The 72,089-nt window shown below is 47.4% G+C and overlaps 2 pseudogenes; both read left to right on the forward strand.

Annotated features, from left to right (window-relative positions):
• Window positions 1–12,825: 12,825 nt before the first annotated feature.
• LOC125519302 (DIMBOA UDP-glucosyltransferase BX8-like) lies at window positions 12,826–50,025 on the forward strand (annotated as a pseudogene).
• LOC147961304 (uncharacterized) lies at window positions 37,965–39,463 on the forward strand (annotated as a pseudogene).
• Window positions 50,026–72,089: the final 22,064 nt, after the last annotated feature.

Genomic DNA, 72,089 nt, shown 5'->3' on the forward strand with positions numbered 1-72,089 from the left:
TCATTATTAACTTTGCATCTTTTGGTTTCAATATTATGATTATGTGTATCACTACGATCGAGATCCAACGAACTATTTTCATTGGGTGTGTAACCATATAAGGTTTTATTCATATAAACAGAACAACAATTTATTCTCTTTAAATGAATAACTGTATTACAATAAACATGGTCAAATCATATTCATGCTCAACGCAAACACCAAATAACATTTATTTAGGTTCAACACTAATCTCGAAATTATAGGGAGTGTGTGATGATGATCATATCAATCTTGGAACCACTTCCAACACACATCGTCACTTCACCCTTAACTAGTCTCTGTTTATTCTGCAACTCCCGTTTCGAGTTACTAATCTTAGCAACTGAACTAGTATCAAATACTGAGGGGTTGCTATAAACACTAGTAAAGTACACATCAATAACATGTATATCAAATATATTTATGTTCACTTTGCCATCCTTCTTATCTGCCAATCACTTGGGGTAGTTCCGCTTCCAGTGACCAGTCCCTTTGCAGTAGAAACACTTAGTCTCAGGCTTAGGACCAGACTTGGGCTTCTTCACTTGAGCAGCAACTTGCTTGATGTTCTTCTTGAAGTTCCCCTTCTTCCCTCTGCCCTTTTCTTGAAACTAGTGGTCTTGTCTACCATCAATACTTGATGTTTTTCTTGATTTCTACCTTCGTCAATTTCAGCATTACGAAGAGCTTGGGAATCGTTTTCGTTATCCCTTGCATATCATAGTTCATCACAAAGTTCTACTAACTTGGTGATGGTGACTAGAGAATTCTGTCAGTCACTATCTTATCTGGAAGATTAACTCCCACTTGATTCAAGCGATTGTTGTACTCAGACAATCTGGGCACATGCTCACTAGTTGAGCGATTCTCCTCCATCTTTTAGCTATAGAACTTGTTGGAGACTTTCATATCTCTCAACTCGGGTATTTGCTTGAAATATTAACTTCAACTCCTGGAACATCTCATATGCTCCATGACGTTCAAAACGTCTTTGAAGTCCCGATTCTAAGCTGTTAAGCATGGTGCACTAAACTATCAAGTAGTCATCATATTGAGCTAGCCAAACGTTCATAACGTCTGCATCTCCTCCTGCAATAGGCCCGTCACCTAGCGGTGCATCAAGGACATAATTCTTCTGTGCAGCAATGAGGATAAACCTCAGATCACGGATCCAATCCGCATCTTTGCTACTAACATTTTTCAACACAATTTTCTCTAGGAACATATCAAAATAAACATAGGGAAGCAACAACGCGAGCTATTGATCTACAACATGATTTGCAAAATACTACCAGGACTAAGTTCATGATAAATTTAAGTTCAATTTAATCATATTACTTAAGAACTCCCACTTAGATAGACATCCCTCTAATCCTCTAAGTGATCACGTGATCCAAATCAACTAAACCATGTCCGATCATCACATGATATGGAGTAGTTTTCAATGGTGAACATCGTTATGTTGATCATATCTACTATATGATTCACGCTCGACCTTTCAGTCTCCGTGTTCCGAGGCCATATCTGTATATGCTAGGCTCGTCAAGTATAACCCGAGTATTCTGCGTGTGCAAAACTGGCTTGCACCCGCTGTAGATGGACGTAGAGCTTATCACACCCGATCATCACATGGTGTCTGGGCACAACGAACTTTGGCAACGGTGCATACTCAGGGAGAACACTTCTTGATAATTTAGTGAGAGATCATCTTATAATGCTACCGTCAATCAAAGCAAGATAAGATGCATAAAAAGATAAACATCACATGCAATCAATATAAGTGATATGATATGACCATCATCATCTTGTGCTTGTGATCTCCATCTCCGAAGCATCGTCATGATCACCATCGTCACCGGCGCGACACCTTGATTTCCATCGTAGCATCGTTGTCGTCTCGCCAATCTTATGCTTCCACGACTATCGCTACCGCTTAGTGATAAAGTAAAGCATTACATCGCGATTGCATTGCATACAATAAAGCGACAACCATATGGCTCCTGCCAGTTGCCGATAACTCGGTTACAAAACATGATCATCTCATACAATAAAATTTAGCATCATTCCTTGACCATATCACATCACAACATGCCCTGCAAAAACAAGTTAGACGTCCTCTACTTTGTTGTTGCAAGTTTTACGTGGCTGCTACGGGCTTAAGCAAGAACCAATCTCACCTACGCATCAAAACCACAACGATAGTTTGTCAAATAGACTCCGTTTTAACCTTCGCAAGGACCGGGCGTAGCCACACTTGGTTCAACTAAAGTTGGAGAGACAGTCTCCCGCAGGCCACCTATGTGCAAAGCACGTCGGGGGAACCGGTCTCGCGTAAGCGTACGCGTAATGTTGGTCCGGGTCGTCTCGTCCAACAATGTCGCCGAACCAAAGTATGACATGCTGGTAGGCAGTATGACTTATATCGCCCACAACTCACTTGTGTTCTACTCGTGCATATAACATCAAACCATAAAAACCTAGGCTCTGATGCCACTGTTGGGTTTCATAGTAATTTCAAAAAATTTCCTACGCACACGCAAGATCATGGTGATGCATAGCAACGAGAGGGGAGAGTGCTGTCTACGTACCCACGCAGACCGACTGCGGAAGCGTTGACACAACGTAGAGGAAGTAGTCGTACGTCTTCACGATCCAACCGATCAAGCACCGAAACTATGGCACCTCCGAGTTCGAGCACACGTTCAGCTCGATGACGATCCCCGGACTCCGATCCAGCAAAGTGTCGGGGAAGAGTTCCGTCAGCACGACGGCGTGGTGACGATCTTGATGCACTACAGCAGCAGGGCTTCGCCTAAACTCCGCTACAGTATTATCGAGGATTATGGTGGCAGGGGGCACCGCACACGGCTAAGGAATAGATCACGTGGATCAACTTGTGTGTTCTTTGGGGTGCCCTGCCTCTGTATATAAAGGACTAGAGGGGGGAGGCTGGCCCGCCAAGGGTGGCGCGCCAGGAGAGTCCTACTCCCTCTGGGAGTAGGATCCCCCCCCCCAATCCTAGTTGGAATAGGATTCCTTGAGGGGGGAAAGAGAGAGAGGGGGCCGGCCACCTCTCCTAGTCCAAATAGGACTAGGGGAAGGGGGGAGGCACACAGCCACCTTGGGCTGCCCCTTTCTCCTTTCCACTAAAGCCCACTAAGGCCCATATAGCTCCCGGGGGGTTCCGGTAACCTCCCGGTACTCCGGTAAAATCCCGATTTCACCCGGAACACTTCCGATATCCAAACATAGGCTTCCAATATATCAATCTTTACGTCTCGACCATTTCGAGACTCCTCGTCATGTCTGTGATCACATCCGGGACTCCGAACAACCTTCGGTACATCAAAATGCATAAACTCATAATATAACTGTCATCGTAACCTTAAGCATGCGGACCCTACGGGTTCGAGAACAATGTAGACATGACCGAGACACGTCTCCGGTCAATAACCAATAGCGGGACCTAGATGCCCATATTGGCTCCTACATATTCTACGTAGATCTTTATCGGTCAGACCGCATAACAACATACGTTGTTCCCTTTGTCATCGGTATGTTACTTGCCCGAGATTCGATCGTCGGTATCTCAATACCTAGTTCAATCTCGTTACCGGCAAGTCTCTTTACTCGTTCCGTAATACATCATCTCGCAACTAACTCATTAGTTGCAATGCTTGCAAGGCTTAAGTGATGTGCATTACCGAGAGGGCCCAGAGATACCTCTCCGACAATCGGAGTGACAAATCCTAATCTCGAAATACGCCAACCCAACATGTACCTTTGGAGACACCTGTAGTACTCCTTTATAATCACCCAGTTACGTTGTGACGTTTGGTAGTACCCAAAGTGTTCCTCCGATAAATGGGAGTTGCATAATCTCATAGTTACAGGAACATGTATAAGTCATGAAGAAAGCAATAGCAACATACTAAACGATCGGGTGCTAAGCTAATGGAATGGGTCATGTCAATCAGATCATTCTCTTAATGATGTGATCCCGTTAATCAAATAACAACTCATTGTTCATGGTTAGGAAACATAACCATCTTTGATTAACAAGCTAGTCAAGTAGAGGCATACTAGTGACACTAAGTTTGTCTATGTATTCACACATGTATTATGATTCCGGTTAATACAATTCTAGCATGAATAATAAACATTTATCATGATATAAGGAAATAAATAATAACTTTATTATTGCCTCTAGGGCATATTTCCTTCAAGATAACCATACCTGCATTTATCTTTGTTTTCTATCAGGTTATTCTATGCATAAGACTGCGCTTTTATGTGTCATTTCCTTCAAGCCGACCATAGAATCCCGTATTTTGTTTCAAAGATGCAAGGTATCAAACATCTAGAGAGGTTAAATCAAATAGTATAATGTCTTGAGTCTTGACCAGTAGGCTAATGGAAGTATATAATCATGGCTGGTATGTATAGAAACATCAAAGGTGATTTAATCCGCCACCTATCATATAACCTAACGGAAGTTTACCCCTTTGCTTCATAATCATAAATACTTATAATGGGCTCCAATCTCAACGGAAGCATTAACAGTGTTGTACATTATAAGCAAGGTAGATTCATATTGCCCACACAAAATGATTCATGTTGCACATCCCTGTTTTTCTATAAAGATTCGTATTTCCACCAGGTATTTAATACCTCTCAATGGGTTTCAATATTGAGTGATTCCATTTACTAGGGATTGCTATATTGAGTGGTTAAGATGCTGATGGTAGTCGTCGTGACATTTTACCATTTCTAGAGCAATATGAACCATTTTAGAAACCCATTCAATACAACAATTCCTGCATTACATGTGCTTACTATGCTTCCTGTGCAGGAAAGAGAGTAATCATTTGGGTTACAGTATTACATGTGCTTCCTGTGATGGCAAATGTAAATTTGGCACCTATCCAGATCAAAGGTACATGTCCTAAATGATTTACTCTGTTTCCTGCACAAACCCTTATCATATATTTATGAGCATGCTCATATTTACATCCACATGGTCTCTTCAAAGCAAAAAAGGGCTTTCTTAGAATAAAATTTCCTTTGTAGATTCAATTCTATTGTATGTTCAGTTCTGTTCATATGCGAGTGTTGCTTCCTTCATTTACATGAGTAGAAAATAAGGCATGGCAAGTTTCTTCCTTCCATTTAGATGAAAAATATTGTTGTATCTGCAGTTTAAATCCTTTGATTTTTCTATTTGCTTGATTCCTTGATACGATTGGTGCATGCAGTTTGTTCATAGCCTATACATGTCATGTGTTGTGTCTTTGTTGGTATCGTATCCTACTCTTGCTTTCTTCATGCTGAGGGCTGCAGAACTAACTTAAGTATGGGTCATTGTCTCTGCAAAGGGAGTTTTTACTAGCTACCTCACTTTCTATTCAGAGATGGAACGTCGTGTTTGCGTGGGTAGTTTTTTTACCTTTCTTTATGGTCATGTCGCTTCATGCTTTGCTCAAAGAGGGTTTTATCTGTAGCCTGCAACCTTTGATTTTGATGGCAATAACCAAGTGACGATGTAACATTAGCAGTAGTAAATTAACTTTCTTTGTCGAGAAGCTGGAGATCTGATTTAAGTCCTTTCAGATCATCGTGTTCTGATTTTAAGTCCTTTCTTATGTTTTGCAAATAAATGAGGAGGAACCAACGCTCTTTGTTTTGCTGACGAGTATGTGTTGATCTGAAAATGTGTCTATGGTAGTTTATGTTCTAATATACACACAACCAGTAAAATGTGTCATTTGTTTTCAGACTCAGTTGTGTGTTTCCTATGCCTCTCTTGTGCTATGTATTGACTCTATCTAAGTATTTTGATGTGATCCTCACTCTACATAATACTAGCACCTCCATTTCCTGGTCTTTCCAGTTCGCGGCTATACAATGCATCTTTGCTACTATAGGTTGCTTTATAAAACTAGCATATGTTATTATCAACTGATCTCATTACTTTTTTTAGTCTATTATGGTACCATGCAATCTATTAAGTCGGTTCTAAATCAATCGCGTATGCATGGTTTGAATACTTGGCTCGCTCTCGCTTTTTTTGCCATGGGCGCAACGAGTCCTTCCTTTCACTTCATTGAAAAAAAGAATTATATTTACTTATGCCTCACAACTAAACTACTTACCTGACTAATCAACAGAAGTACAACCTGCAATATGCTTTTGATTCACCAAATTGACTATCGCGAAATATTGAAAAAAAAAACTGTATACACTGCTGTTAGCACAAGCACAACAATTCTCATCAACTTGCTACATGTAAACTAATAGTCATATAGTGTGATATACATGTTTTCTTCCTTCTTCTCCTTCATTAAAGTACCATGCATACAGAAAGAACCCATTTACATCTTATACTCCATGTTGAGTATATTGTGTACGTGTATATTTGTGTGTAGGGCCCATCTCCTGTTTCTTTTGTATAGTTGAGGTTGTGGCTCACCTCTGTACTTATATATACGTGCCTGGTGCACGGATCAATACATCGAGATTGCACAGCCCATATCTTGTTCTTCTACATGGTATCTATCGCAGCACGATCCTAAACCGTACGCGCCGCCGCCGCGCCCCTACGCGTCGCCGCCGCTGCCACCAGCCGCCACCGCCACCTCCCCGGTCACCGTCGCCGCCGCTGGTCGCCGCCGCCTCTCCCCACCTCCTCGCACGCCGCCGCTGCCGCCGCCTCTTCCCGAGGCCGCCGCCGCCGCGACTCCCGCTTCCGCCCGCACCCCATCTCTCCCTCCTACCCGCGCCGCACCCTCCCCTTCCACCCGCGCTGCACCCGCACCTTCCCTTGCGTCGCCGCACCTCCTAGTCCGCGCCGCCGCACCTCCCAAACCCTAACCCTCGCCATGAGTTCCTCCTCGTCCACCGTCTCCAACCCGTTCGCCGGTCCTGATGTCACCCTCGTCCGCGACCTCAACATCCATGAGCGTGTCCCGGTCAAGCTTGATCACACCACCGCGTCCTACTCTGCTTGGAAGCGGTATTTTTCGCTTGTGTTCCGTGAGTACCTCTTGCACGGCCATGTGGACAGCACCGTCGACTCGGCGCTCATGATCAACGACGAGGAGTGGATGATCCTCGACGCCACCATCATCCGTTGGTTCTACCTCACCATCTCCAGCGACCTCTTCCACACCGTGGTGAACGACGAGGACGACGCCTATGCGGTCTGGACCAAGCTCAACGGCCTTTTCACCGACAATCGGCTGCAGCGCAAGGTCCTGCTCTATGGTGAGTTTTACGGGTGCCAGCAACTTGACTCATCCATCGATGATTTTTGCATGTGCCTCAAGAAGCTCGCCGATGAGCTCCGTGATCTCGGGGAAAAGATCGGCGACGAGCTCCTCATCAGCACCCTCTCCGGCGGCCTCAACGAGGACTTCGGAAACGCCGCCTCCAACCTCACCCACATCCCAGAGCCCACCTTCGCCAAGGTGGTCGCGTACCTCAAGTTGGAGGAGCGCCGGATGCGGGTTGCCCGGACTCGGGCGACCCACACCGCCCTCGTCGCAGGCACCCGCGGGGGTTCGGCCCCGCCACCGCCACACCCGACGCCGCCCCAGCCAGCGGCGCCCGCCTTCCCGCCCGGGTTCCCGCCCGCACCGGCCGCCCCCTTCCCGCCGCCCCAGCAGGCGGCCAATGGGGAGGCCGCAACCAGGGCGGCGGCGGTGCTCAGGGAGGAGCGCCCCGCCCGCCGCAGCAGGCTTCCCAGCCAGCCCCGTGGTACGCCGGCCAGAACCCATGGACCGGCGTTGTACACGCCTACTCCATGCCGGTTCCTCGGGCCCCTGCCCCGGGCATTCTCGGCACCCGGCCACAGCCGCACCAGGCGTACTACGCCGCGCCGCAGCCTTACGCGGCGCCCTATGGTCAGCAGCCGCCGCCAGGTGGGCCGCCGCCGCTGCCCTTGACGGCCGCGCCACCTCTCCCGCCGGCACCGTGGGACCCGGCCCTGTTGGCGGCTCTCCACAATGCTCCCTCCCCGTCCAGCTACACTGGCGGCGGCGACTGGTACATGGATGGCGGCGCCACCGCTCACATGGCGGCGTACCCCGGTAACCTCCATACCGCCCATCCTGCCCACACCTCCAACCGCATCACCGTCGGTGACGGCTCTTCCCTTCCTATCACTCATATTGGTCATACATATTTTCCGTCTAACTCCACTCCTATATCCATGTCCAATATTCTCGTTTCTCCTGAACTTATTAAAAATCTTGTTTCCGTTCGTTCTCTTAAACGTGAAAATCCGGTTACCGTTGAATTTGACGAATGTGGTTTTTCTGTTAAGGACGCTCGCACGCGGATGGTGCTCCACTGATGTGACAGCCCCGACGAGCTCTACCCGGTTCACTCCGCCACCTCCACCACTTCCGCCGCCCCCGTCACCCTCGCCACCGGAGTGGATCTTTGGCATGCTCGCTTGGGTCATCCTAATCCTGCCACCCTTTGCCACATACTTCGGAGTTTTTCTTTCACGTGTAATAAGAACGAGGATCACCCGTGTCATGCATGTCGCCTCGGCAAACATGCTCGTCTTCCGTTTAGGGCTTCTTCTTTTGTTGCATCGTACCCGTTTGAGTTAATTCATAGTGATGTTTGGACCTCTCCTGTTGCCAGTAATACGGGCTTTCTTTATTATCTTGTCATACTTGATGATTTTTCGCATTATGTGTGGACCTTCCCGTTGCGCCGCAAGTCGGATGTTATATCCACTCTCGCCGCGTTCTACTCCTATGTTCTCACGCAGTTTGGTCGTCCCATTCTCGCGTTGTAGACAGACAACGGGAAGGAGTTTGACAACCTCGCCGTTCGTAATCTTCTTACCACACATGGCACGATCTTTCGTCTCACTTGCCCGTACACCTCGCAACAGAACGGTCGTGCTGAGCGCATCCTTCGCACTCTCAATGACTGTGTTAGGACTCTTATCTTTCATGCCAATGTGCCTCCGTGCTTTTGGCCTGACGCTCTCGCCACCGCTTCTCTCCTCATCAACATCCGCCATGTCGTACTCGCGGGAACTTTACATCTCATCATCTTCTCTTCGGTGCACCCCCCTCTTATGATGGGCTTCGCATCTTCGGCTGCCTTTGCTACCCTAGCATCGCCGCTACTGCGCCTCATAAGTTTGCACCTCGCTCCGTCGCCTGCATCTTTCTCGGCTACCCACCCAACACTAAGGGCTATCGCAGTTATGATCCCGTCTCCCATCGTGTTTTCACCTCCCGACACGTTTACTTTGATGAGATGGTGTTTCCGTTTCAGCAGCAGGTACTCCTGGTCGTCTCGTCACCGCCGGCCACCGGCGGCCCCTCGACGACTCCGTCAGGCGGACGGCCCCGTTCGGCCCGCGGACCGCCTCCAGGCTTTGGCGATCCTCGCTCCCTCACGCCGGCGCCCGCCCCCTCAGCCTCCCCGGCCGGCTCTGACGGCGCCCCTGGCGCCCCTCCCTCACCCGCCGCGGGATCGGGCGCGGCCGGCTCGGCTGCTTCCTCAGCCGCCTCGACGCCCGCCGCCTCGCTGGCCCTTACGCCGGCCGCCTCGCCGTCTCACTCGCCGGCCCCGACGCCGGTCGCCTCGCTAGCCGCCTCGCCGGCTCACTCGCCGGCCCCGACGCCGGTCGCCTCGCCGGCCCGGACGCCGGCCGCCTCGCCGGTGGCTCCGCTGGTGCCCTCTGGCCCCGTAACCTGCGCTCGTACCGGCGTTCATCTTCCGAGCCTCCGGTACACGAGTGACGAGTACGTCCTCGCCGCCTCCACTGCGGAGCCGTCGCCTCTTCCCGTGTCCGCCCGCGCCGCCCTACGTGTTCCTCACTGGCTTGCCGCGATGCAGGAAGAGTTCGACGTGCTCCAACGGAACCGTACTTGGACACTGGTTCCCCGGCCTCCTCGTGCCAACGTCATCACCGGCAAGTGGGTCTTTCGCCATAAGACCCGCTCGGATGGCACTCTCGAGCGCTACAAGGCTCGCTGGGTGGTCCATGGTTTCCGCCAGCGCGCTGGAGTGGACTTCACCGAGACGTTCGCCCCGGTTGTAAAACCGGGCACGATCCGCACCGTCCTCCAGCTCACCGTGTCCCGCGGCTGGCCCGTTCATCAGATGGATGTCTCCAACGCCTTTCTCCATGGCCATCTTGAGGAGCAGGTGTATTGTGAGCAACCCACCGGTTTTGCCGACGCCTCACTTCCCGGCCATGTGTGTCTGCTGTCCCGCTCTCTTTACGGGCTCAAGCAGGCACCCCGCGCCTGGTACCAGCGGATCGCCGGGTTTCTTCAAACACTGGGCTTCAGCTTTACTCGCTCGGACGCCTCACTGTTTGTCTATCGCCACGGTGACACGACTGCATATTTGCTGCTTTACGTCAACGACATCATCCTGACGGCCTCCACCGCAGCTGTTCTTCAGCAGATTACTCTCCGGCTGCGTGACGAGTTTGCTATTAAGGACCTGGGTGCTCTACATTATTTCCTTGGCATTGAGGTCGTTCGGCACCCGGACGGTTTCTTTCTTCATCAGCAGAAGTATGCACATGAGCTTCTTGAGCGTGCCGGTATGCTCATCTGTCATCCTGTTGCTACTCCTGTTGACACGAAGGCCAAGGTCTCTGCTCTTGAGGGCTCGCCTGCGTCGGATGCCCCTTTCTACCGGTCTATTGTCGGCGCTCTTCAATACTTGACTCTCACTCGACCGGATCTTCAGTATGCTGTTCAGCAGGTGTGTCTCCACATGCACGCCCCTCGTGACTCTCATTGGACTCTCGTGAAGCGGATCCTTCGCTACATCCGCGGCACGATGACCCTCGGGCTGACACTCACGGCGTCTACTTCTCTGGAGATGGTGGCCTACTCCGATGCTGACTGGGCTGGCTGCCCTGACACTCGTCGTTCCACCTCTGGCTACTGCGTCTACCTCGGTCCTTCACTCGTCTCGTGGTCGTCTAAGCGACAACCCACAGTTTCGCGCTCCAGCGCGGAGGCTGAGTACCGAGCTGTGGCCAACGCCGTTGCCGAGTGCACCTGGCTACGACAGTTACTGCAGGAGCTGCATCACGACGTGTCCCAGGCTACGGTTGTCTACTGTGACAACGTCTCTGCGGTGTACCTCTCCGCTAACCCTGTTCATCATCGCCGGACTAAACACATCGAGCTGGACATTCACTTTGTGCGCGAGCAGGTGGCTCTTGGACGCATGCGGGTTCTCCATGTGCCGATCGCTCAGCAGTTCGCCGATGTGATGACGAAGGGACTGCCGACTTCTACTTTCGAGGAGTTTCGTTCCAGTCTTTGCGTCACTGGCGCCGCTTCGACTGTGGGGGGGTGTTGAGTATATTGTGTACGTGTATATTTGTGTGTAGGGCCCACCTCCTGTTTCCTTTGTATAGTTGAGGTTGTGGCCCACCTCTGTACTTATATATACGTGCCTGGTGCACCGATCAATACATCAAGATTGCACAGCCCATATCTTGTCCTTCTACACTCCACATAGGAAGGAATGTAGCATGCTCTGCTTCCTTCCATTGTTTACTGATAACTGTTCTCACTATCTATATTTAAACCTTCTTAGTGTAAGACTAAGAGTGACAAGACACTCTCCAATCCATTCAATTAATTCTTTTTTTCTCATCAGTATTTTCGGGTCAACTACACCGAGAGCAAACTAAAAGATTACATTAACCCAGATTATGATATGCTCAAGGTCAGGCTTGCAAACAGTGATCTACACACCAGTTGTTGCATCATGCTAGGAACCGACAAGAGAGCCACCATAACAACCAACTGGTCTAAGTTCCGCCGCCTTGCAAAGATCCATGAAGAAGTCATCTGTGCCTTTCGTTTCAAGGTCACCACAAAGCCCTTTCAACACCCGCAGAAAAAAAACAAAGCCCTTTCAAGGTCACCACAAAGCAGCGCCTGGTTCTCATCGTGCATTGCCTTTAGATGAACCATCGACAACAACGGAAGTCGTATCTAAATATCATCTACCATTCTAAGGACTACTAATCAAGCTCTGTAATAGGATGTAACCTTCCTCTGTTTTTCGACAATGCTATCTGTTGCTTTTGAACAGCTACCAACTATGCTTTTACCTATATAACCTCTGATGTTGTTCCTCGTCGATCTATTAATATGCATAATGCAACCGTTATCTATAATTATCTGTTTTACTAATTTCTCTGTTTCAAACATCGAGTACTCACCAACAACAACAAAATATGCTAAGCAAGGAAGAGGCATGCCCTACCCGGCAGCGTCCACCTTCCACTCAAAGGATATAGCGCTATCATTTGGCACAGAATGTTTCAGGAGAGACAATTAGCATGAACAGAAACAGTAACCAGCAGTAAGTACTCATTACAATTATCATGAACATAAACAGTAACCAGCAGTAAGTACTCACTATTTTCAATCTGTGACTGAATTTTCCTACCACCACTCTTATAATACTTGGCTTGTTGTCGGCCTTTGCGCCATTGGCGCAACGGGTCATCTAGTTTGATCAAAACACGTGATGCTCCGGGAAGGAAGAAGATGATGCCATGAGCATTTCAGAATGTGGGCCATTTAAGAAAATTGAACGCGTATATGTTCGGTCTGGAATGGAATAGAGTATGGATTTTCTACTCTCGAGTGTCTACACCTGAGTTTATAAAAACCGAAAAAACACACGTCAAATTTGAGCCGAAAATCCACGAGCTGAGATTGACCAAGAGCAATGGACACAACTACCACTGCCCAAGAAGCATCCAACGGTGGCGGTGACGGCCGGCGGCCGCATGCGCGTGCACGCCGGATATTGATGTTCCCGCTGCTATTCCAGGGCCAAATCAACCTGATGCTGTAGCTCGCCGACGTGCTCCATGGCCGCGGCCTGGCCGTCACCATCCTCCACTACACCGGGTTCGACAACACGCTGGACCCCGCGCTCCCCCTGGAGTTTGGTTTCGTCGCCGTACCCGACGGCAGCCCCGCTGATGTCGTGGCCTCAGGGAACGTAGTGTCTATGATCGTCGCCATTAACACAGCCATGGAGGCGTCTGTGGCCTTCCGCGACGTCCTTGCGGTGGAATCGGTGCTTGCCGGCGAGGGGAAGCCCCGCGCCGCGTGCCTGTTCATCAACTCCAACCTCTTCGGCGTGCAGAAGGCGGTCAAGGAGCTCGGGCTGCCGACGATAGCGCTTCGGACCGGCAGTGCAGCCTACTTCAACTGCTTCCTTGCCTATCCCATGCTCCACCTAAACGGCTATCTGCCCGCCGAAGGTCAGTTACCCCTTTTTTTTAGGAAAACAACTTATATTACTTAGAAGTAGTCAAGGATCTCATCCGCAAGCACACTTATAATACAATCAGGCGGAGCATGCCGCCATTCCACACACACTCCATCACCTACAGCTAACCTAGCTAAGGTATGAGCAGCTTTATTTCCAGTCCTTCTTCTCAAGGAGATCTTGCAACCATGCCAACCTTGCATAAGCCTCTTAATATCCTCGACTAACACTGGTAGAAAAAGGGCCTGTTGTCCCGGTTCGTAAGGGCCTTTAGCCCCGGTTCCTGAACCGGGACTAAAGTGTCGTTATTAATGCCTTGTCCCTTTAGTCCCGGTTCAATCCAGAACCGGGACTGATGGGCCTCCACGTGGCCTGTGCGCGGAGCCCAGGCAGGAGACCCTTTGGTCCCGGTTGGTGGCATCAACCGGGACCAATAGGCATCCACATGTCAGCATTTCTGTGGCTGAGGTTTTTGTTTTTTGTTTTGAAGGGGGGGGGGGGGTTGGGGGTTTTGGGGGGTTAATTTAGGTGTTTCATATATTGTGTTAGCTAGCTATAATTAATAGAGAGAAGTGTCCTCTCTTATGTCCGTGCTTGGTCGACACTACGTACTATACATACGTATAGAGAGGACTAGACACGCTAGCTAGCTAGTAAGCAAACGAAGGAAACAGAAGATCGTCATGAATATATATGCATACAGAGAGAAGTGATATCGACCACCTCTCCTTCTCCGAGAGATTGGTCGAACAACAAGTTCTCGTATATCTATCCGACACTACCGGCTACATATATACAATAATTATCTCTTACAAATATAATCATACGGACTCATGGTCCACATAGTATTCTCCGTCTTCAGCGATCACGTGGTCAAGAAAGAATGCCGCCAATTCCTCTTGAATTGCTCGCATGCGAGCTGGTGCTAGGAGTTCATCCCGCTTCCGAAACATCTAATTTGAAGAAGGGGGTCAATACATATATATATGAATGAATGAAACTCAACACAAATGATGGTAATAAAATAAAATTGTGAATGCTGTTATTTACGTACTTCATATTGTTCGTCAAAGTACCCGCCCCGCTCACAGGTCGTGTGGCGGATGGACTCGCAGACGTAGTATCCATAGAAATCATTCCCTTGTTCCTGCCACAACCACTTTACAAGAAATAGAGGTCAATCAAACTGATAAGCAAGAATGCTAAATGGTATTGATGAAACTAGCGCTTGAATCACTAGAAGATGCGAGGAACATGCTACTATAGTACTTACTTTCGGGTGTCTAAATTCCAGCTCCTTCGGCAGTCCCGGAACTTTTCTGGTGAATTTTCTCCAAACCCTGCCGGACAAAGAAAACAATTACTTGATATCAGGAAATGAACAAAGTTGCTGATATGGTGGATAATGATTGATTTAACTTACTTCTTGAGGATTTCAGTCATGTCCGCATACTCCTGGGGATCTTTTCGTTTAGAGTCCAAGACGGTTACTACTCCCTGCTCAAGCCTAATCTCTAGGAGAATATAGTGGAAACTGCACACGCATGCATAACTCATCAATTACATTACTATAACCTGGACTAATATATAAGGGAAACCGAATATGCACAAGACAGAAACACTCACTTGAAGTTGTAAGGAAAGAGTATTATATCTTTGTTTTCATTTTTTTGAATGATCGTAGCAAGTTGGCCTCGGTATCTTCGGGACGATGTTCAACCTTAATTGCATCTATGAGATATGTGTTAACGAACCCAATATCACCGATTTGTCTTTTCTTCAATTCGGCGATCTTCAATCTGCATAATATAGTGAGGATAATTATAAATACATGCAATGAAAGAGATGAGCCATATAGAGAGACTTAATGACAGAAGTAGTAGTACTTACAGACAGTAGCAGGTGATCGTTGTTTTATCGAGGGCCAATTGATTGAAAAACTGATAGAACTCCTCAAATGGAATAGGCAACAGTTCAATTCCAACGAGGTCATGCTCCGGTTTAACTCTTGCAAACAAAGTACTCCTCCCCCAGACTCTCTGCATATTTTCAAGTACCAATCATGTAATCTTTGCATCATCGTTGTTAAAGATTTTTCATCTTTGACGAGAGGTTTCCCGTACTCGTATCTGTGTATCTGCACCTCCATGGGATCATAATGTACATCGTCAGGCAGGTAATCGTCAACATTGCCATAACCGAGCACCATCCTCGGATCGACAATGTCGCTAGGCACCTTGAGCGGGGGGCACGATTGCTTCGCTTGTTCGCCGAGCTGGGCAATTTGTTTCCCAGCTACTCGTCGTTCTTTCAGCCTTTGATCACTGACTGTACTTCCCGACCGCTCCGCTTCGGCCCATATCTTTGCAATAATGCGCTCATAGTTGCCTTTCGGCGGAGACTTGGGTGGTTTTGCCAGGGCAGCCAGAGTGCGCTTCACTTTCACCGGATCTACCTTCTCCTCTGGAGGTGGATGTCTCTTTGCTTTCAACCCTTGAAACCAGTCATCCACTTCGGTTCGCGCGATCTTCGCGTTCTCCTCCGGGGTCCTCTCGTATGGTAACTTCTGTGGACTCTTCAGAGAAGGACCGAATCTGTATGTCCTCCTGCCTCTGGTTGTACTGCTAGACGCCGGCCGAGTAGACGAAGCGGTTGTCTTCTTTACTTGCTTACGAGGCGGAGGAGAAGGACTACGACGCGCCGGAGCAGCTGCTGGAGCGGCGGCGGGTCTCTTCCGCCCTTGCTGACGAGGCGGAGAAGGAGGAGGCTGGCTGCTCGGGCGCGCCGACGCAGGCAGAGTGCCGCCACGCGCCGGAGAAGGAGCCGGCCGAGGGCCCTGATCGTCACTCGCCAGAGGAGGAGGCGGTGGAGGAGGCGGAGTGCCCTGACTTGCCGGAGGAGGAGGAGGAGGCTGGCTGCTCGGGCGCGCCGACGCAGGCGGAGTGCCGCCACGCGCCGGAGAAGGAGCCGGCCGAGGGCCCTGATCGTCACTCGCCAGAGGAGGAGGCGGTGGAGGAGGCGGAGTGCCCTGACTCGCCGGAGGAGGAGGAAGCGGAGGCGTCCAGTTCGGAAGGTTGATGAGCTCCTTCCGCCATAGGCATGGAGTCTTCAGAGCAGACCCCAGCCGAGTCTCCCCTTCACCGGTAGGGTGGTCAAGCTGGAGGTCCTCAAATCCCTCTGTTATTTCATCCACCATCACCCTAGCATATCCTTTTGGAATCGGCCGCAAGTGAAAAGTTGCGCCAGGTTCAGTAGGATAAACAGAGCCAACAGCCGCCTTGACCTTCAAATTCATCCATTGCGTCATAAGGTGGCAATTTTGAGACTCCGTGATAGCATCCACGGGATAGCTGGCAGGAGCCGTCAAGGCATGCTCCGCCTGAAGCAGCTCGGTGGAAGCCACGATGCTTCTGCGCTGAGATGGCGGGGTAGCTTCGGGGGAAGCTTCGGCAGTACGTTTGCTGCGATTTGCTTCTCGTTCCTCTATCGCGTCTACCCTTGCTTGCAGCGCCTGCATTTGGGTCTGCTGCACTTTTTTCCTCCTCTCATGGGATTTGTAACCGCCTGCGTCCGGAAACCCAACCTTCCACGGAATGGAGCCTGGCGTGCCTCGTGTCCGTCCAGGATGCTCAGGATTCCCGAGGGCCATTGTGAGCTCGTCGTTCTCTCTGTCTGGAAAGAACTTCCCTTGATGCGCTGCTTCGATATACTGCTTAAGCTTCCTGACTGGTATGTCCATTTGATCGTTCGTCCAAATGCACTTCCCTGTTACAGGGTCCAAGGTTCCGCCAGCCCCGAAGAACCAAGTCCGGCAACGGTCTGGCCAGCTAATTGTCTCTGGTTCGATCCCTTTATCAACCAGATCATTCTCAGTCTTGGCCCACTTAGGCTGGGCTACGAGGTAGCCACCTGACCCCGTGCGATGGTGAAGCTTCTTCTTTGCAGCATTTTGCTTGTTTGTCGCCGACATCTTCTTACTCTTTTCCGATGTCTTGTGGGCCACAAATGCGGGCCAGTGATCTCTGATATTCTCATATCTGCCCTTGAATTCTGGTGTCTCATTATTTTCGACAAACTTATTCAGCTCTTTCTTCCACCTCCTGAATAGTTCTGCCATCCTCTTAAGACCAAAAGACTTGATTAATTGCTCTTTAACTGGGTTCTCTGGATTATCCTCTGGCGGTAGTGTGAAATTTGACTTCAGCTCAGTCCAAAGATCATTTTTCTGCATATCATTGACATAAGACACATCAGGGTCTTCTGTAGCCGGCTTAAACCATTACTGGATGCTTATCGGGATCTTGTCCCTAACCAGAACCCTGCACTGAGCAACAAATGCATTCTTTTTTCGGATGGGTTCAATCGGTTGGCCGTCGAGCGCGATTGCTATGATCTCAAACTTTTCATCTGAGCTCAACTTTTTCTTCGGGCCTCGTCTCTTTACCGAAGTTGTGCTCGATCCGGAGGGCTAGAAAAAAGAACAAAGACTTAATTAATATGTGTATATACCAAAACAATGAATGCATCAATCAGCTAGTCAGCACAGGCTTAACTAATATATATATATATATATATACCTGGCCGGACTCGGTTCGGTCACCGGAGCCGTCATCACGGTCTCCTTCTTGCACCGGCATTGGGTCACCGGAGCCGTCCTCATGTTCTTCTTCTTGCACCGGCATTAGGTCACCGTAGCCAGCTTCTTCACCCTCTCCTTCCAGACCATCGGTGTCATTGAGAAACAACGAGACGGCATCACTTCCCTCTGCGATTATGTCCCTCAACAACGCTTCTTTAGCTTCGTCCCGGGCGGTGTCCATAGTTTCTACAAATATTTACAACATGGCAATTATTATTCAAACATGACAGATGGATATATTAGTGCCAAACGTAGAACTAGCTACCTAATCATAGTAAGGAATCATATATATTAATTAGTGGCCTCGATGCTGCTTCGCTAGGGTTTGGGGTGGCCTCGACAACGCTTCAAGGGTTTGGGGTGGCCTCGAGAACGCTTCAAGGAGGGGGTAATATCGACCCCCCCCCACGTGTTGAAGCTATCGGGAGGGGGTATATATCGACAACGACGACACTACATCTATATGTCCCTCGACGACCCTCGTTCCCGATAAAAAAAGAGGAAGAAGAAGAAAAAAAGAGAAGAACTCCTCTATTCTTTCTTCTCCTCTTTTTTTTTTCTTCTTCCTCTTCTTTTTTTATCCTCTTCTTCCTCCCATGTTCGAGAGGATCGATGAGGGGTCGGGAGGTTTCCTAGTGTCAAAGGATTCAACAAAACCATGTCTTCATCATTAGGCGAAAGTAACAGGTGCATGATGGTACGAAGCTCTCCAAAGTTATTTTGCAATGGAGTCCTAGATAGGGTAATTCGCTTTTTGGTACAAAGTTCAGCAAGAACCTTCCAAATATCGTTATTTGGAAGGCCTTTGCTAAAATTCATACAAAAAGGCAAATTATCCTATCCGGGACACCATTCCAAAATAACTTTGGAGGACTTCGTCATGCCCTGGTTACTTCCGGCTAATGATGAAGCCATGGATTTCTTCAATACTTTGACACTAGGAAATCTCTCTCTCGACCCCTCGGCGATCCTCGACCCCTCGAACCCTCGACGACCCTGGAACCCTCGACCCCTTGGCGATCCTCTTCTTCCTCTCATGTTCGAGAGGATCGCCGAGGGGTCGAGAGGTTGCCTAGTGTCAAAGGATTCAACAAAACCATGTCTTCATCATTAGGCGAAAGTAACAGGTGCATGATGGTACGAAGCTCTCCAAAGTTATTTTGGAACGGAGTCCTAGATAGGATAATTCGCTTTTTGGTACAAAGTTCAGCAAGAACCTTCCAAATATCGTTATTTGGAAGGCCTTTGCTGAAATTCATACAAAAAGGCAAATTATCCTATCCGGGACACCATTCCAAAATAACTTTGGAGGACTTCGTCATGACCTGGTTACTTCCGGCTAATGATGAAGCCATGGATTTCTTCAATACTTTGACACTAGGAAATCTCTCTCTCGACCCCTCGGCGATCCTCGACCCCTCGAACCCTCGATGACCCTGGAACCCTCGACCCCTCGGCGATCCTCTTCTTCCTCTCATGTTCGAGAGGATCGCCGAGGGGTCGGGAGGTTGCCTAGTGTCAAAGGATTCAACAAAACCATGTCTTCATCATTAGGCGAAAGTAACAGGTGCATGATGGTACGAAGCTCTCCAAAGTTATTTTGGAACGGAGTCCTAGATAGGATAATTCGCTTTTTGGTACAAAGTTCAGCAAGAACCTTCCAAATATTGTTATTTGGAAGGCCTTTGCTGAAATTCATACAAAAAGGCAAATTATCCTATCCGGGACACCATTCCAAAATAACTTTGGAGGACTTCGTCATGCCCTGGTTACTTCCGGCTAATGATGAAGCCATGGATTTCTTCAATACTTTGACACTAGGAAACCTCTCTCGACCCCTCGGCGATCCTCGACCCCTCGAACCCTCGATGACCCTGGAACCCTCGACCCCTAGACGACCCTGGAACCCTCGACCCTCGATCCCTCGACCCTCTACCCTTGTTCCCGACCCTCGACCCCTCGGCGATCCTCGACACCCTCATTCCCGATAAAAATTAAGAAGAAGAAGAAGAAGAAGAAGAAGAAGAAGAAGAAGAAGAAGAAGAAGAAGAAGAAGAAGAAGAAGAAGAAGAAAGAGGAGAAGAAGAAAGGAATAGCTAGAGGAGAAGATCGGAGAAAAAAAAGAAGAAAAAGAAGAGGAGAAGAAGAAAGGAATAGTGGAGAAGAAGAGAAAATAGAATATTGGTCCCGGTTCGTACCCCTCTCGACCCCTCATCCCTCTTCTTTTTCTCCTCTTCTTTTTCTTCTTTTTTCTTCTTATTTATTTCTCCTCTTCTTCCTCTCCTCTTCTTCTTTCTAAGTCATGCATATATACACAGAGTATTGGTCCCGGTTCGTACCCCTCTCGACCCCTCATCCCTCTCTCGACCCCTCGACAACCCTCGTCCCTGATAACATTTTTTTCTCCCCTCGACCCCTCTCGACCTCTCGTCCCCCTCTCGACCCCTCATCATCATCTATCACCCCCTCGTTTTCTTTAGCATATATCCATGAAGAAAAAAATAATTCATATATAGAAAAAATGCTATATGAACATACATACATACATATGAGCATATACAGAGAGCATATACATAGCCAAATCCATATACAGAGAGCATATACATACATACGTACATACATATGAGCATATACATACATACATAGCCAAATCCAAATACATATGAGCATATACATACACATATGAAAAAATTTATCACACACAGAGAGCAGCGGCAGCGGCGGCGATGGTCAGAGCGACAGGGATCGATGGGAAGGGGCGGGGAGCTCACTGGGGGCGCGACGGGGAGGAGGCCGGGGACGGGGAGGAGGCCGGCGACGGCGCGGGGGAGGCCGGCGATGCGGCGCGGGGCGACAGGGAGGGGGCCGGAGATGGCGCACGCAACGACGAGGAGGAGGCCGGCGACGGCGCACGCAGCGACGGGGAGAAGGCCTGCGGCGGCGCGGGGCGACGGCGACGGGGAGCGGGCGACGACGGGCTCGGGGCGGCGACAACGACGACGAACGGCCTGGCGGCGTCGGGGGCGAATGGGAGCGGTTGGCGAAATTTTCACAAGTGCTACCTTATATACCCAGAGCAATGGTCCCGGTTCGTGGCATGAACCGTGACCAATGCACACCTATGGTCCCGATTTGTGCCACCAACCGGGACCATAGGTCTCTTTTCAGCAGCCGAAAGGGCGGGAAGCAGAGGCCTATGGTCCCGGTTGGTGGCACCAACCAGGACTAAAGGGGGGCATTGGTCCCGGTTTGTGCCACGAACCGTGACCAATGCACCCTTTAGTCCCGGTTGGTGCCACCAACCGGGACCAATGGCCTTGTGCTGCCCCGCGCCCAAAAGTTTAGTCCCACCTCGCTAGTTGAGAGGGCTCGGGAGTGGTTTATAAGCGCTGTTGCGCCCACCCTCCCGAGCTCCTCTTAACTGCAGGCTTTCGGGCCTAATCTGTCACTGCAATGCATGTGGGCCTACTGGGCCTGCTGCGGGACTGAATCCTGGCCCATGGTAGGGTTTCTAGTCGTATTCAGGCCGTGGTGGCCCAGTAGGTGGCATTATTTTTTTTTTGTTGCTTTATTTATTTTTCTTTTGTTTTTTGCTTTATTTTTTTAATTCTTTATGCTTTTAGTTTTAGAAAAATTATAAACTTTTTGTTAATGCCATTAGTTTTCAAATTTCAAAACACTTTTTTGGTTTTTTTTGTTTTCTTTGTTGCTTTATTTATTTTATTTTGTGATTAACTTTACTATAAAAATAGTTTTTTCCTGTTTTTTTGATTTTTTTTGCATTATTTATTTTCTTTTGTTTTTTGCTTTAATTTTTAATTCTGTTTGCTTTTAGGTTAGCAAAATTATAAACTTTCTGTTAGTGCCATTAGTTTTAGAAAAATTATAAACTTTCTGTTAGTGCCATTAGTTTTCAAATTTGAAAACACTTTTTTTAGTTTTTTTGTTTTCTTTGTTGCTTTATTTATTTTATTTTGTGATTAACTTTACTATAAAAATAGTTTTTTTCCTGTTTTTTTGATTTGTTTTTTGCATTATTTTTTTTGTTTTTTGCTTTAATTTTTAATTCTGTTTGCTTTTAGGTTAGCAAAATTATAAACTTTCTGTTAGTGCCATTAGTTTTAGAAAAATTATAAACTTTCTGTTAGTGCCATTAGTTTTCAAATTTGAAAACACTTTTTTAGTTTTTTTGTTTTCTTTGTTGCTTTATTTATTTTATTTTGTGATTAACTTTACTATAAAATAGTTTGTTCCTGTTTTTTTGATTTGTTTTTTGCATTATTTATTTTCTTTTGTTTTTTGCTTTAATTTTTAATTCTATTTGCTTTTAGGTTAGCAAAATTATAAACTTTCTGTTAGTGCCATTAGTTTTAGAAAAATTATAAACTTTCTGTTAGTGCCATTAGTTTTCAAATTTGAATAGTTAAAATTTTAATTCTTTGAAAATTGTTTGAATCACAAGTTTGTGATTAACTTACTAAAAAAATGAGAATAGATGCGCTTATAGAGAAAACTTGATGCACTTCGTGTACAAAATGGAAAATCACTTTCAAATGAACTCTGAAAAAGTTGAAAGTTGGGATGGTATCATAATTTCACCCACATAGCATGTGCATGTACAAAACGGACAATGGTAGCATGTTCGTGTGTTACAAAGTTGGCATGGTATCTTCATAATAGTTGCGGGAGAAAGTCTTCACTTTTTCTTCGCTTGTGTCATTTGCTTATTGCGCCGTAACCATGGATAATCTTCATTGTTTATCAGGATGCTTGGGTCAGCCTTGACAATGAAGGGAGGAATTTCATGAAAATTTTCATAATCTTCAGACATGTCTGTCTTGCCGTCCACTCCCAGGATGTCCCTTTTTCCTGAAAGAACTATGTGGCGCTTTGGCTCATTGTATGATGTATTCGCTTCCTTATGTTTTCTTTTTCTCGGCTTGGTAGACATGTCCTTCACATAGATAACCTGTGCCACATCATTGGCTAGGACGAACGGTTCGTCGGTGTACCCAAGATTTTTCAGATCCACTGTTGTCATTCCGTACTGTGGGTCTACCTGTACCCCGCCGCCTAACAGATTGACCCATTTGCACTTAAACAAAGGGACCTTAAAATCAGGTCCGTAGTCAAGTTCCCATATGTCCACTATGTAACCATAATATGTGTCCTATCCGCTCTCGGTTGTTGCATCAAAGCGGACACCGCTGTTTTGGTTGGTGCTCTTTTGATCTTGGGCGATATTGTAAAATGTATTCTCATTTATCTCGTATCCTTTGTAAGTCAATACAGTCAAAGATGGTCCCCTGGACAACAAGTACAACTCATCACAAACAGTGTTGTCACCTCTGAGACGTGTTTCCAACCAACTGCTAAAAGTCCTGATGTGTTCACATGTAATCCAGTCGTCACACTGCTCCGGGTGTTTGGAGCGCAGACTGTTCTTGTGTTCATCGACATACGGGGTCACCAAGGTAGAGTTCTGTAGAACTATTTAGTTTGCTTGAGACCAAGAATATCCGTCCCTGCATATTATTGAGTCTCTTCCAAGAGTGCCTTTTCCAGTCAGTCTCCCCTCATACCGCGATTTAGGGAGACCTATCTTCTTAAGGCCAGGAATGAAGTCAACACAAAACCCGATAACATCCTCTGTTTGATGGCCCATGGAGATGCTTCCTTCTGGCCTAGCGCGGTTACAGACATATTTCTTTAGGACTCCCATGAACCTCTCAAAGGGGAACATATTGTGTAGAAATACGGGCCCCAGGATGACAATCTCGTTGACTAGATGAACTAGGACGTGCGTCATGATATTGAAGAAGGATGGTGGGAATACCAGCTCGAAACTGACAAGACATTGCGCCACATCACTCCTTAGCCTTGGTACGATTTCTGGATCGATCACTTTCTGAGAGATTGCATTGAGGAATGCACATAGCTTCACAATGGCTAATCGGACGTTTTCCGGTAGAAGCCCCCTCAATGCAACCGAAAGCAGTTGCGTCATAATCACGTGGCAGTCATGAGACTTTAGGTTCTGAAACTTTTTCTCTGGCATACTGAGCAGGCATTCAAAGAAGATTTCTTTCTCTTCTTTCGTAAGAGCGTAGCTAGCAAGACCTTTATACTGCTTCGGAGGCATGTCGTCTTTTTCGTGCAAACGTTGCAGGTCCTCCCATGCCTCAGGTGTATCTTTTGTCTTCCCATACACGCCCAAGAAGCCTAGCAGGTTCACGTAAAGGTTCTTCATCACGTGCATCACGTCGATTGAGGAGCAAACCTCTAGGTCTTTCTAGTAGGGTAGGTCCCAAAATATAGATTTCTTCTTCCACATGGGTGCGTGTCCCTCAGCGTCATTCGGAACAGCTAGTCCACCGGGACCCTTTCCAAAGAGTAAGTAGTGTAAATCATTGACCATAGCAAGCACGTGATCACCGGTGCGCATGGCGGGCTTCTTCCGGTGATCTGCCTCGCCTTTGAAATGCTTGCCTTTCTTTCGACATTGATGGTTGGTCGGAAGAAATCGACGATGGCCCAGGTACACATTCTTCCTGCATTTGTCCAGGTATATACTTTCAGTGTCATCTAAACAGTGCGTGCATGCGTGGTATCCTTTGTTTGTCTGTCATGAAAGGTTACTGAGAGCGGGCCAATCGTTGATGGTCACGAACAGCAACGCCTTAAGGTTAAATTCCTCATGTCTGTGCTCATCCCACGTACGTACACCGTTTCCATTCCACAGCTGTAAAAGTTCTTCAACTAATGGCCTTAGGTACACATCAATTTCGTTCCCGGGTTGCTTAGGGCCTTGGATGAGAACTGGCATCATAATGAACTTCCGCTTCATGCACATCCAAGGAGGAAGGTTATACATACATAGAGTCACGGGCCAGGTGCTGTGATTGCTGCTCTGCTCCCCGAAAGGATTAATGCCATCCGCGCTTAAAGCAAACCATACATTCCTTGGGTCCTTTGCAAACTCATCTCAGTACTTTCTCTCGATTTTTCTCCACTGCGACCCATCAGCGGGTGCTCTCAACTTCCCATCTTTCTTTCGGTTCTCACTGTGCCATCGCATCAACTTGGCATGCTCTTCGTTTCTGAACAGACGTTTCAACCGTGGTATTATAGGAGCATACCACATCACCTTCGCAGGAACCCTCTTCCTGGGGGCTCGCCGTCAACATCACCAGGGTCATCTCGTTTGATCTTATACCGCAATGCACCGCATACCGGGTATGCGTTCAGATCCTTGTATGCACCGCGGTAGAGGATGCAGTCATTAGGGCATGCATGTATCTTCTCCACCTCCAATCCTAGAGGGCATACGGCCTTCTTTGTTGCGTATGTACTGTCGGGCAATTCGTTATCCTTTGGAAGCTTCTTCTTCAATATTTTCAGTAGCTTCTCAAATCCTTTCTCAGCCACAGCATTCTCTGCCTTCCACTGCAGCAATTCCAGTACGGTACCGAGCTTTGTGTTGCCATCTTCGCAATTGGGGTATAACCCTTTTTTGTGATCCTCTAACATGTGATCGAACTTCAGCTTCTCCTTTTGACTTTCGCATTGCGTCCTTGCATCGAAAATGACCCGGCGGAGATCATCATCATCGGGCACATCGTCTGGTTCCTCTTGATCTTCAGCAGCTTCACCCGTTGCAGCATCATTGGGCACATCATCTGGTTCCTCTTGATCTTCACCAGCTCCCCCCGCTGCAGCATCACCGTATTCAGGGGGCACATAGTTTTCATCGTACTCTTCTTCTTCGCCGTCTTCCATCATAACCCCTATTTCTCCATGCCTCATCCAAACATTATAGTGTGGCATGAAACCCTTGTAAAGCAGGTGGGAGTGAAGGATTTTCCGGTTAGAGTAAGACCTCGTATTCCCACATTAAGTGCATGGACAACACATAAAACCATTCTGCTTGTTTGCCTCAGCCGCATCGAGAAACTCATGCACGCCCTTAATGTACTCGCGGGTGTGTCTGTCACCGTACATCCATTGCCGGTTCATCTGCATGCATTATATATAATTAAGTGTCCAAATTAATAGAAGTTCATCATCACATTAAAACCAAAGTGCATACATAGTTCTCATCTAACAACATATGGCTCTCCAGAGCATCTAATTAATTAAACCATACATTGAAACTATGTAAAACATTTCAATGCAAAAACAAATGCGATCATAATCGCAACCAAGGTAACAATTGATCCAACGGCATAATGATACCAAGCCTCGGTATGAATGGCATATTTTCTAATCTTTCTAATCTTCAAGCGCATTGCATCCATCTTAATCTTGTGATCATCGACGACATCCGCAACATGCAACTCCAATATCATCTTCTCCTCCTCAATTTTTTTTATTTTTTCCTTCAACAAATTGTTTTCTTCTTCAACTAAATTTAACCTCTCGACAATAGGGTCGGTTGGCATTTCCGATTCACATACATCCTACATAAATAAAATCTATGTCACGTTGGTCGGCATAATTTTCATAAACAATAAATGAACCAATAGTTATAAAGATAATATATATACCACATCCGAATCATAGACAGGACGAGGGCCGACGGGGGCGGATACCAAAATCATCGCACTATATAAGATGCAACAATAAAAGTAAGAAAATAATACAAGTATCTATGTAAACATACAAGTAAGAATATTTTTCTTTTCAGAAAGAAGATAAGAACAAGAGGCTCACCACGGTGGTGCCAGCGATGAGCTCAGCGCGGGTGATCGACGGCGGTGAAGACGGGGACGGGGCGTGACGGACCGCTAAACCTAGACAAATATTATGGAAAATGGAGCTTGGAGGTCGAGCTTGGAGAGGAGAAAGCTTAAGTAGTGTGGCTCGGGCATTCCATCGAACACCTTGTGTGCATAGGAGGTGAGCTAGAGCACCACCAAGCCCTCTCCCCCTCGGCCAGAGAAAAACAGAGCACTAGGGTGCTCTGCTCGCGAGCGGGGGGTATATATAGGCACCTCATTGGTCCCGGTTGGTGACATGAGCCGGGACTAAAGGGGAGCCTTTGGTCCCGGTTCAAGCCACCAACCGGGACCAATGGTGGTGGGCCAGGAGCGAGGCCCATTGGTCCCGGTTCGTCCCACCAACCGGGACCAAAAGGTCCAGATGAACCGGGACCAATGGCCCACGTGGCCCGGCCGGGCCCCTGGGCTCACGAACCGGGACCAATGCCCACATTGGTCCCGGTTCTGGACTGAACCGGGACTAATGGGCTGACCCGGCCTGGACCAAAGCCCTGTTTTCTACTAGTGGATCATCAAGAGCGTGGCATAGCCCACCACACGCACGGAATGTATACACGCCAGTTCCTGCCGCAGTGCTTACTCGGCGATCAAGGGTGACTCCTAGACTTGTGAAGGAGAAGTGCGAGTTGAAATATCGTATATGCTCTCTGAAATATTTAGCATCCTCATCATCTTGACTTGTAAACAACCGTTTTAATTCTTCTGGTACCTCTGGAGTAAATATACCGACTTTTCCTTTTCTGCAGCAAAACATTGGCCCCTCGAATGGAAAACGCAAAGCCCCGCAATGGTGGCAGTCCGCAACCTTTCTGAGGACATGGTGCTTTGTAGGTAGGTTACGGTATATGATGTCATCAGTATTTGAAATGGGTGGTGCTCGTGTAGTATTGCATTCAAGTTGGTACGATTCGAAAGCAACACCTAGCACAGAAGAGGACATGTATTAGATTACCAATCATATTAATAAGACGTGCATCTAAGTGTGCTAAATTGGTAATCACATAATGGGCATACCTTGTTCCATAAATATTCTAGCTTCTTCATCAGGCTCATGGTATGCAGGTTCTTCGTTAGGCAGTGGTTCCAAGCAGTCTAGTAGGCAATTCATTGACTGATCATAAGTGCTAGAAATTTATTGATGAAGAATTTGATATGTGAACAACAATTATATATAACACACTTGCTAAAATGGTTTGTTCAACAACGGGCTAAAAAATTCCATAAGGGTCATCCGCATGGTCGTTGCCTAATGCGGAAATCCATAAGATCAGTAGAGCATAAGAATATTGGTATTCGTAGTGGGTGTAGGATAGTCAGTACCATGCGGAGACGCTTCAGCAGGGCCTCTATTTTCATTATCCGGTGTAATCTCATGTTGCCTGGAGCTGGTAAAAGGCTCTATAACTGCACAAAGGAAAGAGAACCCAGATTATTTTGGTTAAAATAAACACTGTCGACACATGTGCAACATAATTAAATCGACAAAGTAACCTGCATCTTCAATTGTGCAATCTGGGCCACGTATTGTGCTGAGTTGGTGCACCCTGACCCCTGAAAGTGGGATGTGAGGCCCTGCATTCACAATTAATTTCATCCAAAAGCTTATTACAGTCAGAATGCGTGGAACACTATGTACCAAAGCCAGTTTAAAATACCTTGTGCATCTATGAGGATGGATCCAATTGGTTGAATTTTACTGGCAAGTGGAATAGCAACAGCTCTAAGTCGTCCTGATACTTGTTGCATCTGATACGCATCATTCCTGTGCAACCAATTGGATTCATCTTCGTGTGCTAAGTTGTTCTCCTTGTAGTGGGGAACACGTTCATGTCATTGAGATGAGTTTGGTATATTTGATAAGCCTGCAAGAGATTTGCAGTATCGCATGAGTACCCTGCATTTATGGGCATATTTGATGAGGTAAGAACAGTAGCACTCGCACATCTAATTTTCTGGAGCTGGGTGACGCCGGATTGTCCTCTAGCTGGTGTGGGTGCGTGATACAGTGGTATCGTCGTTCAGGATGGTAGCGCTAGCCTTTCTCTTCTCACGAGAAAGGCGCTATCGTTTTAATATTTCATCTCTGTTTTGTGCATACCGCTCCCTGTCCCTTTGCCTCCTTAACTCCTTTGGATGTGCGTACATAAGAAAAAACTAGTTAGTATAAACACAAAGGGTTGGATATACTTTGTTGATCGTCATTACCAATGGACATGGACACTGGTGTAAGTGTTACATTTTCCCGGGCATTGATATCGGCAGAAACAACGGCAATCGTCGTCTCACTATAGGCTTGATCTTGACTCTTCAGTTCATTAGGGTCTAACATATGATACATTATAGTTATAGTCCAGCATATAATGTAGCATATGGATAATACATAAGCATGCAGTACAAGGTCATTTTAACCTTGGGTCATGGCCAGGGGTGTATGCGCTACATTTAGCTCATCACTAAGCAGTGCCGTAGAAGCATGTTTCTTTTCACGGGCTTCACGGCGTCTTTTAAGAATATCATCTCTATCGCGTGCATAATACTCTTTGTTCCTCTGCCTCTTCAATTCTCTAGGGTCTGTTTAAATAAAAGTAGCACAAGTTAGCATAGAAGCAACAGCAAAAACAGTAGCAGAAAGTAGGATCTGAATGATGATACTGTTGGGGAACGTAGTAATTTCAAAATTTTCCTACGCACACGCAAGATCATGGTGATGCATAGCAACGAGAGGGGAGAGTGTTGTCTACGTACCCTCGTAGACCGGAAGCGGAAGCGTTAGCACAACGCGGTTGATGTAGTCGTACGTCTTCACGGCCCGACCGATCAAGCACCGAAACTACGGCACCTCCGAGTTCTAGCACACGTTCAGCTCGATGACGATCCCCGGACTCCGATCCAGCAAAGTGTCGGAGAAGAGTTCCGTTAGCACGACGGCGTGGTGACGATCTTGATGTTCTACCGTCGCAGGGCTTTGCCTAAGCACCGCTACAATATTATCGAGGATTATGGTGGAGGGGGGCACCGCACACGGCTAAGAGAACGATCACGAAGATCAACTTGTGTGTCTAGAGGTGCCCCTGCCCCTGTATATAAAGGAGCAAGGGGGGAGGCCGGCCGGCCCTTGAGGCGCGCCAAGGAGGAGGGAGTCCTCCTCCTAGTAGGAGTAGGAGTACTCCCCTTTCCTAGTCCAACTAGGAAGAGGGAAGGGGGAAGGAAAGAGAGGGAGAAGGAGAGGGAAAGAGGGGTCGCGCCCCCCTCCCCTAGTCCAATTCAGACTCCCCATGGGAGGGGGCGCGCCACCTCCTGGGCTGCTGCCCTCTCTCTCCCCTCAGGCCCACTAAGGCCCAATACTTCCCCGGGGGGTTCCGGTAACCCTTCCGGCACTCCGGTTTTCTCCGAAATCACCCGAAACACTTCCCGTGTCTGAATATAGCCGTCCAATATATCGATCTTTATGTCTCGACCATTTCGAGACTCCTCGTCATGTCCGTGATCATATCCGGGACTCCGAACAACCTTCAGTACATCAAAATATATAAACTCATAATGAAACTGTCATCGTAACGTTAAGCGTGCGGACCCTACGGGTTCGAGAACAATGTAGACATGACCGAGACACGTCTCCGGTCAATAACCAATAGCGGAACCTGTATGCTCATATTGGCTCCCACATATTCTACGAAGATCTTTTATCGGTCAGACCGCATAACAACATACGATGTTCCCTTTGTCATCAGTATGTTACTTGCCCGAGATTTGATCGTCGGTATCTCAATACCTAGTTCAATCTCGTTACCGGCAAGTATCTTTACTCGTTCTGTAATACATCATCCCACAACTAACTTATTAGTTGCAATGCTTGCAAGGCTTATGTGATGTGTATTACCGAGAGGGCCCAGAGATACCTCTCCGACAATCGGAGTGACAAATCCTAATCTCGAAATACGCAAACCCAACAAGTACCTTCGGAGACACCTGTAGAGCACCTTTATAATCACCCAGTTATGTTGTGACGTTTGGTAGCACACAAAGTGTTCCTCCGGTAAACGGGACTTGCATAATCTCATAGTCATAGGAACATGTATAAGTCATGAAGAAAGCAATAGCAACAAACTAAACGATCAAGTGCTATGCTAACAGAATGGGTCAAGTCAATCACATCATTCTCCTAATGATGTGATCCTGTTAATCAAATGACAACTCATGTCTATGGTTAGGAAACATAACCATCTTTGATTAACGAGCTAGTCAAGTAGAGGCATACTAGTGACACTATGTTTGTCTATGTATTCACACATGTATTATGTTTCCGGTTAATACAATTCTAGCATGAATAATAAACATTTATCATGATATAAGGAAATAAATAATAACTTTATTATTGCCTCTAGGGCATATTTCCTTCAGATACCCACCCAATGATCTGTTGTTGCTTATATCGTGAAATTGGGTGCTTGGGTTTGTATAAACACACAGAGCAATTCAGCACAGAGGCAACAACAGAAACAGTAGAACAAAGCAGGAAGTGGTTGCTGATAGGTACCCAATGATTGGTTGTTGCTTATATCTTGAAATGGGGTGCGTGGCCCCGCATGATTGGGAGATGACATACCATCGCCTGCATGTGAATATGAACATCAGACTCTCGCTATATATTACTGATAGGTGAAAGATAAGCAATATTTGTTTCCTATGTGTAAAAACACTGCCCCGTCCTTTTTGTTTATCTTTCACCTAGAGTTGTAATGCAGGGTGCATGTTTCAGTGGGTTAGAAGATTGCAGTAGCCAAAACACTAACCATTTTCCACATAGAAAATAATTAATTAGAGATGTAAACTGCATCATTCTGCAGTGCAACATTATTTTCTTTCGAAATATGTTATGAGGCATACTAGAATGGTGTGCAGCTGCACGGCATCTGAATGTCTTACTTATTATGTATGCCTGATATGTTTCAAAGATAGATAGTGGAGTATAACTGATCTGAAAATTCTAATCTTGAGTGCAGGAAAGAATTACAGCTGTTCCATGGGCCGTGAAGGGCGGGCACGGCTGCGTGGGTGCTGGGCGGGCGGACGGGCTCCTGGGCACTGGCGAGCTGGCGGACTTCCGGCACGTAGGCGGGCTCCAGGGCACTGGCGATATGGGGGACCTCCGGCACGCTGCAAGGGGGCAGGGCAGCCTCTCGGGCGCTTGCTACATCGATCGTGCAGGACTGCACGGTGGAGTGGCGCGAGGTTGCCGTGCAGGAGAAGACGGTGTTGACACGATGGTGATGCAATTAGAATTGCGAGATTGCCGGGGAACAGGGGGATGATAGTTGGACAGTTGTGGGGAAGGCTTCCGTAGTCTCCTGAGGGAAGGCTTCCATAGTCTCCTGGTGAAGCACGGTCAACCAATGAAAATTGCTAAGTGCACACAGTAGAGACATTAGATGAATGATGAAAGTCAGATTTAGAGATGTGTGGTGCTGATTGTTTTTTGCGGGGTTGTGGGACTAATCGCTGGGTGCATGTAGGGTAATTCTTGTTGGATTGTTTAATAATAGTGTAGATGGATATGTCTCGAGGAGCTCAAGCTACAGAAAACTTTTCTATGTTTCTTGGCTAGTTTGTAGCTCTTGTTCTTCTGCATATCTGTTCTATTGAAGAACAAAGTGAAAACAAGAAAAAAAATTGAAAACCGAAAGAAAACACGTGAACCCGGAAGTGCAGTTGTACTTCTCATTTTTTTAAAGCATTTGGTCTTCTGTCTTTGGGAAACTTGAAAACGGAAGGGAAAAAACATGAACTTGGAAGCACTGACTGTGCTTTTTCATTTTTGGAAAGCACAAATTGTATTTTTTTTCCGGAGGTATTGTGCTTCTCGTGAAAGCACAGGCTATGTTTTTTATTTTGTGGTGTCTGGATCATCTGTATCAACTTTTATCATCTAACGAGGAACCCATCGGTTGGCGAAGTGGACCGGATGTCCGTTTTTTGGCAAAACTGAGACAAATATGAAGGAGTTATACCGGTGTCTTCACTTGATCATAAAAAATCCGCCATGTGGCCCTCCTCTCTTTTCTCTCTCCGCTGATGCATTGTCCCCTCTTCTCTTTCTCCTCCCAACCGAAATAATAAGGATTAATTTGTGAAATGGTTGGATGGCACCCTACCGCATCATGTACATGGACCATGTCCGGACACAAAAATAGACATATACCGAAACAATTTGCCGGTCTCTCTTGGAGATGCCCTAACATCAATTTTACAGTAATTAACTTTCACGCAAGCAATTAAACCCATTAAAAGGTGCTAGAATGGTGGCCAACCAGCTATGCCATGTGGCGCATGCTGGTTGGTCATGATGAGAAAGTATTTTTTAGAGTTTTTTTAAATGGTAGAGACTTTTTTTAGAGAAGTTTTTCTAGGTAGAATGGTGGCCAACCAGCTATGCCATGTGACGCATGCTGGTTGGTCACGGTGAGAAAGTATTTTTTAGAGTTTTTTTAAATGGTAGAGAGACATTTTTTAGAGAAGTTTTTCTAGGTTTTTTCTCTTTTAAAATGGTTGTGATGTCCACCGTCCACATGATGTGAGAATATTTTTTAAAAAAATTGACACAATGGTAAGATGCGTATAGCTTTCTCTCAAGCAGCCTGCAATGGCGGGCCCCAACCATTAGTAGAACATATCAACGATGCTGCACTACCTGCCATCCTGAGGGCTTTGACGCTGCGTGCTCGTTTGGACCGATCGATCTTTTTACTGTGGCTGCGGATTGGCTGTTGGCGTTTGCTCAGCCGTCGGTTTTTTTCACGTGCACAACTGCTTCAAAAGTGGATGGCCGGTGAGGTTCGTTGGCCTGGGGTCCAGAAAATAGCTTCTTTTCTCAAGTCCTCAGTGTAAAGATGGATTTAAAGGGAGATATAGAAAATATCCCCGTCCTTCCGCCTCCGCCGCCAGACCCTCCGTTTCCCTGCTCTCCTTGTCCGCGTCCTCCCTCCCCCGACCTCCTCCTTCCCTCCCTTGGCGCCGCCAGCTCCGCCATTTTCTTCATGTGCGGCAGCCGACGCAGCTCTCGTGCCTTCACAGTGCCGCCGGCTGGGAGCCGTTGGGACATCGCCAGTCCCAGCCCATCACCACCGAGCGGAGACCAGCTCGCCGCGCATCTGGAGCAACGGGTCGACGTGCTGCTTTCGCCACTGCCCCGACTCCTCCCGGCGGACCATGGATCCGCCGTCTATGGAGAGCGCCAACTGGGTGAAGATTTGCCGGACTAGCCGACTTGTGTGTCGTTGCCGTTGTCGTCGCCGCCGCCGCAGCCCCTCTCTTTTTTGGAGTCTTCCTTATCTGGTACGTCCTCTCACGACCCCCGTAGGTTCGTGGTTTCACTCCAGGAACGGTCGATTAATATGTTGATACGGTCTGCTAAGTCTTCTTTTTTGGCAGGAGACAAAACGGTTTGGTGTCTTTGACACGCTTGGGATCGACGGATCATTCATGCCATGGTTGGATTTGAATGGGGGCAGCCGTTTGAAATCAAATTCAAAAGATACACAACCTAAGATCGAAATATTCCTACCTGAACCAAAGGGTTGTATGCCTACCATTATTATCTTTTCCCATGCTATTTATGTTCTTCATATCCCCAATAATTTATTTAGTCTTACTTTTGACATAAAACACAATTTGACTTTGAACCCCTTCTCCACTGCAGGCAAGCTTGAACGCCAACATCGGGAAGGTATCTTGGCACCGAATCATCGCGAGGAGAAGGGGATGTGTTGCTGTACATGAGGTGTTAATGAGGAGAAGGGGATGTGTTGCTGTACATGAGGTGTTAATAAAGTTTCGCATTCTTTGTTTTGGTGGATTTGGTGCGTTGGGTTGCCATTTATGCTGAATTTATTTTCCTTAGATTGCTCTGGTGTTTTTGGTGCAAACTGATTAGGGACGGCCTATGAGTTTGTCAAGTTTTCCATGTATGCCTAATATAGTTTTCTTAGATTGCTGCTGCAATTGTATGATTGTGATCCCAGTAGGTTAATTAAGACTGTGTTTTTGTTGTTGAACCGAGATTTGCTAAGCTTGGCAGAGAGGATAGCTGGGGTTTTTTTTTGCAGAGAACTAGGCTCTAAAAGATTCAGTACTGAATAAGCTAACTCCATGTTCTTCTATCATTTTATTTTACTTTGCAGGTTTTACTGTTTGTGACGTGCTTCTTGTTGATCATCTGCTGCTTTGGCACCTCAAGGTTTGTGGTGACGTGCTTCTTCTTGATCATCTGCTGCTTTGGTTCGTCAAGGTTTGTTTTTTTCCTTTCGTTAGCAACGCATTGTTTCCTTACTGACGCAATGGACAGCCATTCAAATCCAATGGTTGGTTGATTGTTCTATTTGAAAATTGTAACATGCACAACAAAATGCTTATTCAGTCTTAATTTCAGAAACTCAGGACTAATGCTGGTGTCAGGACCACTACAAACACAAACAAAGCCAAGTAGCTGCTGCTCCGCTCTCTACTGAAGAAGCATTTGTAGGTAACGTAAGGCACTATTCTTCTATTGGTGTTTTAATTACTTTTTATCAGCGGCATAATAGATAACCATACCTGCATTTGTCTTTGTTTTCTATCAGGTTATTCTATGCATAAGACTGCGCTTTTATGTGTCATTTCCTTCAAGCCGACCATAGAATCCCGTATTTTGTTTCAAAGATGCAAGGTATCAACCATCTAGAGAGGTTAAATCAAATAGTATAATGTCTTGAGTCTTGACCAGTAGGCTAATGGAAGTATATAATCATGGCTGGTTTGTATAGAAACATTAAAGGTGATTTAATCCGCCACCTATCATATAACCTAATGGAAGTTTACCCCTTTGCTTCATAATCATAAATACTTATAATGGGCTCCAATCTCAACGGAAGCATTAACAGTGTTGTACATTATAAGCAAGGTAGATTCATATTGCCCACACAAAATGATTCATGTTGCACATCCCTATTTTTCTATAAAGATTCGTATTTCCACCAGGTATTTAATACCTCTCAATGGGTTTCAATATTGAGTGATTCCATTTACTAGGGATTGCTATATTGAGTGGTTAAGATGCTGATGGTAGTCGTCGTGACATTTTACCATTTCTAGAGCAATATGAACCATTTTAGAAACCCATTCAATACAACAATTCCTGCATTACATGTGCTTACTATGCTTCCTGTGCAGGAAAGAGAGTAATCATTTGGGTTACAGTATTACATGTGCTTCCTGTGATGGCAAATGTAAATTTGGCACCTATCCAGATCAAAGGTACATGTCCTAAATGATTTACTCTGTTTCCTGCACAAACCCTTATCATATATTTATGAGCATGCTCATATTTACATCCACATGGTCTCTTCAAAGCAAAAAAGGGCTTTCTTAGAATAAAATTTCCTTTGTAGATTCAATTCTATTGTACGTTCAGTTCTGTTCATATGCGAGTGTTTCTTCCTTCATTTACATGAGTAGAAAATAAGGCATGGCAAGTTTCTTCCTTCCATTTAGATGAAAAATATTGTTGTATCTGCAGTTTAAATCCTTTGATTTTTCTATTTGCTTGATTCCTTGATATGATCGGTGCATGCAGTTTGTTCATAGCCTATACATGCCATGTGTTGTGTCTTTGTTGGTATCGTATCCTACTCTTGCTTTCTTCATGCTGAGGGCTGCAGAACTAACTTAAGTATGGGTCATTGTCTCTGCAAAGGGAGTTTTTACTAGCTACCTCACTTTCTATTCAGAGATGGAACGTCGTGTTTGCGTGGGTAGTTTTTTTACCTTTCTTTATGGTCATGTCGCTTCATGCTTTGCTCAAAGAGGGTTTTATCTGTAGCCTGCAACCTTTGATTTTGATGGCAATAACCAAGTGACGATGTAACATTAGCAGTAGTAAATTAACTTTCTTTGTCGAGAAGCTGGAGATCTGATTTAAGTCCTTTCAGATCATCGTGTTCTGATTTTAAGTCCTTTCTTATGTTTTGCAAATAAATGAGGAGGAACCAACGCTCTTTGTTTTGCTGACGAGTATGTGTTGATCTGAAAATGTGTCTATGGTAGTTTATGTTCTAATATACACACAACCAGTAAAATGTGTCATTTGTTTTCAGACTCAGTTGTGTGTTTCCTATGCCTCTCTTGTGCTATGTATTGACTCTATCTAAGTATTTTGATGTGATCCTCACTCTACATAATACTAGCACCTCCATTTCCTGGTCTTTCCAGTTCGTGGCTATACAATGCATCTTTGCTACTATAGGTTGCTTTATAAAACTAGTATATGTTATTATCAACTGATCTCATTACTTTTTTTAGTCTATTATGGTACCATGCAATCTATTAAGTCGGTTCTAAATCAATCGCGTATGCATGGTTTGAATACTTGGCTCGCTCTCGCTTTTTTTGCCATGGGCGCAACGAGTCCTTCCTTTCACTTCATTGAAAAAAAGAATTATCTTTACTTATGCCTCACAACTAAACTGCTTACCTGACTAATCAACAGAAGTACAACCTGCAATATGCTTTTGATTCACCAAATTGACTATCGCGAAATATTGAAAAAAAACTGTATACACTGCTGTTAGCACAAGCACAACAATTCTCATCAACTTGCTACATGTAAACTAATAGTCATATAGTGTGATATACATGTTTTCTTCCTTCTTCTCCTTCATTAAAGTACCATGCATACAGAAAGAACCCATTTACATCTTATACTCCATGTTGAGTATATTGTGTACGTGTATATTTGTGTGTAGGGCCCACCTTCTGTTTCTTTTGTATAGTTGAGGTTGTGGCCCACCTTTGTACTTATATATACGTGCCTGGTGCACCGATCAATACATCGAGATTGCACAGCCCATATCTTATCCTTCTACATGGTATCTATCGCAGCACGATCCTAAACCCTACGCGCTGCCGCCGCCGCGCCCCTACGCGCTGCCGCCGCCACCAGCCGCCACCGCCACCTCCCCGGTCGCCGTCGCCGCCGCTGGTCGCCGCCGCCTCTCCCTACCTCCTCACACGCCGCCGCCGCCGCCTCTTCCCGGGGCCGCCGCCGCCGCGACTCCCGCTTCCGCCCGCGCCCCATCTCTCCCTCCTACCCGCGCCGCACCCTCCCCTTCCACCCGCGCCGCACCCGCACCTTTCCCTGTGCCGCCGCACCTCCTAGTCCGCGCCGCCGCACCTCCCAAACCCTAACCCTCGCCATGAGTTCCTCCTCGTCCACCGTCTCCAACCCGTTCGTCGGTCCCGATGTCACCCTCGTTCGCGACCTCAACATCCATGAGCGTGTCCCGGTCAAGATTGATCACACCACCGCGTCCTACTCTGCTTGGAAGCGGTATTATTCGCTTGTGTTCCGTGAGTACCTCCTGCACGGCCACGTGGACAGCACCGTCGACTCGGCGCTCATGATCAACGACGAGGAGTGGATGATCCTCGACGCCACCATCATCCGTTGGTTCTACCTCACCATCTCCAGCGACCTCTTCCACACCGTGGTGAACGACGAGGACGACGCCTATGCGGTCTGGACCAAGCTCAACGGCCTTTTCACCGACAATCGGCTGCAGCGCAAGGTCCTGCTCTATGGTGAGTTTTACGGGTGCCAGCAACTTGACTCATCCATCGATGATTTTTGCATGCGCCTCAAGAAGCTCGCCGATGAGCTCCGTGATCTCGGGGAAAAGATCGGCGACGAGCTCCTCATCAGCACCCTCTCCGGCGGCCTCAACGAGGACTTCGGGAACGCCGCCTCCAACCTCACCCTCATCTTGGAGCCCACCTTCGCCAAGGTGGTCGCGTACCTCAAGTTGGAGGAGCGCCGGATGCGGGTGGCTCGGACTCGCGCGACCCACACCGCCCTCGTCGCAGGCACCCGCGGGGGTTCGGCCCCGCCACCGCCACGCCCGACGCCGCCCCAGCCAGCGGCGCCCGCCTTCCCGCCCGGGTTCCCGCCCGCACCGGCCGCCCCCTTCCCGCCGCCCCAGCAGGCGGCCAATGGGGGGGTCGTCGCGGCGGCCGTCGTGGAGGCCGCAAGCAGGGCGGCGGCGGTGCTCAGGGAGGAGCGCCCCGCCCGCCGCAGCAGGCTTCCCAGCCGGCCCCGTGGTACGCCGGCCAGAACCCATGGACCGGCGTTGTACACACCTACTCCATGCCGGTTCCTCGGGCCCCTACCCCGGGCATTCTCGGCACCCGGCCACAGCCGCACCAGGCGTACTACGCCGCGCCGCAGCCTTACGCGGCGCCCTATGGTCAGCAACAGCCGCCAGGTGGGCCGCCGCTGCTGCCCTTGACGGCCGCGCCACCTCTCCGGCCGGCATCGTGGGACCCGGCCCTGTTGGCGGCTCTCCACAATGCTCCATCCCCGTCCAGCTACACTGGCGGCGGCGACTGGTACATGGATAGCGGCGCCACCGCTCACATGGCGGCGTACCCCGGTAACCTCCATACCGCCCATCCTGTCCACACCTCCAACCGCATCACCATCGGTGACGGCTCTTCCCTTCCTATCACTCATATTGGTCATACATATTTTCCGTCTAACTCCACTCCTATATCCATGTCCAATATTCTCGTTTCTCCTGAACTTATTAAAAATCTTGTTTCCGTTCGTTCTCTTACACGTGAAAATCCGGTTACTGTTGAATTTGACGAATGTGGTTTTTCTGTTAAGGACGCTCGCACGCGGATGGTGCTCCACTGATGTGACAGCCCCGACGAGCTCTACCCGGTTCACTCCGCCACCTCCACCACTTCCACCGCCCCCGTCGCCCTCGCCACTGGAGTGGATCTTTGGCATGCTCGCTTGGGTCATCCTAATCCTGCCACCCTTCGCCACATACTTCGGAGTTTTTCTTTCACGTGTAATAAGAACGAGGATCACTCGTGTCATGCATGTCGCCTTGGCAAACATGCTCGTCTTCCGTTTAGGGCTTCTTCTTTTGTTGCATCGTACCCGTTTGAGTTAATTCATAGTGATGTTTGGACCTCTCCTGTTGCCAGTAATACGGGCTTTCTTTATTATCTTGTCATACTTGATGATTTTTCGCATTATGTGTGGACCTTCCCGTTGCGCCGCAAGTCGGATGTTATATCCACTCTCGCCGCATTCTACTCCTATGTTCTCACGCAGTTTGGTCGTCCCATTCTCGCGTTGCAGACAGACAACGGGAAGGAGTTTGACAACCTCGCCGTTCGTAATCTTCTTACCACACATGGCACGATCTTTCGTCTCACTTGCCCGTACACCTCGCAACAGAACGGTCGTGTTGAGCGCATCCTTCGCACTCTCAATGACTGTGTTAGGACTCTTATCTTTCATGCCAATGTGCCTCCGCGCTTTTGGCCTGACGCTCTCGCCACCGCTTCTCTCCTCATCAACATCCGCCCATGTCGTACTCGCGGGAACTTTACATCTCATCATCTTCTCTTCGGTGCACCCCCCTCTTATGATGGGCTTCGCATCTTCAGCTGCCTTTGCTACCCTAGCATCGCCGCTACTGCGCCTCATAAGCTTGCACCTCGCTCCGTCGCCTGCATCTTTCTCGGCTACCCACCCAACACTAAGGGCTATCGCTGTTATGATCCCGTCTCCCATTGTGTTTTCACCTCCCGACACGCTTACTTTGATGAGATGGTGTTTCCGTTTCAGCAGCAGGTACCCCTGGTCGTCTCGTCACCGCCGGCCACCGGCGGCCCCTCGACGACTCCGTCAGGCGGACGGCCCCGTTCGGCCCGCGGACCGCCTCCAGGCTTTGGCAGTCCTCGCGCCCTCACGCCGGCGCCCGCCCCCTCGGCCTCCCCGGCCGGCTCTGACGGCGCCCCTGGCGCCCCTCCCTCACCTGCCACGGGATCGGGCGCGGCCGGCTCGGCTGCTTCCTCAGCCGCCTCGACGCCCGCCGCCTCGCCGGCTCACTCACCGGCCCCGATGCCGGTCGCCTCGCCAGCCGCCTCGCCGGCCCCGACGCCGACCGCCTCGCCGGCTCACTCGCCGGCCCCGACGCCGGTGCCTCGCCGGCCGCCTCGCCGGCCCTGACGCCGGCCGCCTCGCCGGCTCACTCGCCGGCCGCCTCGCCGGTGGCTCCGCTGGTGCCCTCTGGCCCCGTCACCCGCACTCGTACCGGCGTTCATCTTCCGAGCCTCCGGTACACGAGTGACGAGTACGTCATCGCCGCCTCCACTGCGGAGCCGTCGCCTCTTCCCGTGTCCGCCCGCGCCGCCCTACGTGTTCCTCACTGGCTTGCGGCGATGCAGGAAGAGTTCGACGCGCTCCAACGGAACCGTACTTGGACACTGGTTCCCCGGCCTCCTCGTGCCAACGTCATCACCGGCAAGTGGGTCTTTCGCCATAAGACCCGCTCGGATGGCACTCTCGAGCGCTACAAGGCTCGCTGGGTGGTCCGTGGTTTCCGCCAGCGCGCTGGAGTGGACTTCACCGAGACGTTCGCCCCGGTTGTAAAACCGGGCACGATCCGCACCGTCCTCCAGCTCGCCGTGTCCCGCGGCTGGCCCGTTCATCAGATGGATGTCTCCAACGCCTTTCTCCATGGCCATCTTGAGGAGCAGGTGTATTGTGAGCAACCCACCGGTTTTGCCGACGCCTCACTTCCCGGCCATGTGTGTCTGCTGTCCCGCTCTCTTTACGGGCTCAAGCAGGCACCCCGCGCCTGGTACCAGCGGATCGCCGGGTTTCTTCAGACACTGGGCTTCAGCTTTACTCGCTCGGACGCCTCACTGTTTGTCTATCGCCACGGTGACACGACTGCGTATTTGCTGCTTTACGTCGACGACATCATCCTGACGGCCTCCTCCGCAGCTGTTCTTCAGCAGATTACTCTCCGGCTGCGTGACGAGTTTGCTATTAAGGACCTGGGTGCTCTACATTATTTCCTTGGCATTGAGGTCGTTCGGCGCCCGGACGGTTTCTTTCTTCATCAGCAGAAGTATGCACATGAGCTTCTTGAGCGTGCCGGTATGCTCATCTGTCATCCTGTTGCTACTCCTGTTGACACGAAGGCCAAGGTCTCTGCTCTTGAGGGCTCGCCTGCGTCGGATGCTCCTTTCTACCGGTCTATTGTCGGTGCTCTTCAGTACTTGACTCTCACTCGACCGGGTCTTCAGTATGCTGTTCAGCAGGTGTGTCTCCACATGCACGCCCCTCGTGACTCTCATTGGACTCTCGTGAAGCGGATCCTTCGCTACATCCGCGGCACGATGACCCTCGGGCTGACACTCACGGCGTCTACTTCTCTGAGATGGTGGCCTACTCCGATGCTGACTGGGCTGGCTGCCCTGACACTCGTCGGTCCACCTCTGGCTACTGCGTCTACCTCGGTCCTTCACCCGTCTCGTGGTCGTCTAAGCGACAACCCACAGTTTCGCGCTCCAGCGCGGAGGCTGAGTACCGAGCTGTGGCCAACGCCGTTGCCGAGTGCACCTGTCTACGACAGTTACTGCAGGAGCTGCATCACGACGTGTCCCAGGCTACGGTTGTCTACTGTGACAACGTCTCTGCGGTGTACCTCTCCGCCAACCCTGTTCATCATCGCCGGACTAAACACATCGAGCTGGACATTCACTTTGTGCGTGAGCAGGTGGCTCTTGGACGCATGCCGGTTCTCCATGTGCCGACCGCTCAGCAGTTCGACGATGTGATGACGAAGGGACTGCCGACTTCTACTTTCGAGGAGTTTCGTTCCAGTCTTTGCGTCACTGGCGCCGCTTCGACTGCGCGGGGGGGGGGGTGTTGAGTATATTGTGTACGTGTATACTTGTGTGTAGGGCCCACCTCCTGTTTCCTTTGTATAGTTGAGGTTGTGGCCCACCTCTGTACTTATATATACGTGCCTGGTGCACCGATCAATACATCGAGATTGCACAGCCCATATCTTGTCCTTCTACACTCCACATAGGAAGGAATGTAGCATGCTCTGCTTCCTACCATTGTTTACTGATAATTGTTCTCACTATCTATATTTAAACCTTCTTAGTGTAAGACTAAGAGTGACAAGACACTCTCCAATCCATTCAATTAATTCCTTTTTTCTCATCAGTATTTTCGGGTCAACTACACCGAGAGCAAACTAAAAGATTACATTGACCCAGATTATGATATGCTCAAGGTCAGGCTTGCAAACAGTGATCTACACGCCAATTGTCGCATCATGCTAGGAACCATGGATAATCTTCATTGTTTATCAGGATGCTTGGGTTAGCCTTGACAATGAAGGGAGGAATTTCATGAAAATTTTCATAATCTTCAGACATGTCTGTCTTGCCGTCCACTCCCAGGATGTCCCTTTTTCCTGAAAGAACTATGTGGCGCTTTGTCTCATCGTATGATGTATTCGCTTCCTTATGTTTTCTTTTTCTCGGTTTGGTAGACATGTCCTTCACATAGATAACCTGTGCCACATCATTGGCTAGGACGAACGGTTCGTCAGTGTACCCAAGATTTTTCAGATCCACTGTTGTCATTCCGTACTGTGGGTCTACCTGTACCCCGCCGCCTAACAGATTGACCCATTTGCACTTAAACAAAGGGACCTTAAAATCAGGTCCATAGTCAAGTTCCCATATGTCCACTATGTAACCATAATATGTGTCCTTTCCGCTCTCGGTTGTTGCATCAAAGCGGACACCGCTGTTTTGGTTGGTGCTCTTTTGATCTTGGGCGATCGTGTAAAATGTATTCTCATTTATCTTGTATCCTTTGTAAGTCAATACAGTCAAAGATGGTCCCCTGGACAACAAGTACAACTCATCACAAACAGTGTTGTCACCTCTGAGACGTGTTTCCAACCAACTGCTAAAAGTCCTGATGTGTTCACATGTAATCCAGTCGTCGCACTGCTCCGGGTGTTTGGAGCGCAGACTGTTCTTGTGTTCATCGACATACGGGGTCACCAAGGTAGAGTTCTGTAGAACTGTGTAGTTTGCTTGAGACCAAGAATATCCGTCCCTGCATATTATTGAGTCTCTTCCAAGAGTGCCTTTTCCAGTCAGTCTCCCCTCATACCGCGATTTAGGGAGACCTATCTTCTTAAGGCCAGGAATGAAGTCAACACAAAACCCGATAACATCCTCTGTTTGATGGCCCATGGAGATGCTTCCTTCTGGCCTAGCGCGGTTACGAACATATTTCTTTAGGACTCCCATGAACCTCTCAAAGGGGAACATGTTGTGTAGAAATACGGGCCCAGGATGACAATCTCGTCAACTAGATGAACTAGGACGTGCGTCATGATATTGAAGAAGGATGGTGGGAACACCAGCTCGAAACTGACAAGACATTGCGCCACATCACTCCTTAGCCTTGGTACAATTTCTGGATCGATCACCTTCTGAGAGATTGCATTGAGGAATGCACATAGCTTCACAATGGCTAATCGGACGTTTTCCGGTAGAAGCCCCCTCAATGCAACCGAAAGCAGTTGCGTCATAATCACGTGGCAGTCATGAGACTTTAGGTTCTGAAACTTTTTCTCTGGCATATTATTATTCCCTTTATATTCGACGAGAAGCCAGTCGTGACCTTCATACTGAGCAGGCATTCAAATAAGATTTCTTTCTCTTCTTTCGTAAGAGCGTAGCTGGCAGGACCTTTATATTGCTTCGGAGGCATGTCGTCTTTTTCGTGCAAACGTTGCAGGTCCTTCCGTGTCTCAGGTGTATCTTTTGTCTTCCCATACACGCCCAAGAAGCCTAGCAGGTTCACGCAAAGGTTCTTCATCACGTGCATCACGTCGATTGAGGAGCGAACCTCTAGGTATTTCCAGTAGGGTAGGTCCCAAAATATAGATTTCTTCTTCCACATGGGTGCGTGTCCCTCAGCGTCATTCGGAACAGCTAGTCCACCGGGACCCTTTCCAAAGATTACGTAGTGTAAATCATTGACCATAGCAAGCACGTGATCACCGGTGCGCATGGCGGGCTTCTTCCGGTGATCTGCCTCGCCTTTGAAATGCTTGCCTTTCTTTCGACATTGAGGGTTGGTCGGAAGAAATCGACGATGGCCCAGGTACACATTCTTCCTGCATTTGTCCAGGTATATACTTTCAGTGTCATCTAAATAGTGCGTGCATGCATGGTATCCTTTGTTTGTCTGTCCTGAAAGGTTACTGAGAGCGGGCCAATCGTTGATGGTCACGAACAGCAACGCCTTAAGGTTAATCCTCCTGTCTGTGCTCATCCCACGTACGTACACCATTTCCATTCCACGGCTGTAAAAGTTCTTCAACTAATGGCCTTAGGTACACATCAATTTCGTTGCCGAGTTGCTTAGGGCCTTGGATGAGAACTGGCATCATAATGAACTTCCGCTTCATGCACATCCAAGGAGGAAGGTTATACATACATAGAGTCACGGGCCAGGTGCTGTGATTGCTGCTCTGCTACCTGAAAGGATTAATGCCATCCGCGCTTAAAGCAAACCATACATTCTTTGGGTCCTTTGCAAACTCATCCCAGTACTTTCTCTCGATTTTTCTCCACTGCGACCCGTCAGCGGGTGCTCTCAACTTCCCATCTTTCTTTCGGTTCTCATTGTGCCATCGCATCAACTTGGCATGCTCTTCATTTTTGAACAGACGTTTCAACCGTGGTATTATAGGACCATACCACATCACCTTCGCAGGAACCCTCTTCCTGGGGGGCTTGCCGTCAACATCACCAGGGTCATCTCGTCTGATCTTATACCGCAATGCACCACATACCGGGCATGCGTTCAGATCCTTGTATGCACCGCGGTAGAGGATGCAGTCATTAGGGCATGCATGTATCTTCTCCACCTCCAATCCTAGAGGGCATACGACATTATTTGCTACGCATGTACTGTCGGGCAATTCGTTATCCTTTGGAAGCTTCTTTTTCAATATTTTCAATAGCTTCTCAAATCCTTTGTCAGCCACAGCATTCTCTGCCTTCCACTGCAGCAATTCCAGTATGGTACCGAGCTTTGTGTTGCCATCTTCACAATTGGGGTATAACCCTTTTTTGTGATCCTCTAACATGCGATGGAACTTCAGCTTCTCCTTTTGACTTTCGCATTGCGTCCTTGCATCGACAATGACCCGGCGGAGATCATCATCATCGGGCACATCGTATGGTTCCTCTTGATCTTCAGCAGCTTCACCCGTTGCAGTATCATTGGGCACATCGTCTGGTTCCTCTTGATTTTCACCAGCTCCCCCCGTTGCAGCATCACCGTATTCAGGGGGCACATGGTTTTCATCGTACTCTTCTTCTTCGCCGTCTTACATCATAACCCCTATTTCTCTGTGCCTCGTCCAAACATTATAGTGTGGCATGAAACCCTTGTAAAGCAGGTGGGAGTGAAGGATTTTCCGGTTAGAGTAAGACCTCGTATTCCCACATTCAGTGCATGGACAACACATAAAACCATTCTGCTTGTTTGCCTCAGCCGCATCGAGAAACTCATGCACGCCCTTAATGTACTCGCGGGTGTGTCTGTCACCGTACATCCATTGCCGGTTCATCTGCGTGCATTATATATAATTAAGTGTCCAAATTAATAGAAGTTCATCATCACATTAAAACCAAAGTGCATACATACTTCTCATCTAACAACATATAGCTCTCCAGAGCATCTAATTAATTAAACCATACATTGAAACTATGTAAAACATTTCAATGCGAAAACAAATGCGATCATAATCGCAACCAAGGTAACAATTGATCCAACGGCATAATGATACCAAGCCTCGGTATGAATGGCATATTTTCTAATCTTTTTAATCTTCAAGCGCATTGCATTCATCTTGATCTTGTGATCATCGACGACATCCGCAACATGCAACTCCGATATCATCTTCTCCTCCTCAATTTTTTTTATTTTTTCCTTCAACAAATTGTTTTCTTCTTCAACTAAATTTAACCTCTCGACAATAGGGTCGGTTGGCATTTCCGATTCACATACATCCTACATAAATAAAATCTATGTCACGTTGGTCGGCATAATTTTCATAAACAATAAATGAACCAATAGTTATAAAGATAATATATATACCACATCCGAATCATAGACAGGACGAGGGCCGACGGGGGCGGATACCAAAATCATCGCACTATATAAGATGCAATAATAAAAGTAAGAAAATAATACAAGTATCTATGTAAACATACAAGTAAGAATATTTTTCTTTTCAGAAAGAAGATAAGAACAAGAGGCTCACCATGGTGGTGCCGGCGATGAGCTCGGCGCGGGTGATCGACGGCGGTGAAGACGGGGACGGGGCGTGACGGACCGCTAAACCTAGACAAATATTATGGAAAATGGAGCTTGGAGGTCGAGCTTGGAGATGAGAAAGCTTAAGTAGTGTGGCTCGGGCATTCCATCGAACACCTTGTGTGCATAGGAGGTGAGCTAGAGCACCACAAAGCCCTCTCCCCCTCGGCCAGAGAAAAACAGAGCACTGGGGTGCTCTGCTCGCGAGCGAGGGGTATATATAGGCACCTCATTGGTCCCGGTTGGTGACATGAGCCGGGACTAAAGGGGAGCCTTTGGTCCCGGTTCAAGCCACGAACCGGGACCAATGGTGGTGGGTCAGGAGCGAGGCCCATTGGTCCCGGTTCATCCCACCAACCGGGACCAAAAGGTCCAGATGAACCGGGACCAATGGCCCACGTGGCCCGGCCGGCCCCCTGGGCTCACGAACCGGGACCAATGCCCACATTGGTCACGGTTTTGGACTGAACCGGGACTAATGGGCTGACCCGGCCTGGACCAAAGCCCTGGTTTCTACTAGTGTAATGGGCCCATCTGAGAAAGATTTCTATTTTCTCCGTTGGTCATGCAGACCGCTTCTTTGCTATCCATCTCAATATGCAACCTCTGGACACTAAGTTCTCGCCCAAACAGTAGAGCTTTGCGGCAAGCCAACAGTTCAACCATCTCTGGCTTAGAACAATTAGGGAAAAGATGGGCTAGGGCGCCCCAAAAAGCACCACCTTGGTCGCGAAGGACCACCCCTCCTCCTCCATTACCCGTAGAACTTGACACCGCACCATCCACATTTTCCTTTATCCATTCATTCTCTGGCGGAATCCACTTCTCTGATGGTGGCTTATTAACAAGTTCGAGCCTTCTTCTGCACCGCTTCGCTCCACTCGTCCATGAAACATGACACTGAATCAGCAACAATTAAAAGGTCAGTTACTCCTACTCGGTACTAAACACAATTCTCCGGACATGGACTTTTTTTTATCTCACCTCACATGCACCTTAGTAAAAAGTAAACTCAAAATTATAGTACAAAAAATTCAAAAACTTCTGATTTTTTTTTTTTGATAAACATTGATGAATTCTTCACCCCCTATAAAATTTTGTGATGAAATAACAGAGGTCTGGGCAAAAAAAAAAGAAGCTTCAAAAAGGCTATTGTTGGAAGCAGAGCATCAATTTTGTTTTTTTATCCGGACCTCCACCAATGCCATTTCATTGCAAAATTTTGTATGCACTTGGAACATTCATCAATGTTTATAAAAAAAATCCTGAACCTTTTGAATTATTTTACTATTTTTTGAATTTTACCGTTCACCAGGAAGGATATGAGCACAGGATCAAAAGAGTACTTACCCAATTCTCGTGGCTAATGTCCATTTATTTTAGGTTGATTCCCTCTGGGTCCTTAAAAACATACTAGAAAAAGTAATTAATTACTCAAGATGTATTGTGAATGCTTAAATATATGTAAAATGTAGCCATAAAAAGTGTATCTCTTTTTCTTATGATCAACATGTGAATTTTAAGATTTTTTGAGTTTTGTCAATCATCAGACCCACAACGTCTTTAAAAGGTGTTTTAATGTAGGAATCCTACTTGTACGTGAAAGTTCTTTAAAAGGTGTTCTAAATATAAAACAGTTTCATAGTTTGAATTAAACTGCCACAACGTCTTATATTTAGGGACAGAGGGAGTATGTACTACTCCCTCATCTCCAAAAGTAATGGTTATACGTGTTCTCTCAAGTCAAAAGGTGTAATGTTTGATCAAAGTTTGTAAAAAAAATATTAATAATTACAATATAATGACTTGAGATAAAATTTATAGACTTCCTTTTGCCCATAAGTCCCGAATGTTTGGGATTTGCCCATGGCAAATCAACCTTTTTTGTGAGCATGGCAATTCCATCCTTAGTTTGTTCTCTGCCAGGAAATTATTGTGTTTGTCAACAAACATACCATCCTCGCGTCAACTAAAGTTGTCATTAAAGACATTCGATTAGTCATCATTTCCGTTCCTTTGAAAGATGGAGGGAGTATTTTATTACGATTGCAACCATTTCAATATTGTTTAGTTTTGATAAAAAAAATAGCATATCACTGCTAGTTTTAATTTACCCATGTTTCATAATGGCAACTCGACACGCCGGTGAAGGAGCTTCCTCCGCTGGGCATGAGGGGCCTCTTCCTCTCGAGCAGCGATGACCATGGGATGCTATCCAAATTTCTAGCCAGAGCAACCCATGCAGCAAGGTGCTACTCCGCCCTCGTACTCAACATATTCGAGGCACTAGAAACTTATGAGCTTCAGAAAATCCGCGACGAGATAAGCACCGCCATGGTACTCATGACCGGCCCTCTCCGCAGGCTCTCCTCTAAGACCGAGGGCACTGCAGGGAGGAGCGGCAGTGTGCTTATGCACGAGGATCGCACCTGCATCGAGTGGCTGGACACGCAGGCCATAGGGTCCGTGTTGTACATGAGCGCTGGGAGCCTGGCGTGCATGGACTCTGGCGAGCTCTCGGAGGTGGTGTGGGGGTTGGCCAACAACGGCCAACCGTTCCTATGGGTCATTCGGCAGGACCTTGTCACAGGATCAGGCGGACCATGTCTACCCAAAGGGTTCAATGATGCAGTGGAGGGCAGGGGCAAGGTGACCAGTCGGCCCCGCAGCAGGATGTGTTGGCCCACCATGCGGTGGGTGGGTTTTGGACCCACAACGGGTGGAACTCAACGCTCGAGAGTGTATCCGAGGGTTGCCCGATGATCTACAGGCCTCAGTTCGCGGACCAGATGATGAACGCGGGTTACGTGGATGTGGTGTGGGGCATAGGATTTGAGCTCAAAGGTGAGCTGGAGAGGAACAAAATTGCGGAGGCCATTCTGAAGCTTATGAAGGGGGTGAGGGGGAAGCGATGAGGGAGAGAGAGAGAGCTTAAGAAGAAAGTAACATCATGCTTGGGGAGCGGTGGGTCTTCTCTGTTAGCCATTGATAAATTGATCGACCATATATCATCTTTGTAGTTTTTGTGGTATTTGGTTAGGCTGTGTATTTTTTGAAATCAATTGTGGAAGATCTCCTGTGCAAATGTTGTTGTGAACTATGTGCTGTGAAAAATGATAGTCCATTGGCAAACTAGCTGAGGCACCTGTTTAATTTAATTGTTACAGCTGAATAAAAACATAAGTAATTTCATTCCACATTGTTGAGGCATATCTCTCTCGATGTGGTTCTGGTGATTGATGACAACGTGTTTGTGGACTAATCGTGTGCTTTGAGTATTTCAGAGATTCATCCTTGGCACGAGACGATTTCTTCCCCTCGGAGTGTCATCCAAGATGGTGTAGCTCTTTCATTTCTCTTTCGGTGGACTAGTTGCGTAGAGGGCACCGTACTATCAAGAGGGGGTCCGCTGGGGTATTGCTTGGGTGGAATCAACACGTACACATCCGCTTCTCACCCTCAGAGCTCTTTCGCTTCGATGGAGAGATCTTTTCTCTCTTGTGTCTTGTCTGGGTCCCAGCGGTAGTACCGTGCAACCCAGCGGTAGTACCGCCGAGGGGTCACAAGCGGCAGTACCGCTCCGCAGCGGTAGTACCGCCGGTGACTCCGCAATTGTACTACCGCTGGCCTGCCTGTCCCTATCGCCTCGTCTTCAGCTTCGACGGAGAGATCTTCTCTCTCTTGTCTGGGTCCCAGCGGTAGTACCGTGCTACCCACTGGTAGTACCGCTGAGGGGTCACAAGCGGCAGTACCGCTCCGCAGCGGTAGTACCGCCGGTGACTCCGCAATTGTACTACCGCTGGCCTGTCTGGCTCCTACCGCCTCGACTCTAGGGCTCTTTTTCTCGTGTCGGATTTTGCGGCACTAGTTGCGGTAGTAGAGGCGGTAGTACCGTTTCGCAACGGTAGTACCACCCTTACCACCGCGGTAGTACTGCTCTGGGTCCAGGTCCCTGCTGCTCTCCTCTGCGTGGCAGTACCGCTAGCTGGAGCGGCAGTACCGCTGGCTCAGCGGTAGTACCGCCCCCCAAGTGGTACTACCGCCCTCTGCGGGACTGGTTGGTGGGGCAACGCTTGGATTGTTGCCCCCACTATAAAAGGGGGTCCCCTTCTTCCCCGTTGACCCACCTCTTCCCACTCAAGCTCCATTAATGCTCCAAGCTCCATTTTCACCCGATCTATCTCTCTAGCCAATCAAACTTGTTGATTTGCTCGGGAGTGGTTGAGAAGGCCCCGATCTACACTTCCACCAAGGGATTTTCGATTTCCCCACTCATCCCTAGCGGATCTTGTTACTCTTGGGTGTTTGGGCACCCTAGACGGTTGAGGTCACCACGGAGCCATAGTCCATTGTGGTGAAGCTTCGTGGTATTGTTGGGTGCCTCCGATTAAGCTCTGGAGATTGCCCCAACCTTGTTTGTAAAGGTCCGGTCGCCGCCTTCAAGGGCACCAATAGTGGAATCACGGCATCTCGCATTGTGTGAGGGCGTGAGGAGAATACAGTGGCCCTTGTGGCTTCTTGGGGAGCATTGTGCCTCCACACCGCTCTAACGGAGACGTACTTCCCCTCAAAAGGAAGGAACTTCGGTAACACATCCTCGTCTTCACCGGATCCACTCTTGGTTATTTCCTACCTTTACTTGTGCAAACTCTTTAGTGTTACTTCTCGTGCTTGCTTGTTTGTTTGTTGTTATTGTATCATATAGGTTGCTCACCTAGTTGCACATCTAGACAACCTACTTTGATGCAAAGTTTAATTTGGTAAAGAAAAGCTAAAAATTGTTAGTTGCCTTTTCACCCCCCTCCCCCTCTAGTCAACCATATCGGTCCTTTAAATTGGTATCAGAGCCTTGTCTCTTTATTAAGAACTTTACCGTCCGAAGAGTATGGTTGATACCGTAGACGGTGTGGAGGAACACTCCGGTGTGAATCCGATCTCGTCTACGGGCGATGGGGGAACCTCGGTCTCTCGTGAGGAGTTCAATGTGGCCTTGGAAACATTGAAAACCTCCATGGCGACCGAGGTTGAAAGCATGTTTACTAAATTCCTTGAAGGGCTTAAGCTATCCACCGCACCGTTGAAAGTGGGTAATCCCACCGACAAGGTGACGGATGCTACCTCCGATAAGGGGGAAGCTAGTAGCGAAAAGGCTCCTTCTTCTAGTGGTAAGAATGGCACCGGCATCTTTGCTCATGTGGAACCACCACTTGTTTATGGTGGACCGGTTCCTTCCACTCATTTGAATCATGCCTGTCCTCCCCCTAAGATTGTGAAAAATGAGGAACTTGATTCTTGGGTTTACCGCTTTAAACGTCATTTAAATCATGTGAACACTAATCTTTGGAGAATCATTGAAGCCGCATGATCCAAGCAACTTCACTCCTCAAGAAGCCGCGGATAATCAATTCAATGAGAATGCTCTCTTCATCATTCAAGATGCAATTCCACTCGAAAATCTACCTCATCTTCGGCCCTTCGCCTTGGCCAAAGACGCATGGCGTTGTGTTGTCTCACTCTACCGGGGAAGCGCAAGCATTCAACGCTCCAACTATGAAGTGGTGCAAGATGAGGCCGATGAGTTTGCAATGAAAGAAGATGAAGAACCTCGTGAGCTTTATCGGAGAGTAACCAAACTCGCGATCTCACTCCGAGATCATGGGAGCAAGGACACGGATGACAATTGGATCAAGCGCAAATTCCTCAAGGTAATGATGCCCTACCACAAGGCCATGTCCTCCGTCATTCGTCAAAGGCCGGACTTCCACACTTTGACCTCAAGCGAAGTGTTGGATGATTTTGTGGCCATGAACATTTTGGACAAGACCGCCGACAATGCGGTGCTTCATTCTCAAAGGGCAAAGAAGCCCAACCTTGCATTGAAGGCCAAGCTCTGCGTTAAAGAAGAAGAGGAGGAAGAAGAGGAGAGCAATCCCGAAGATACAAAGTATGCATATCATGAACACATGGCACTTGCGTCAAGGTAATTTTGGAGCAAGAAAAACTCAAGGCCAAACTTCAACAAAAACAACTCAAGTGGCACGAAGAGCAAGCAACGTGTAAGGACTTGCTACAATATGTGAGTCATTTTGTTGCGGAGTGCCTGTATGAGAAGAGGGAAGACAATTGTGGCAAGCTCATCCGAAAGGACAAGGCCAAGTCATTCCCCAACAAGAGCAACTTCACCAAGAAGACTCCCCCCAAGGCATTGGTGGTACAAGAAGAGTACAATGAGGATGATGACGATGATGAAGATGGTGAGTCGGTTGCCATGGCCTCTGTTGCCGTTGCGACGACTCCACGGGTGTCTCTCTTCGACTCACCAAATGAGAGTAGCACCGCCAAGTGCCTCATGGCTAAAGCTACCAACAAGGTAACCGCCAACATCAAAACTACCATCATTAATCATCCTTCTTCGACGGATAGCATTGATGAACATGAGGGAGCTAATGTGGAGGTGAATGAGTTTGATGCCTTTATGGGCAAACTTAAGGGTAAATCCAAGAAGCACTTTGTTGCTCTCTTGGAACAACTTGGTGAAGCCAATGACATGATCGAGGCTCACGAAGATACCATCTCTAAGATGGAAGGGCATAGTCGTGACTATGCCGATGAGATCTCGAATCTTTCCAATGCTCTTGAGGAAGAGCGTGGTCATCGTTTGACTCTTGAGGAGTCACACAACGTTGATCATGCTAAGTTAAAGAAATATTTTGATCATGCTCTCATTGTGTCTCGTGTGCTAAGATCCGAGAAGGCCGAACTTGAGGTTGATCTTGCTAGACTCAAAGAGGAGTTTGATCTACTTGACAAGGCTCACAAGGTCTTGCAGGGTGCTCATGCTAGCCTCAAAGAGTCTCATGATCAACTTCAAGTAAAGCTAACCAAGGAAAAAGCCACTTTTCCTCGTATGATGTTAATTGATAATGTAAATGCTACTAACCCGTGTTGTGAGCATGTGCATCTTGTTGAGGAGAACGCTAAGCTAAAGGTGCAACTTGAGAAAGGTCTTGCGTCTTGCATACAAGGCAAGAAGAACCTCAACGACCTCTTGACCAACCAAAAGGGAGTTGTGGCCAAGGAAGGGATAGGGTACGTACCCGAGTCCAAGAACAAGAAGAAGAATGACAAGACCAAACGACCTCCTCCTCTCATGCAAACCTTTGTGAAGGAGGGAGAGAGTGCTTCCAAGGAAAAGAAGAACAATGCGAAGGGTGGCTGTGTCAAAAAGGGCAATGCCACTCCTCCCATCAAAGCCGGCGACTTTAATCCTTCTTATGTGTTATGTCGGGCTAGTGATGGGCATGTCTATGCCAAATTTGTTGGTTCCCCTCATGAGTACATTGAATGGTCTATTTGGGTTCCAAAGACCCTTGTTACTAACATCAAAGGACCCATTAAAAAATGGGTACCTAAAACCAAGCATTGATCTCTTGTAGGTGTTTGCTTCCGGTGGGGGATCATGGTTGCTCGATAGCGGAGCCACAAATCATATGACCGGAAGCAAGGACTTGGTGGTGGAAGTGCACAAGATTCCATCTATGCCCACCAATGTCGAGTGGGGTGACGCCTCATCTTCTAAGGTATTGGGACTTGGCAAGGTAGTCATTTCTCATGATCTCACGATCGAGAAGGTCATGCTTATTGAGTCCCTTGCATACAATTTACTTTCCGTTCATCAACTTGCAATCATGGGCTTTGCCACTTTCTTTGATATCGATACCGTGGCCCTCTTGTGGAGCAAGACTCTTAAAGTAGCCTTTGTTGGGCATGTCGATAACGGTCTATATGTGATTAACTTTTCGGAGCGACCCACTAAGACCGCGACATGCCTAATGGCTAAATTTGATGTGGGATGGCTTTGGCATCGCCGCTTAGCCCATGTAAATATGAGATCTTTGCAAAGCCTTCTCAAGGGGACCATGTCCGTGGACTAACGAATGTTAGTTTTGCTAAAGATCATGCTTGCAGTGCTTGTATCAAAGGAAAGCTACATGAGAAGGCTCACCCTCCCACGACTATCATTTACTCAAAGAGGCCTTTGGAGCTCCTTCACTTGGATCTCTTTGGGCCTCCATCCTTCGATAGTCTTGGGGGTAGGAAGTATTGCTTGGTGATTGTGGATGACTACTCAAGATACACTTGGGTGTATTTCTTCAAGAGGAAGAGCAAGACCCAACAAACCGTCATTGACTTTGCAAATGAAGCACAACGTCAACACAATGCAAAGATCTTGACAATAATAAGTGACAACAGCACCGAGTTCAAGAACTACACCTTGGATGAGTTTCTTAGTGATGAGGGGATCAATCATCAATATTCCGCACCTTACACCCCTTAACAAAACGGTGTTGTGGAGAGGAAGAACCGGACGTTGATGGATGCGGCAAGGACCATGATGGCGGAGTTCAAGTCTCCATACAACTTTTGGGCTGAAGCCATCAACACCGCATGTCATGCATCCAATCGGCTCTACCTCCGCAAGGGCTTGAACAAGACTCCATATGAGATACTCACCGGTAACAAGCCCAACCTCAAGTATTTTCGGGTGTTTGGGTGTAAGTGTTTCATTCTCAAGAAAGGTGTTCGGCTATCTAAATTTGAAGCTAGAGCTTATGAGGGCATATTTGTTGGTTATGCTACAAACTCTCATGCTTACCGTGTCCTCAATAAATCCACGGGACTTATTGAGGAGACGTGTAACATGGAGTTTGATGAAAATAACGGCTCCCAAGTGGAGCAAAGTGGCACTTGTGATGTAGGTGATGAAATTTCTCCTCAAGCCATAAGAAGAATGGGTGTTGGCTTTATCCTACCCATTGAGGAACCCCTTGTGGCCGAAGGAGAAGGACAATGCTCCACTCAAGTGGAGCCATCACCAACCCAAGGCCCACATGCTTCCGAAGAACAACATGTAGGCCCTCATCCTCAAGAACAAGACCAAGGGAAAGATCATGTTCAAGACGGTGTTGACACACCAAGTGATGCCCAAGGTCAAGTTCTCTCCTCTGAGAAAGGACCATGATGGCGGAGTTCAAGTCTCCATACAACTTTTGGGCCGAAGCCATCAACACCGCGTGTCATGCATCCAATCGGCTCTACCTCTGCAAGGGCTTGAACAAGACTCCATATGAGATACTCACCGGTAACAAGCAAAACCTTAAGTACTTTCGGGTGTTCGGGTGTAAGTGTTTCATTCTCAAGAAAGGTGTTCGGTTGTCTAAATTTGAGGCTAGAGCTTATGAGGGCATATTTGTTGGTTATGCTACAAACTCTCATGCTTACCGTGTCCTCAATAAATCCATGGGACTTATTGAGGAGACGTGTAACGTGGAGTTTGATGAGAATAACGGCTCCCAAGTGGAGCAAAGTGGCACTTGTGATGTAGGTGATGAAATTCCTCCTCAAGACATAAGAAGAATGGGTGTTGGTTTTATTCTACCATTGAGGAACCCCTTGTGGCTGAAGGAGAAGGACAATGCTCCACTCAAGTGGAGCCATCACCAACCCAAGGCCCACACGCTTCCGAAGAACAAAGTGAAGGCCCTCATCCTCGTGAACAAGACCAAGGGCAAGATCATGCTCAAGAAGGTGTTGACACACCAAGTGATGCCCAAGGTCAAGTTTTCTCCTCGGAGAAAGTTCAAGATCAAGAACAAGCTCAAGACGTCGCTCAAGATGATCAAGTGACCGCTCCTCAACTCACCACCGAGGAGGAATTGGAGCGTCGTGCCGCCAAGATTGCTTCCAAGCTCTCCATCAAGGGTCATCTCATGAAGAATGTACTTGGAAGCATTCAAAAGGGGGTAAGCACTCGTAGACAATTGGCAAACTATTGTGAACATCACGCGTTTGTCTCTTGTGTTGAACCCCAAAAGGTATATGAAGCACTTGAAGATCCGGATTGGCTTAATGCCATGCATGAAGAACTCAACAACTTCAAGTACAACAAGGTGTCGAGATTGGTGCCAAGGCCAACGGGGAACCACAATGTCATTGGAACCAAGTGGATATTTAAGAACAAGCAAGATGCTCATGGGACCATCATTCGCAACAAGGCAAGATTGGTGGCACAAGGCTACTCCCAAGTCAAGGGTATCGACTATGGTGAAACCTTTGCTCTCGTTGCTCGCCTTGAATCCATTCGTTTGTTGATTGCTTATGCTTCTCATCACAACTTTAAGTTGCAACAAATGGATGTGAAGAGTGCCTTTCTTAATGGTCCTATTAATGAGTTGGTCTATGTCAAGCAACCCCCCGGGTTCGAGGATCCCTACTTTCCCGATCATGTGTATCAACTCGATAAGGCACTCTATGGCCTTAAACAAGCCCCACGTGCGTGGTATGACCACCTTACCGAGTTGTTACAAGACCGTGGTTTTGAAGTTGGGCTAATCGACCCCACTCTTTTTACTAAGAAGGTCAAAGGGGAGTTGTTTGTGTGCCAATTATATGTTGATGATATTATCTTTGGTTCACCTAACAAAGATTTCAATGAGGAATTTGCCGCTCTCATGACCTCAAAGTTCGAGATGTCTTCCATGGGAGAGTTGAAGTTCTTTCTAGGGTTCGAAGTGAAGCAAAGAAGAGAAGGAACCTTCATCAACCAAGCCAAATACACTCAAGACATGCTCAAGAGATTCAAGCTAAGTGACGTCAAGCCGGCTTCCACTCCAATGCCCACCAAGTGCCAACTTGACATAGATCCCAATGCAAAGCAGTGGATCAAAAGGTATATCACTCCATGATTGGATCCTTGCTTTACCTTTGTGCATCTAGACCGGATATCATGTTGAGTGTGGGAATTTATGCACGGTTTCAAGCCGCACCTAAGGAAAGTCACTATGTGGCGGTCAAACGAATCTTTCGATATTTGGCTCATACCCCAAACTTTGGCTTATGGTACCCAAGAGGATCAAACTTCAAGCTTGTAGGGTATTCGGATTCCGATTGGGCGGGAGAAAAAGTGGATAGGAAGTCCACTTCCGGAGGGTGACAATTCCTTGGTTGCTCTTTGGCAAGTTGGTCTTCCAAAAAGCAAAGTTGTGTGTCTCTCTCGTCCACCGAAGCGGAGTATGTAGCGGCCGGTAGTTGTTGTGCATAACTCCTATGGATGAGGCAAACTTTAAAGGATTACGGTGTCACTTGTGACAAAGTGCCTCTTTGGTGTGACAATGAAAGTGCCATCAAGATCTCTCTCAAAGCGGTGCAACACTTCAAGACGAAGCATATTGAGATTCGGTATCACTTCATCCGGGATCACATTAGGCGAGGAGAGATCGAGCTCAACTATGTCAACACTCATGATAACATTGCAGATATTTTCACGAAGCCCTTGGATGAAGCAAGATTTCGCGAGTTAAGGCATGAGCTAAATATAATTGATTCGAGCAATGTGACTTGAACCCTTGCACACCCCACCATGCTCAATTTGTTGTCTAGTTTAGATGTAGGCATGGACATAGGGGGAGTGTTGTTCTCTCAATGAACTCTCCCTCCCCCCATTATGCATAAATTGATCAAGTCTTTCACATTAGCTATTGTTGATGGTACTTGTGCTTCAAAGACGAGTTTTGGTCATGGGCCCAAGGTTAAAATCTTCGTGGCGCCATACCTCTTGACTCAAACATAGGTGGCCTCGGCCACCGCCCTCTCTTGAAGAGGTGTGTCTTGGCCTTTTGCTGGTGTGCTCTCTCTTCTTGCCTTTTTGTTTTTCTTTCGAGCTAAGCCGTGTTGTTTGGTTGCCATGGCGTGCTGGGCGGTACTACCGCTGGTGGTGCGCGGTACTACCGCTTATAAGCGGTACTACCGCCCCCCAGCGCGGTACTACTGCTAAGGGACGGGACCGGGGGGTTATATCAGGGCAGGGGGAGGTTTCTTCTCCCCCATACCCATTCGCTTTGCCCCCTCATTCCTCTTCCTCTCTCCAGCCTCGCCTCGCCGCGGGAGGGCTCTGGCGGATCTTCGTCTCCATGGCGTCCCTCTCCATTTCCTTCGGTGGAGTCGATCCCCACCTCGTTCTCTTGCCATGGATGCCGGTATTGCCCCCATTCCTTCTCTCATTTTGTCTCGTTTTCAGTTCTTGCGTCTTAGGGGCAATGGTGGTTGCATCTCTAGATTTTTGGCTAAATCTAGGCTTGAGTAGGTTGGAGAAGGCAACTAGGCTATCTAGATTAGAATTTGGTAGGAATATTTTTGAATTTGGCAGGCCGGTAGTGCCGGATCTGACCACGGTAGTAGGGAACTGATGTTTCCCCGCCTCGAGCGGTACTGCCGCTCTCTTTGGAGCGGTACTACCGCTTGGGCGGTACTACCGCGTGCATGTCGCGGTACTACTGCTGCCTACCAAGTTCCATCATGTTCCTGCCATACCTTGATCCTTTTGTTGTATTTGTTGGCTTATGCTCGTTCTTTCTGGTTGTTTTGCGTGTTCTTGTGTTTGGTTCCAGGTGATGAACATCCTGAGCATCAAGCTCGCCGTGTCAACCCCGGGCGTGCAACGTCAAAGCGCTACCGCACCTCTGAGCCAGCAGGTGGTTCCTCTAGCACTCAACCGCCACCAGAAGGCGCATCCGCAAGTGCTCCTCCACCACCTCAGCAGTCGAAGAGATCCGCCAACAAGCCAAAGGGAAAGACTGTGACTGAGATGGCTGCCAAGGAGTTTTGGGAAAAGCGTCGCCGCAATCCCTATGAGGTGGACCAAGATCCCACTTTGGTCAACCGCCCGTTCTGGAACCGCTTTCAGTTTGCCATCTATTTTGATGTGATCAAGGCCAAGAAGAATCTCTATGTTGATGTTCGCTCCATCGACACTGATGCCATGGAGAAGGACCCTGAGTACTTTGGCGAAGCCCTTCAGATGTGCAATCAGCTGAACATTCTCAGGATCATGCAGTTCAACAAGGATTTCGATGTAGATTTGGTGGCTCAATTCTTTGCTACCGTTCATCTTGGAACGGATGCCGATAGGACTCTGACTTGGATGACCAATGGCAATTTGCTTTCCGTCAAGTGGAAGGCCTTCATGGAGTTACTTGATGTGGAATATCGCGGGCTTGAGACTTCAGTAGGTTTCCGCCCTCACCGCAATACTACATCCACTCACAAGCAAGCCCTTTGGCCCTACTGCACTATGAAGGTTCACCCAGTGACTAAGAAGGAAACCTATGAGCTGTCTACGTATCTGGACATTCTTCATCGTGTCTTCCGTGAGACTCTCTTCCCTCGCATCGGGAATCTGGATATGGTCCACTCCTATCTCGTGGACATGCTTCTTTTCTGCCAGCATGAGAAGGAAGCAAACACTAGAGAGAGCCTGGACATTTCTCATGTTATGTGGTCTGAACTTCTCTCTACTGTTTCTGAGCGCAAGTGCCCGATATATGGTCCATTCATTATGAGGCTCATTGACAAGGCCTGGGCACATGTCTATCCCAGAGTGATGCTGGAAACTGGAGACTTGGTTTCTCATGAGATCAAGCGTCTGAGGAAGAAGGACAATTGGGGCACCCCCAGCGCCTAAACCCGAGGGTCCATCGACTGCTGCTGCTGCCATGGAGACTGAGGGTGGGGCTTCCACTGATGATCATGAGGAGGACTTTGGGCCTTCTAGTGCAGAACCTTCTTGGGCAAAGAAGCTTAAACGCAAGATGAAGAAGCGTTTCTGCATGGAGTCTCATGGTCAGTACATGACTCATGTGGCGGAGAAGCAGGCCAGGGTGCGCCACAAGGAGCTCATGCGTCACCTGGGTGCGACCGTTGCCAGCGGTTCTGAGGGACAGATCACTGAAGAGGAAGAATGGATTCACCAGCATTGCCCTTGGACTGATTCAGACGCCGAGCAGTTTCTGACCAACGACGGAGATGCAGATGATCACGCTGAGATGTGATGTCCGAGATCCTCAGCTTGCCATCACCTGGAGTCATAGCGTCGCTCTTTGCCCTTTTGGTGTCTCGATGCCAAAGGGGGGAGAGTTTAGGGATTTGTGTTGTTGCCGTGCTGCGAGTGTGTCTTTGTGTTCTCTCGTTGCCTTTGTTTCGTTGCCTTTGGTTGGTTTGGTTTGGTGCCTGTGAGACCTAAGTTCTAGACATATGGTGTGAGACATAGGCTCCCTATCGCTACCTTATTACTTATGTCTATTCAGTACTGTCGCATCTTATGAGTTGCATGCTTGTCCTGTTTTATACCCTACTCTCTTTTTGCATGTGCTTAGAATTGTTGGACTATAAAATATAGGGGGAGTGTTGATCCGGATGTGTGTGTCTTGCATTCCAAAAGGCTCCACTAACTAGGTGCACACATTCAGGGGAGCCCGTCTATATTTTTTAGTTCTAAGTATATCTCTCTCGATGTGGTTTTGGTGATTGATGACAACGTGTTTGTGGACTAATCGTGTGCTTTGAGTATTTCAGAGATTCATCCTTGGCATGAGACGATTTCTTCCCCTCGGAGTGTCATTCAAGACGGTGTAGCTCTTTCGTTTCTCTTTTGGTGGACTAGTTGCATAGAGGGCACCGTACTATCAAGAGGGGGTCCGCTGGGGTATTGCTTGGGTGGAATCAACATGTACACATCTGCTTCTCACCCTCAGAGCTCTTTCGCTTCGATGGAGAGATCTTTTCTCTCTTGTGTCTTGTCTGGGTCCCAGCGGTAGTACCGTGCAACCCAACGGTAGTACCGCTGAGGGGTCACAAGCGGCAGTACCGCTCCGCAGCGGTAGTACCGCCGGTGACTCCGCAGCAGTACTACCGCTGGCCTGCCTGGCCCTATCGCCTCGTCTTCAGCTTCGACGGAGAGATCTTTTCTCTCTTGTCTGGGTCGCAGCGGTAGTACCGTGCTACCCAGCGGTAGTACCGCTGAGGGGTCACAAGCGGCAGTACCGCTCCGCAGCGGTAGTACCGCCGGTGATTCCGCAGCTGTACTACCGCTAGCCTGTCTGGCTCCTACCGCCTCGACTCGAGGGCTCTTTTTCTCGTGTCGGGTTTTGCGGCACTAGTTGCGGCAGTAGAGGTGGTAGTACCGTTTCGCAGCGGTAGTACCGCCCTTACCACCGCGGTAGTACCGCTCTGGGTCCAGGTCCCTGCTGCTCTCCTCTGCGCGGCAGTACCGCTAGCTGGAGCGGTAGTACCGCTGGCTCAGCGGTATTACCGCCCCCCAGCGGTACTACCGCCCTCTGCGGGGCTGGTTGGTGGGGTAACGGTTGGATTGTTGCCCCCACTATAAAAGGGGTCCCCTTCTTCCCCGTTGACCCACCTCTTCCCACTCAAGCTCCATTAATGCTCCAAGCTCCATTTTCGCCCGATCTATCTCTCTAGCCAATCAAACTTGTTGATTCCACCAAGGGATTTTCGATTTCCCCACTCATCCCTAACGGATCTTGTTACTCTTGGGTGTTTGGGCACCCTAGACGGTTGAGGTCACCACGGAGCCATAGTCCATTGTGGTGAAGCTTCATGGTATTGTTGGGAGCCTCCGATTAAGCTGTGGAGATTGCCCCAACCTTGTTTGTAAAGGTCCGGTCGCCGCCTTCAAGGGCACCAATAGTGGAATCACGGCATCTCGCATTGTGTGAGGGCGTGAGGAGAATACGGTGGCCCTAGTGGCTTCTTGGGGAGCATTGTGCCTCCACACCGCTCTAACGGAGACGTACTTCCCCTCAAAAGGAAGGAACTTCGGTAACACATCCTCGTCTTCACCGGATCCACTCTTGGTTATTTCCTACCTTTACTTGTGCAAGCTCTTTAGTGTTACTTCTCGTGCTTGCTTGTTTGTTTGTTGTTATTGCATCATATAGGTTGCTCACCTAGTTGCACATCTAGACAACCTACTTTGATGCAAAGTTTAATTTGGTAAAGAAAAGCTAAAAATTGTTAGTTGCCTGTTCAACCCCCACCCCTCTAGTCAACCATATCGATCCGTTCACACATGCTTGATTTTCATTATTTTCCTATAGTGATATGGTGTGTTCGTGATGTTGGCCCTAACCCATGGGTTGAGGAGCTCAAGCTACAAACAACTTTTCTAGGTTTCTTGGCTAGTGGGTAGCTCTTCTTCTTCTGCAATTATGTACCTCCAACATCGGGTTATCATGTTGACTATTAAGGGCATCATTAATTTTGTAGAAGTGCATGCTCTAGCTAGCCAATGCAATTAACAAACCGATCTGATGAAAGAGACTAGGCAATACATTTATACGTCAACACTCCTCTCACGGGTGGCTCCCTCAGGTCCAAACGTGGACCAAAAATGGGCTGCAATTTAATCGCGTCAGTCGGGTCTTGAACTCTCAAGACCTCTTGGCTTTGATACCATGTAGTTTGGCAATGCAACACTCGATGTGTTGATCGTGTGCAATATGCATGTATATACAAGATGGGCCACGTCGTCAATCTATACAAGGAAACATGAGGTGGGCTTGGTGTACAAGGAAACAATCTATACATGCAATATCACGTATTCAACAAATTTAATGCAGGGCAAAACCTTCCTTTCTAGTAAAACTATTGACGACTCAGTTCTAAAATGAAATATGTTTATTGGATGACATATAGCATTTAGTATTCAATTGGTAAGTGCCATGCGTTGCTACGGGAAACAACACAATTATGTTGAAACAACATCAAGAGGTGCTTAGAGAACATAATTCAAGTGATTTGTTAGGGGAGATTGATATTAAAACAACATCAAGACATGCTAAATACTTGAAAAAGAATTCTCTTTTAGCTAAGTAAATGAAATTTGTCTAGCAAAAAGAATCAATAAATGTATGCATTTCCCCTCTTCTAAACAAAATTGTTGGTAAACTCTTCGCTGTAATGCATGTGCATGCTATCATAAACACATCTTCCGAAGCCCATATAATTATGTGATTCATCTCGTAAAATGAAAAAAAAAAGTGAGATCGTACTATCTTTTTACAAAAAACAATGTCATAGCTTCTAAATCGCAAATAACAAGTGATTGGAAATGGCCATTAACTTTTGGTTCGATACCAATTTTTTCTACATATGTTTGTGGATTGTGGTACTGGAACTTTTTCTAGTCAATTCGCGTCCCACACCTTGATCCAAGAGTACATAGTTGCTCCAGAAGGCCACCAGCTACAGAAAAAGGGACAAAGATAACTAACAGTCGGAAGGAAACACTCGCCAAACTCAGCAAGACCAGAGTGAAAAAGAAAATATTTGCAATCGTTGTAACTAGCACTCAAACAAAATATGATACTCTCTAGTGTCAAAAACGCTCTTGTATTATGAGACGGAGGGAGTAAGTTCTAATGGAAAAAAAAGGTAAGTGTACTCAAGGTCTTGGCAGAGGGCATATATCAGCAAAACAGAAGGAAGATGGTATAGATAATCCAAAGAGGAAAAACATCTTGATTGTAGAAAATATAGGGGAGCAACGTATTCAGAAAAATGGTAGATAAGATGAAATTTTTGCCTGAAAGTGATGGCCCTGGAATAGCCATTACTGAGCTATGCATCCATCTGTAAGTGATGGCCCTGGAATTTTTGTCTGTAAGTGATGGCCCTGGAATTTTTGCCTGTAAGTGATGTTAACCTTAATAAAGTAGTTGAAGATGAAAACTTATGGAATCTGACCTTCTTCGGGGAATATTCGATATACAAAGTTCAACTTGATGAATCGATTGCTTCATGAATGAAGCAAGACGTGTGGAACAATTGGGTGCCGTGTGGCTTATTGTTTAAGGCCGTGTTTAAACGGTTGATTAGTTAGATAGGAGATGATGGCCCAACCGTGGATATGCCAACTATGCAAAAGGGATTCAAAGCCACCGGCGTATCATTCTTTTTTAGTGTAGATACACGTGGTGCATTTGAGCTGAAAGCAAGGCTTGGTTGGGAGCTTATCCACATGGACATCATTGATTGGAAGAACTACAACTCTGTCAGAGATTGGTGTCACCCCATGGTTAACAACGACGAACAAGAGATCAGTGGCACCCCATGGTGGCCCCTTCGTGTATCGAATCAAGTTTATGAATAGCAAATACAAATAGGATATCATAAATATTACTACTTCCGATCCATAATAAGTGTCGCAGACTTGAACTAACGCCAGTTGAAAACTACCACACTTACTTTGGAATTTGGATCAGAAGCAGTATGTTGTTAGATTACCACTTAAAAGAAGTTCTCAATAGTATTATGTTTAGGGTTTTGAATGGTTAGTTTGTGCGGGGTGAGGCAAAGGTGTTGGATGAGGTCTTGTGATCGAAACGCACTTATTTTCATCGTAACTCCTCTTTTCCCGCAACCCTGGCATGTGGGCCCGTGCCTTGAGCCGACGGGGTCAGGGTTATTTTGGTTAACTATCTTCGGTCAACATGCTTTGACCTAACGAAAACGATGGGTAATTGCATTTTTGAGCATGCGTGTAATGAAACAGTGATAGTTTTAGCGGTTAAAACATTTAGCAGCGAAACTGAAATAGCATGGCACGGTCGGTGGCAAAGCTGATACAACCCTTTTATTATTACATATAAATTATATTTTACTAGTCAAATCTATGATCAAAATTTGATCCAAAATACGAACGCGAGTAATAAATCAAGGACCCGAATATCTAGCGAACGTCAGATTTTTTAGGCATGGCAAATCGAACGTTTTTCATACAATTATGTTCGCCGAGGATGGCAAGTTTAGTTGATGAGCATGTTAAATCCGTCTTAGTTCATTTTTTTTCTATGAAACCGCTGCTTTTACAAACTAAAATTAGCCATCCTCGCGTCAATATAAATTGTCATAAAAAATGTCTGAGTTACCATGCCTAAAAATCAAGCGTGGGTCCTTCCGGGGACATCCGATAAAAAAATCAAGCGTGGGATTTTTTTAGCATTTCCATAAATCTAAGCAACGGGCACGTTGCACGCACCGGTTGGGCGCAATGGGGCCCAAAACTCAACTAACGGAGGTGGTCCGAGACCTTCTCCCGTGTCCCGTCCATCTACCTACCCCAAACGGATCCGATTCCTGGAATCCTCGGGTGGAGTTGTCTGCACTCGAGTTGGAATATTCGCCTTGGTCGAGCGCGCCTCCTTCGACACTCTGGGGTCGGCCCACACAGCTTGCTTCCGGGTGGACGCACCGAACCCGACAAACCAACCGCAGATACGCACGCCACGTTTCATCAGCACCAATCGTTTCCCATGCATTGTCATTGTCAAAAGAAAAGAAAAGGAAAAAGTCCAAAACAAACCTTGAACTTGTAGGCGAAAGCTAAATCGAACCCTGAACTTGCAATCTCGGAAATCAGCACACCGAACTTTCTAATCCCGGTCTATTTTAAACCTTAACGGTATTTAGCTGGTATTTGTTGACGTGGCAAGGGCTGGCTGGACATTAGAACAAATTGGGCCGGCGCATTAGCGCAGTCGCTCGCTTGCTCTATACTCTGTTGATTTTTTTTCCAACAAAAAATACAAGCAGCCGCAAAAATAACAGCATAGCCGCTCGCTTACTCTACTCTATATTCAACAAAAAATATAAGCAGCCGCAAAATTAAGTTTCGCTAGGAGACTCGAACTCAGGAAAACGCACTAGCACAGATCGCACCTAGCAAATAACCCTGATGGCTCCTACTGATTATAAATAGCGCGTCGTATTAAAAAAACTGTTCGAAGCGTTCATATATTTAAAAACTGATAGAAGCGTTCCTGAAAAATTTCGACACATTCCTGAAAAAAATTATGAACAATTTTTAAATACTGATAATAGTTTTTTAACAAAAATATTTCACGAAAATACAATTTGGTAAATGTGACACGGTAACATTTTGCCAAATAAGTGTATTACATTTTATTAACGACATAAAGATTTCAGAAAATTATACGACAATTTCTTACAATTGTTTACTTTTTAAAAAAATCAGCTTGGAAAATTTGTCCCCGTGTTTAAAAAAATATATGTTTCAAACGGTGTTCAGTTTTTCAAAATTGGTTGTTTTTAAATGAATGTTCATATTTTTAAAATATTATTCAGAATTTTCTAAAATTGTTCCCACTTAAGAAACGGATATTCAAAGATTGTTCGGTCCTGCACGTTTTCAATATTTGTTTGCCCTACAAAAAATGATTTAAATCTCGGCACTGCCCTATGTGGTTTGAATCTTCGGGCCTCACATCATAACATCAACGTCAAATGATTGTAGTGGCTAGTGGGAGCATTCAGCAGCGTTAGGTTGAGAGCAGGAATCCTAGTTTTCTCTTTTTTATGTGTTTTTTATTATGCATGTTTTACAAAAAAGAAAAAAATGCCTCGTGTCTATTCACCCAGACCAGTTGCGACCGTACCCTTTCCGTATTTTTACTTTGCGTTTTATGAAAAAATAAATCCCTCAAAAAAACGAAAAAGAAACAAAATCTTGTTTCGTGTCTGTTGGGCCGGCCCAGTAACAAACGCACACAACAATGCCAGGATTCGATCTGCAACGTTGCCAATCCCTGTTTAGAAACGCTCTAAAGGTTCAAAATAGACCGGGATTGAATAGTTCGGTGTGCCAATTTCCGGGATTACAAGTTCAGGGTTCAATTTATCTACAAGTTTAAGGTTTATTTTGGACTTTTTCCGAAAGAAAAAGACAACAACCCTTTTGCTGCTCTTCTCGAATGCTGCACTTGGTTTACTATTTGTACTGGCCGATCAGTCCTGCAAATCTCGTCATAAGAACTTGATGCGCCGCCCATTGGTCCAATGGTCTTGTCTCTGGGTGCTCTTCAATGGGCGGTTTTGGGTCATTGTCTCCCAATAAACATGCCAATTTCATTTTTGTTGGATACACATCAATTCGATGAAACTAATACAAACATGATGCTGTTAGTTTTCTTTTTTTGCAGGGTTAAAAGGATTTTGAAGGGGTCATTGTCCACCCCCTCCTCTGGCGGCGCGCCAGAGTCCACGAAAACTCACCGGCGTCTTGCCTCCTACTCCGGCGATTAACCTCCCTGGTGCGTCTCAGCAGCGCGCTAGGTCTCCATGGCGTCGTTACAAAGGTCGGAAGACGGTGGCGGATCGAGGAAAGCAAAGGAACCTGAGGTTCGGGAGGAAGTGGGGCGCGAGGATGGCGATGCGATCGGGCAGTCACCCAACCCGTCCATGGAGTTGCCTGAGGGCTACCCGAAGGAGGACGCGGGCGGGGCAGTTCGTGAAGAGGATGAGGATGGAAATTGGGATCACTACGGCCCAGATCCGGATCTGGAGGATGCGTTTGAGGGCCTGAATTTGCACGGAGAGGAAGAAGAAGACCTGGACTTGTCCGGGGAGGTTGAAGATCTGATAAGAGAAGTTCGTTGGCTGGCTCTGTTTAGGGTTCATACGATGAGGCCGTTTAGTCATGCAGCTCTGTTAAACTCAATGTGGAACGCTTGGTCGTGTGCTCAAGGAGTTACCTTTAACATAAAGGGGCCAAATCTTTTTTTGGCTCAATGCCACTGTTTGGGGGACTGGAAACGAGTAATGGAAGGGGGGCCGTGGCAGTTTCGACGGGATCCTGTGGTGCTAGTAGAGTATGATGGCTTCACAAATGTCACTGAATATGCCCTGAATATGTATCCATTGTGGGATAGAATCAAAGGGCTGCCGGATGGTCTCACAAGAAAAAAGGAATTGGCGGAAAACGTGGCAAAGAAGGTTGGAGAACCGCCCTTTACTGTAGTTGTTAACGAAGGAAAAAATCAATCCCTCAAACTATCTACGGGTAAGGGTTTTTGTGAACGTGAACACCCCACTAGTCAGATTTGTCCCTATAACCTTGAAGGAAAGAAAGAAATATCCAGTGTGCTATGAGAAACTTCCAGACTTTTGCTTCTTTTGTGGATGCATGGGACACGTGGTGGAAGAATGTGGCGATGGAATTCATGCCCCTGAGACTTGTGATTGGGGCGATTGGTTAAACTGGATCAATGAATCTGATGGCAGTGGCTCAAGGGGCGGTAGAGGCGGTGGTCGCGCAAATTCTGGTGGAAGAGGAAGTGGCAATACAGGTCTTGGCCGGGGAGGAAGAATGGGTGGTCAGGGAGCAAGGGGAGGAAGAGGAGGGAGGTCTGAAAGTCAAGGAGTGCGGGGACATGGGGATGGCCCTGGGATGGTAGGCACGTCGAATTTGTATGACCCATCTGCGGGTGATGATGGCAAAGGGTTTCGCAAGAGGCTGATTAGGGAGGATGGCTCCGTTAATATCCGTGGCCAAGTCGTGCCAAATCTGCTAGGGAAAGTGTCTAACACAATGCTAATGTTGGAGAATGGCGGGGAGGAGGCAAATTCAGGTGGTGATTTACCTCTTAGCACAACTCCAGGCAAAAATCCTATTGTCAAGAGAAGAAGACAAGGTGAAGGAAGTGAAGAGGTGGATACAGATATGACTTTTGAGGCGGCCTCCATGTTGGAGGACCGCCGGTCCCAATGAATCTAATAAGTTGGAACTGCCGGGGTGGGGGGAATACCCGGACAGTTCGAGAAGTGGCGACTTTCGTCAAGTCGCATTCCCCCGTTTTAGTTTTTTTATGTGAAACAAGGCAGCCAAAAGATAAAATGAAGAAACACCAGGCAAAGTTTGGCTTGAAGGGTTTTGACGGAGTTGATAGCATTGGCAACAGTGGTGGTTTGGCTTTGTATTGGCATGAAACGATTGAGGTGAAGGTTGTGTTTGCAAGTTAGAGATGCATTGATGCACATGTAAAACTTGGGCCTGATGAGGAGACTTGGCGTCTCACCTGTGTCTATGGAGAAATGGAGAACCAAGAGTGGAGGATAGACACAAAATGTGGACTCTTCTTACTGATTTAAGTACCCAGTCTAGTTTTCCATGGTTTGTGGTAGGAGATTTCAATGAGTGCCTGTGGGATTTTGAGCATTTCTCTCTGGCGCCTAGACCTGAAGCACAGATGCAAGCATTTCGAGACTCTCTTGAAATATGTGAACTTGCAGACTTGGGTTTCTCAGGAGTCCCACACACCTATGATAATAAGAGAAGCGGCAATAGCAACGTGAAAGCACGACTAGATCGGGCGGTTGCGTCCCCTAGCTGGCGCAACTGTTTTGAGCACCCAACAGTTCGGCACCTGATCTCCCCTGCGTCGGACCATGTGGCGCTGCATGTATGCTGTGATAAGTATGTGGACTTGCATGTAAAAAAGAAGTTTAGACAATATGAAGTGATGTGGGAGAGAGAACCGGCTCTTCAAGAAATAATTGCGCGTGCTTGGGAAGAAGCTGGACAAAAAAGGTGTCTTGGGGATGTCCACGCTGCTCTCAGATCCACGATGTGCAAGCTCTATTCTTGGAGCAAAGAAAAATTTGGAAGGGTAACGAAAGAGATTGCCAAATCTAGATCAGTACAGCTTGAGGAACTAATGCTTATGAATGCAGACAGATGTGAGATTCGGAAAGCTACTGATAGGCTGAATGAACTCCTGTATAGAGAAGAAATGATGTGGTTGCAGCGCTCCCGTGTCGACTGGTTGAAGGAGGGCGACCGTAATACAAGATTCTTTCATGCAAGAGCTATTTGGAGAGCCCGAAAGAACCGGATTAAGAAGCTGCAGGATGTTCTTGGTACTGTCCATACAGGGGTAAAAGAGATGGGTGCGGCGGCTTCTGCCTACTTTGAGAATATTTTTAAAGCCGACCCTTTGCTTGACCCCTCTCCAATTACAGAGTTGTTCAGTGCCGTGGTTTCAGAAGAGTCAAATGCTCGATTATGTGTTGACTTCTCTGATCAAGAGATATCTGACGCCCTTTTTCAGATTGGTCCTATGAAGGCACCGGGCCCTGATGGCTTTCCGGCACGGTTCTTCCAGAGAAATTGGGCGACTATGAAGGAAAGCATAATTGCTGCAGTAAAAGAGTTCTTTCACACTTACTTGTAATATGCCCCCACATATAAATGATACTATTATCGTTATGATACCGAAGGTGGATAATCCGGTGAAGATTACTGACTTTCGACCAATCAGTTTGTGTAATGTTGTCTACAAAGTTGTCTCAAAGTGCTTGGTGAATCGTTTGAGACCCGTTTTGGAGGATATAATCTCTCCGGCCCAGAGTGCTTTCATTCCTGGGCGGATGATCACTGATAATGCCTTCGATGCTTTCGAATGTATTCACCACATAAAGCAGGAAAAGGACCCTACAAAGAGTTTTTGTGCTTACAAAGTAGATCTTTCTAAGGCTTATGATAGAGTGGATTGGAATTACCTTAAGCAGATGATGCAAAAGATTGGCTTCGCTCGACGGTGGGTTGACTGGATAATGACATGTGTGACCTCGGTGAGATATTCTGTAAAATTCAATGGAGCTATCTTGGATTCGTTTGCACCGTCGCGTGGTCTTCGGCAAGGTGACCCACTATCCCCTTATTTGTTCCTATTTGTTGCTGATGGCCTCTCTGCACTTATCAATCAGAGCATTGAGGAGGGAAAGTTATCGCCAATGAAAATCACAAGGAGAGCACCGGGCATATCTCATCTTTTATTCGCTGATGACACACTCTTGTTCTTTAAAGCAAATGCTGAAGAAGCTACTCTTGTCGGGAGCCTACTGGATAAATATGCAGCTGCTACTGGGCAGCTCCTAAATGCCACAAAATGTTCTATGCTGTTTGGTAACTCCTGCCCTAGTGACACTATGGAAGTTGTAAAAAATCTACTGCAAGTCACTTCAAGTGGGTTTGAGGAGAAGTATTTGGGCCTACCCACTCCGGATGGCAGAATGTCAAAAGGGACATTCCAGAATATACAGGTAAAAATGACAGAGCAGTTGTTTGCGTATGATGGTTATCCCACGCAAGCTGGCAAGGAAGTTTTTTATTAGAGCGATTGCGCAATCCATCCCGACGTAAATTATGAGCGTGTTTAAACTCCCTATGGAACTTTGTGATGATCTAAATCGCATAATCCGCCATTACTATTGGGGAGCTGAGAAGGGCAAGAGAAAGACCCACTGGTACGGTTGGAATAAAATTACTCGACCTAAGAAACAAGGGGGTTTAGACTTTAAAAATTTTCGCATGTTTAATCAAGCCCTACTGGCTCGCCAAGCTTGGAGGATTCTTGAGTAACCAAGCTCGTTG

Source organism: Triticum urartu, chromosome 7A (genome assembly GCF_056163025.1).
Source record: "Triticum urartu cultivar PI428250 chromosome 7A, HENAU_Tu73, whole genome shotgun sequence".
NCBI lineage: Eukaryota > Viridiplantae > Streptophyta > Magnoliopsida > Poales > Poaceae > Triticum > Triticum urartu.